The 54,490-nt window shown below is 31.4% G+C and overlaps 1 protein-coding gene across 1 annotated transcript; it reads right to left on the bottom strand.

The window, feature by feature from the left end:
* Positions 1–26,581: 26,581 nt before the first annotated feature.
* Positions 26,582–51,638, bottom strand: LOC145305818 (uncharacterized). Its single transcript, XM_080147642.1, has 17 exons — positions 51,533–51,638; positions 50,701–50,784; positions 49,689–49,772; positions 41,658–41,720; positions 39,219–39,296; positions 38,369–38,416; positions 37,382–37,408; positions 36,162–36,220; positions 34,013–34,178; positions 33,361–33,447; positions 32,806–32,874; positions 32,475–32,537; positions 30,036–30,113; positions 29,635–29,682; positions 29,253–29,279; positions 27,951–28,009; positions 26,582–26,877 (listed from the first exon to the last, which is right to left on the bottom strand). The coding sequence occupies exons 1-17, from the start codon at positions 51,552–51,554 to the stop codon at positions 26,857–26,859; spliced, it is 1,083 nt and encodes a 360-aa protein (XP_080003768.1). The 5' UTR covers positions 51,555–51,638; the 3' UTR covers positions 26,582–26,856.
* Between the last annotated feature and the right edge of the window lie 2,852 nt (positions 51,639–54,490).

Consider the following 54,490-nt stretch of genomic DNA (forward strand, 5'->3'; position numbering starts at 1 on the left):
CTCATTTAAATTCGTGATTAAAAGACATAAAATTCAGATCTTTTTTTTATGCATAGTCAAGGGGCAGTCCATATTTATCAGTGCATGTAAAAAAAACCGCAAAATTCAAAACTTTTTATAGTAGAAAAAAATTACAAGTGTTCAAATCGGTTTTTCGAGGCTGGAGGCCGCCAGAGGCCTCTGGCGAGGTCGATTACATCGGACACTTTTGAAGAGCTTAATGAGACAAACAACTTTGCTTTTCATGACCTAAAGCTCAGACTAATTTTAAGACACGTTTTACAAGGAAAAAGATTAGACGAAAACTTAGGTTAAAAAGGTTTAGTTAGGTTACATAGAACCACTGGACCGATTTGGATGGGACCAACGTGGTTGAATGTGTCTTGGAAAGACAAAATTTTAGAGTACTTACACGTCAATATAGCTCAAAAATTGACTGAATGAGGTCCAATATTAGCTGAGCTAAGGATTTTGAAGAAAAAAATTACAAGTGTTCGAATCGGTTTTTCGAGGCTGGAGGCCGCCAGAGGCCTCTGGCGAGGTCGATTACATCGGACACTTTTGAAGAGCTCTTCGCGCTGATATCCGTAGACACTTTAAATGTTAGAATCGGTCAACTAGAACCGAAGTTACGAATCTTCTTAACCTTGGTAAGATTAAGACATATATTTGTAATTTATATGTTCACTCAAAGTTTTCATGATAAAGTTAGTTTTTTAGGGGTTCGTCAAAACATGCCTCTAGAGGCATCTGAGAGTGATCGGTCAGAGTAACTACCCCCCCTAAAATTGCCGATTTTGGGGGGGTCGTTACTCTGACGTTTCTCAAAAAAACGACTCCTTCACCCCTAAACTTGATGAGTTGGATCTTGAGTTGAGCATGAGTTGACCATCTTGAGTTGAGTTGGGGTTTTTTCGGTGAGGTTATTAACAGGGTGAACAACAACTTTTTGAGATTTTCTTTTAGATTCTTTCTTGTTGGGCTCTGAACTAACAACTAAGTTGATTAGAATCCCCAAAAAGGGCTTATTAGGTGAGGTAACCTGACGATTTTTTTAGGTTAGGGTACTTAGCCTAACCTAACCTAACCTAACCTAACCTAACCTAACTAACCATACTAACCTAACCTAACCTAACCTAACCTAACCTAACCATAACCTAACCTAACCTAACCTAACCTAACTAACCTAACCTAACCTAACCTAACAACTCTAACCTAACCTAACCTAACCTAACCTAACCTAACCTAACCTAACTAACCTAACCTAACCTAACCTAACCTAACCTAACCTACCTAACCAACTCTAACCTAACCTAACTAACCTACTAAGTTAATAAACCTAACCTACTAACCTAACCTAACCTAACCTAACCTAACCTACCTAACTCTAACCTAACTAACCTAACCTAACCTAACCTAACCTAACCTAACTTACTAACCTAACCTAACCTAACCTAACCTAACCTACCTAACCTAACCTAACCTAACCTAACCTAACCTAACCTAACCTAACCTAACCTAACTACCTAACCTAACCTAACCTAACCTAACCTAACCTAACCTAACCTAACCTAACCTAACCTAACCTAACCTAACCTAACTAACCTAACCTAACCTACCTAACCTAACCTAACCTAACCTACCTAACCTAACCTAACCTAACCTAACCTAACCTAACCTAACCTAACCTAACCTAACCTAACCTAACCTAACCTAACCTAACATAGGCTAGCCCACCCAAATCCTGCACAGATGCACACTTGCACACTGAGGTAGGTAAGAATAACGTGCGGGCTAAGTGTGCAGAACAGGGTAGGTTTCAACTTAGTCTTTTTTTATTGGAGTATCAAGGGGGTTCAATGTTTTGTGGCATAACTTCCTTATTTATTGACCGATTTTAACCATCCAGACCTCTATGGAAACGGGGAAAGCTAACCAATACAGCCAGGGTGTTTTAAAAGGGGAGGGGGTGGGGGGAGGGGAGAAAAAGGGAAGGAAGCTAACCAAAGTTAACTTTTTATCATATATTGTCTGTTTTTAGTGATGAAGTATCCATGGATAGGTGAACTTTGGGGGATTTTTCAAGGGCGAGGGGGGGGGGGGGAGGGAGAGGGGAAGGAATCTAACCTAACCATCATAACTTCCTTATTTATTGTCCGATTTTAACCATCCAGGCCTCTATGGAAATGGGGGGAAACTGCCCGATACAGCCAGGGTGTTTTTAAAGGGGTGGGGGTGGGGGGAGGGGAGAAAAAGGGAAGGAAGCTAACCAAAGTTAACTTTTTATCATATATTGTATGTTTTTAGTGATGAAGTTATCCATGGATAGGTGAACTTTGGGGGATTTTTCAAGGGCGAGGGGGGGGGGGGAAGGGATCTAACCTAACCATCATAACTTCCTTATTTATTGTCCGATTTTAACCATCCAGACCTCTATGGAAATGGGGGAAGCTAACCAATACAGCCAGGGCAGTGGGGGGGGGGTGACCTAACCTAACATTGTTGATTTTTCTAAAAATGTTCAGGGGAGTGGGGGGACCTAAACAAACATTTTTCAGGGGGGGGGGGAGACCTAACCTAACATTGTTGATTTTTCTAAAATTGTTCAGGGGAGTGGGGGGACTTAAACAAACATTTTTCAGGGGGGGGGGGATGACCTAACCTAACATTGTAAATTTTTCTAAAAATGTTCAGGGGGGTAGGGGGACCTAAAGATACATTTTTTAGGGGGGGGGATGACCTAACCTAACATTGTAAATTTTTCTAAAAATGTTCAGGGGGGTAGGGGGACCTAAAGAAACATTTTTTAGGGGGGGGGGGGGTGACCTAACCTAACATTGAAAATTTTTTTAAAATGTTCAGAGAGGTGGGAGGACCTAAAAAAACATTTTTTCAGAGGGTGGGGTGACCTAACCTAACATTGTTAATTTTTCTAAAAATGTTCAGGGGCGTTGGGGAAAGACCCCCCCACCCCCAAAAAAAAAATTTTTTTTTTTTAATTTTTTTATTTTTTTTGTCAGGGACATTGGGGTTACCCCCTCGAAATTTTTTTTTTTTAATTTTTTTTGTCAGGGACATAGGGGTGACCAAACCCCCCCCAAAAACCTAACTTCTTTGTTAATGGACCGATTTTAAAAATTCTTTCAACATCCCTTAGGGTTGGAGGTGGGGGAGTCTCGGCGGGGGGATAGGACCCCTCCACCCCCCCCACAAAAATTTTTTTTTTTTAAAATTTTTTTTATTTTTTTTGTCAGGGACATTTGGGTGACCCCCTCAAAAAATTAAAAAAAAATTTTTTTTTGTCAGGGACATGGGTGTGACCACACCCCCCCAAAAACGATAACACGATAAACAGAGTAATATTCAAAGCAGATTCATAGGATGGTTAAGGGAATGGGTTCGATCCCTACTTGTTTTAACACAATAAACAAAGTAATATTCCATGCAGATTCATAGGGTGGTTTAAGGAATGGGTTCAATCCGGAATGGGTTCGATCCGGGAATGGGTTTGATCCCCACTTGTTTTAACACAATAATGGTTAAGGGAATGGGTTCGATCCCCACTTGTTTTAACACAACAATGGTCTAAAAATGTTCAGGGGGGGGATGTTTGGTTAGTTTATCCCCCCCCAAAACATTTTTAAGAAAAATCAACAATATTTGGTTAGGTCACCCCCAACCCCCTGAACATTTTTTTAAAAATCAAATTTTTTGAAACTTTAAACGAGTGTAGCGCGCGAACCCCTTTAGCTAGAGTCCAGCAATTTATTTCATTCAAAAGCTCTCAAAATGTACATGCAATTTGCCGTCTTTAAAAGCCAAATCGTTCCAGGAATCGCCCTGTACGATTAAAAATCTGATTTTGCTTAAAATTGCCCTAGTCTAACCTAAAGTTTCAAATTTTGCACTTTTTTTTACATGCGCTGATAAATATTAACTGCCCCGTGCCTATGATGAAAACTAGAACCCTCTAGGTTGAGTGAATCACGCAACCTTCACAAAAATAGAAAAAACCTAACCTAATTTTCAAATCGTTATTACTCGGTATCCACTGAACCGAATTGGACAAGACCAACGTGGTTGAACGCGTCTTGACAAGACAATTATTTTGAGTACTTACACGTCATTGTAGCTCAAAAATTGACTGTTTGACAGATGTATTTTTAACATTTTTTAAAAAAAAATGTCAAATGATTTTTTGAAACTTTAAATGAATGTAGCGGACGAACCACTGGACCAATCGGTCTAAAATTAAAACCATTCAAAAGCTCTTAAAATGTACATGCGATTTGCCGTCTTTAAAAGCCAAATCGTTCCAGGAATCGCCCTGTACGATTAAAAATCTGATTTTGCTTAAAATCGCCCTAGTCTAAACTAAATTTTCGAATTTTGCACTTTTTTTTACATGCGCTGATAAATATTAACTGCCCCGTGCCTATGATGAAAACTAGAACCCTCTAGGTTGAGTGAATCACGCAACCTTCACAAAAATAGAAAAAACCTAACCTAATTTTTAAACCGTTATTACTCGGTAACCACTGAACCGAATTGGACAAGACCAACGTGGTTAAACGTGTCTAGATTAGACAATTATTTTGAGTACTTACACGTTTCTGTACCTCAAACCTAACTGATTTGAGATTCAAAAAACTAAAAAGACGTTTTTTGATCTCATTTCGGTTAGGTTAGACCTAGGAAGCTGGTTAAGTACTTAAAATACGCGTCTCAATGAGACAAACAACTTCTCTTTCCATGGTCTGGAGCTGAGACTAATTTTAAGACACGTTTTACAAGGTAAAGCGATGAGGCAAAAAATTACGTTTCATAGGTTAAGTTAGGTTACGGTGAACCACTGGACCGATTTGGACATGACCAACGTGGTTGAATTTGTCTTGAAAAGACGAATTTTTAGAGTACTTACACGTCAATATAGCTCAAAAATTGACTGATTGACGTCAATTTTAGAAAATTTTAGGATTTTGAAGAAAAAAATTACAAGTGTCTTTTTTAGTTTTTCGAGGCTGGAGGCCGCCAGAGGCCTCTGGCGAGGTCGATTACATCGGACACTTTTGAAGAGCTCGTCGCGCTGATATCCGTAGACACTTAAAATGTTAGATTCGGTCAACTAGAACCGAAGTTACGACTTTTCTTAATCTAGACAAAATTAAGGATTAATATGTAAGTTTCAAAATATGGTCTATTTTCTGGGGTATAGGTTAAAAATCGAACCTAACCAAAGAGGAGTCGATTTTTTATAAATTTTTTTTTACAGACTTCAAGGACATGCCCATGAAAGCTTAAGTTAGAAAAAGCTAGGATTTTTGTTGAAAAATAAGCGCGCTACAGGCCTCGCACACTTTTTTGGCTTTTGGCACAGTTTGCAAGTGTGCGGCACAGAGCTAGGTTTGAGGCCTAACCTAAGCTACTTTTAAGCTACTTTTTAGGTTAGCATTTTTTAGGGAAGCCCTTACTAGTCCCAAACTACCTATTAACAAATTTGCTAACCTAAAAATGTTAATATTTAATAGCTAGGTTTACTGCCTTAACCTAGTTTCTGCACAAAAGGGTGGCCTAGCCTAACCTAACCTAACCTAACCTAACCTAACCTAACCTAACCTAACCTAACCTAACCTAACCTAACCTAACCTAACCTAACCTAACCTAACCTAACCTAACCTAACCTAACCTAACCTAACCTAACCTAACCTAACCTAACCTAACCTAACCTAACCTAACCTAACCTAACCTAACCTAACCTAACCTAACCTAACCTAACCTAACCTAACCTAACCTAACCTAACCTAACCTAACCTAACCTAACCTAACCTAACCTAACCTAACCTAACCTAACCTAACCTAACCTAACCTAACCTAACAAGAGCTTACCTACCCTTTTCTCGCACACTTGCACACTTGCACACTAAGGTAGGTTTGAATAACGTGCAGCTAACTGTGCGGGCTAAGTTAGGTTTCAACCTTAGTCTTTTTTTATTGGAGTATCAGGGGGGGTTCAATGTTTTGGGGCATAACTTCCTTATTTATTGTCCGATTTTAACCATCCAGACCTCTATGGAAACGGGGGAAGCTAACCAATACAGCCAGGGTGTTTTTAAAGGGGAGGGGGGTGGGGGGAGGGGAGAAAAAGGGAAGGAAGCTAACCAAAGTTAACTTTTTATCATATATTGTCTGTTTTTAGTGATGAAGTATCCATGGATAGGTGAACTTTGGGGGATTTTTCAAGGGCGAGGGGGGGGGGGGAGGGAGAGGGGAAGGAATCTAACCTAACCATCATAACTTCCTTATTTATTGTCCGATTTTAACCATCCAGGCCTCTATGGAAATGGGGGAAACTGCCCAATACAGCCAGGGTGTTTTTAAAGGGGTGGGGGGTGGGGGGAGGGGAGAAAAAGGGAAGGAATCTAACCTAACTATCATAACTTCCTTATTTATTGTCCGATTTTAACCATCCTGACCTCTATGGAAACAGGGGAAGCTAACCAATACAGCCAAGGTGTTTTTAAAGGGAAACGGGGAGGGGGGAGGGGGGAAAAAGGGAAGGAAGCTAACCAAAGTTAACTTTTCATCATATATTGTCCGTTTTTAGTGATGAAGTATCCATGGATAGGTGAACTAAACAAACATTTTTCAGGGGGGGGGGGTGACCTAACCTAACATTGTAAATTTTTCTAAAACTGTTCAGGGGGGTGGGGGGACCTAAAAAAACATTTTTCAGGGGGGGGGGGGGTGACCTAACCTAACATTGTAAATTTTTCTAAAACTGTTCAGGGGGGTGGGGGGACCTAAAAAAACATTTTTCAGGAGGGGGGGGGTGACCTAACCTAACATTGTAAATTTTTCTAAAACTGTTCAGGGAGGTGGGGGGACCTAAAAATACATTTTTCAGGGGGGGGGGGGTGACCTAACCTAACATTGTAAATTTTTCTAAAAATGTTCAGGGGGGTGGGGGGACCTAAAAAAACATTTTTCAGGGGGGGGGGGGTGACCTAACCTAACATTATAAATTTTTCTAAAAATGTTCAGGGGGGTAAGGGGACCATGGATAGGTGAACTAAACAAACATTTTTCAGGGGGGGGGGGGGTGACCTAACCTAACATTGTAAATTTTTCTAAAACTGTTCAGGGTTGTGGGGGAGAGACCCCCCAACCCCCCAAAAAAAATTTTTTTTTAAATTTTTTATTTTTTTTGTCAGGGACATGGGGGTAAACCCCTCGAAATTTTTTTTAAAATTTTTTTGTCAGGGACATAGGGGTGACCAAACCCCCCCAAAAACCTAATTTCTTTGTTTATGGACCGATTTTAAAAATTCTTTCAACATCCCTTAGGGTTGGAGGTGGGGGAGTCTCGGCGGGGGGGAGGGACCCCCCACCCCCCCAAAAAAAAAAAAATTTTTTAAATTTTTTTTTTTTTTGTCAGGGACATTGGGGTGACCCCCTCAAAAATTTTTTTTTAAAATTTTTTTTTTCAGGGACATGGGGGTGACCACACCCCCCCAAAAACGATAACACGATAAACAGAGTAATATTCAAAGCAGATTCATAGGATGGTTTAGGGAATGGGTTCGATCCCCACTTGTTTTAACACAATAAACAAAGTAATATTCCATGCAGATTCATAGGGTGGTTTAGGGAATGGGTTCAATCTGGGAATGGGTTCAATCCGGGAATGGGTTCGATCCCCACTTGTTTTAACACAATAATAGTTAAGGGAATTGGTTCAATCCCCACTTGTTTTAACACAACAATGGTCTAAAAATGTTCAGGGGGGAGATGTTTGGTTAGGTCAACCCCCCTTAAACATATTTAAGAAAAATCAATGATATTTAGTTAGGTTACCTCCCACCCCCCTGAACGTTTTTTTAAAAATCAAATTTTTTGAAACTTTAAACGAGTGTAGCGCACGAACCCCTTTAGCTAGAGTCCAGCAGTTAATTTCATTCAAAAGCTCTTAAAACGTACATGCGATTTGTTGTCTTTAAAAGCCAAATCGTTCCAGGAATCGCCCTGTACGATTAAAAATCTGATTTTGCTTAAAATCGCCCTAGTCTAACCTAAAGTTTCGAATTTTGCGCTTTTTTTTACATGCGCTGATAAATATTAACTGCCCCTTGCCTATGGTAAAAACTAGAACCCTGTAGGTTGAGTGAATCACGCAACCTTTCCAAAAATAGGAAAAACCTAACCTAATTTTCAAATCGTTATTACTCGGTAACCACTGAACCGAATTGGACAAGACCAACGTGGTTGAACGCGTCTTGACATGACAATTATTTTGAGTACTTACACGTCATTGTAGCTCAAAAATTGACTGTTTGACAGATGTATTTTTAACATTTTTTTAAAAAAATGTCAAATGATTTTTTGAAACTTTAAATGAATGTAGCGGACGAACCACTGGACCAATCGGTTTAAAATTAAAACCATTCAAAAGCTCTCAAAATGTACATGCGATTTGCCATCTTTAAAAGCCAAATTGGTCCAGGAATCACCCTGTATGATAAAAGACCTGTTTTTGCTTAAAATCACCCTAGTCTAACCTAAATTTTCGAATTTTGCACTTTTTTTTACATGCGCTGATAAATATTAACTGCCCCTTGCCTATGGTGAAAACTAGAACACTCTAGGTTGAGTGAATCACGCAACCTTTACAAAAATATAAAAAACCTAACCTAATTTTCAAACCGTTATTACTCGATAACCACTGCACCGATTAGGACAAGACTAACGTGGTTAAACGCGTCTTGACAAGACAATTATTTTGAGTACTTACACGTTTCTGTACCTCAAACCTAACTGATTTGAGATAAAAAAAACTGAAAAGACGTTTTTTGATCTCATTTCGGTTAGGTTAGACCTAGGAAGCTGGTTAAGTACTCTAAATACGCGTCTTAATGAGACAAACAACTTCTCTTTCCATGGTCTGGAGCTGAGACTAATTTTAAGACACGTTTTACAAGGTAAAGCGATGAGGCCAAAAAATACGTTTCATAGGTTAAGTTAGGTTACGGTGAACCACTGGACCGATTTGGACATGACCAACGTGGTTAAATTCGTCTTGAAAAGACGAATTTTTAGAGTACTTACACGTCAATATAGCTTAAAAATTGACTGATTGGCGTCAATTTTAGAAAATTTTAGGATTTTGAAGAAAAAAATTACAAGTGTCTTTTTTAGTTTTTCGAGGCTGGAGGCCGCCAGAGGCCTCTGGCGAGGTCGATTACATCGGACACTTTTGAAGAGCTCGTCGCGCTGATATCCGTAGACACTTAAAATGTTAGATTCGGTCAACTAGAACCGAAGTTACGAATTTTCTTAATCTAGACAAAAATAGGGATATATATGTAAGTTTCAAAATATGGTCTATTTTCTGGGGTATAGGTTAAAAATCTAACCTAACCAAAGAGGAGTCGATTTTTTCAAAATTTTTTTTTATAGGCATCAAGAACATGCCCATGAAAGCTTAAGTTATAAAATGCTAAGATTTTTGTTGAAAAATAAGCGCGCTACAGGCCTCGCACACTTTTTTTGCTTTTCGCACAGTTTGCAAGTGTGCGGCACAGTTCTAGGTTTGAGGCCTAACCTAAGCTACTTTTAAGCTACTTTTTAGGTTAGCATTTTTTAGGGAAGCCTTAGTAGGTCCCAAACTACCTATTAATAAATTTGCTAACCTAAAAATGTTAATATTTAAAAGCTAGGTTAGTCAACTTAACCTAGATTCTGCACAAAAGGGTAGGTTAGTTTTACCTAACCTAACCTAACCTAACCTAACCTAACCTAACCTAACCTAACCTAACCTAACCTTAGCATGAATCCTAGACATCCCTCTAGTATTAATCTGAACATCCTTTGACCTATAATTTCCATCGTTATTAGGAGTAAAAAGTTTTTTGAGCTAGGACCTGGTGCACCAAGACTTTGTGTATGTGAACCTTGAACACTTAGATTATATAGTGTTCTTTGCATAGTTTGCATCATTTAATACATTTGGCCATGTTTTGTTGCAAAGTTGTTATCTGTTGATTATTACTATAAGAATATGAATTTTGTTGATTTTGACTCTTATTCCTTATAACGCCCCCCCCTTATTATCTCATTTCCTATTAGAGCTAGAGGGCTAATTTTTTTTGTGCAAGTCCATGGTTTGATAATGAATTTCCGACCTTTTATAAGTCAATTTTCGCTTCCTTCACCCTTTTATTTAACAACCTTTGTTTTTAGGTCTTTTTTTACTTAAAAATTTCAAACGGCTGTAACTTTCTTATTTTTGAAGCTAGAAGAATTTTTTTTTCCAGAAAATGTTTATCTTTATGTAAATTTTACATTAGAAATATCAAATATAAGTTTCAGCGGCCGCAGCTGTACTTAGCAGCTGCCAGCCGCCGCAGTCGGCGGTCGGCAGGAAAACGGTGGCGGATCTTCATAAAATTTTAATACGTTATGTAGACATGTAAGAAAAGCTGAAGTTTAAAATTTGAAGTCTCTAAGTCAAAAATTACGGCCACAGTAGCCTTTTAAAGATTTTTGGAGACCTGGAGGATCAGAACCTGCAGGATCATACCTGGAACCTGAAAGTGACTTGAACACCTGTATTTTATATGAGGATGTACTACTAGAGGATTTTTTAGTATTTTGGTATGATGAAATGCTTTGTTTTAGTCAAAAAAAATTTTGCTCTTTACCTGGATGACCCTGCCAGGTTTGCTGGCATCCTGTGCCCGCCAGGATGGAGATATTCAAAAAATTCCAACTCTCAGTTATGTGTCATACCCATACTTAAAAAGTCAAGCAGTTTGGGCTCTTTATCTTTCACACACAGAAAATGAGATAGAAAAAACCGGATGGGGGAGCGTTCAACGTCCCCCCCTCTGACCGTTAAGGGTTAAAATTGTATAAATTGTAATGTAACTTTTATATAATAAAGTTTAGTATAGAAAGAACTAAACCAAGTTATAAAAAGGATGTTACACTTATATACCTTTAGCTATACTTAAAATTGTATAAATTGTAATGTAACTTTTATATAATAATGTTTAGTATAGAAAGAACTAAACCAAGTTATAAAAAGGATGTTACACAATTTATAATTAACTAATATTTTATTTGTACAAATTTGTATAAATATATATGAATGACGCTAGTGAATACTCCACCATTAAATAATTATAAATGACGCTAGTGGAATACCCCACCTTTAAAATGATGTTAAAAACCAAATATATTTAATTAAAAAATATAATACCCTGTTGAACTCTGAGTGCCTCCATTGTACCATTTTTGTTCTCTTAAACAAAAAATACCAAAATACATTTTACTATATATAAAAGATAACTCAATATTATACCTTTATTTTCTTAACTTATTGCATGATGTTTAATACATGATAACTACATACTGACTGCCTTAAAGCAGAGCCTTGAATACCAATGTGCGCTTCACTATACGTGGAGCTGGTTGTACATTTTTGCAATGATGCAAATATATTTGCAACAGCATCAATTTTCTTTTCCAACCCCCCCCAAGATCACTTGGTTACCAAATTTCCAGGACCTCCTCTTATTTGAATATATTTTTTCTCCACCCATCATAACGCAATTTTTTTACCGCCATTATGCCCATAATCACCGCCCTTAAAATTATTTAATAAAATTTCAAATTTTTTAAATATTTTTAACAATCATTTTTAAGACTGTTAAAGGCTCCTTAAAATTCATTACCAAACAGGTCCTACTGCAGTTTAAGTGATCTTTAAGCCAGGACAAATCTCTTTCATTCAATTACAAATAAGTTATAACTTCATTCATTCATCCCATTGTCTTAAAATCTTAAAAATATTCAACTTTGGCCTTCGGGGACAAGTGTAATAAATAGCTTGAAGGAGTAAGACAATCATATCGTAAGTTTATAGTATTTTTCAAAATATACTCAAAATGTCAAAAGTAAGGTTTCAAGTTCGACCCCTGCTCAAATCAAAACCTCAACTTCTTCACTTGTATAATATAATTCAAAGAGATAGATAGAGGACAATCCACTAATCCCAAAAGTTTTATAATATTTTCTTATTCGTTGGCTTAACAACTTTGGGGACTTGATTGAATTTTGATTGGTTGGTTACTTAGGTTGAGTGGTACAACTTAACTTTTCTTAAAATAGGTTTGTAAAACTTTAAAATGTTAAAACTTCATGTTAAAAATTAATCCTAAGTAAAATTAAACTTACCCCCTCCCCAGGAACCGCCCACAAATTATGTAACCCTTTTATTTAAGCATCATGTTAAAAATTAATCCTAAGTAAAATTAATCTTACCCCCTCCCCAAGAACCGCCCACAAATTATGTAACCCTTTTATTTAAGCATTATGTTAAAAATTAATCCTAAGTAAAATTAATCTTACCCCCTCCCCAAGAACCGCCCACAAATTATGTAACCCTTTTATTTAAGCATCATGTTAAAAATTAATCCTAAGTAAAATAATCTTACCCCCTCCCCAAGAACTGCCCACATCATGTTAAAAATTAATCTTGAACCCCCCTCCCCCCCATAAAGAAAATAAACATAATGAAAATTCATTTTTCACCACTCAAAAAATTATATATAGATATATATACAGGGTGTCCCACTTAAACTGTTTTTTTTTAAACGCTTATTACTCCCTTAATATTTGAGCTATCTTCCTAAAATAAAAAGTATTTGGCAGCCTAATACTGACCATTTAATGATATAGTGATGAAAAATCCGCAAAGTTGACAGAAAAAAATCTACAAGGTAATACATAACAGGCTGATTTTAGTGAATATAAGACTAATCCACAAGAAAATTATGCCTTAGTTAACTTTTAAAGCATCTGGTGGTCAAACAGTGGATCACAAAGACTTACTTAAGACATTATAAGAACTGGCATTGTAGTCTAATAAAAAAATCTGGTATATTTCAGGTTCTTGTGTGCATTTAAAGCGAGCTCACATGAAAAATTGACAAAGAAGACCAATATTATGCCTATTTTTACTTATTGTTCACTTATATTACACTTCAGATTCTTTAATATTGAGAATTTCTAGTATGCCATGTCAAGATTGTTCTATTTTTGTGCTTAGAAAGTCTGAGCGACTAGCAGTTTGGACCCAAACTAATCTTAAAGTTCACAAAGCAAATATTTTCTTGTGGGTTAGTCTAAATTCAATAAAATGAACCTCTTATGTAATACCTCGTAGATTTTTTCCTGTTTATTTTGTGGATTTTTCATCATTACCCTATAAAATGGTCATAGTAGGCTGCCAAATACTTTTTATTTTACTAAGATAGCTCAAATATTAAGGGAGTAAAAAGCGTTTTAAAAAAAACAGTTTACGTGGGACACCCTGTAGATATATAGATTGATAATTGACAAAAATAGATAGATAGACAGACATTTATATAGACAGATAATAAAGAAAATAAGATAATTTGTTTGTTAGAACTAACAGTGTCCAAACTTTTCTGTCAATAATTCTAATGCACAGAAGGAGGAGTAAATTTATCATCTATTGTCTTATCCCTTTAGATCCCTGGTATAAATACAAATACAGCAATGCGTCAAATAGGGTTTTAGGTCAAATAGTTTTTAAAGCATAAGCAATGACAATTATGTCTGTAAGTAGCGCACTCACAGAAGGACAGACGATTATTATTTATAACATAGATAAAGAGTCGCAGCGCTACTAAAAATTAAATGTTTCATTGTAATTTCAGTGAAATCTTAGTAAAATTATTTTGTTTTAATCTTTACCACAACAATTGAAACAAATATAGAAATTATAAGAAGCGTTGTTACTCTATAATCAAGGTATGTCCATACATCCCTCTGTCTGAGTCTTTTTACGGAAATACGCTATATTGTTTTTAATCAATGGGAGGGGGGGGGGAGGAGTTTTATTACTGAAAGTTTTCCTTTGGATAACAAGATTACAACACAAAGTATAATGTAATATGCGACGAAATATTTGCGGTTCTGAACAATGATTTGATGAACAAAAAAATAAATTAACAACATTTGACTGACATTAATCAATTGAATAACTGACCTGACCAACCCAAGTTCAAACCCTCCCCCCATCACACCTAACCTAACCTAACACACATATATTTTTGTAGTTTTATAATAGATACTAGCGAATGCTACCCTAGCATCTAGGGACTCTATATTCGAAGAAAGGTGGAAGACAGGAAAATAGCCTAAAACCGTACCTACCCAGCCATTTTACATAAACTCATCCTAAAACCAATATGTAGACACACAGTAAACCTAATATATAGAAAAAGATTGTTATAAATATTTAAACCTTTGAAATCTTTAGATAAATTTTCCACAAATTTGGTAATTACCATTGTATTTCAGATTCTTTTTACAGACATCCTGTTATTTTATTTATTTTTTGGTTTTCAATGATAATTATAATATATAATTAAAATGAAATATCAAATAACTATTGACTATTCTTTTATTTTTGCCTTTGACCGCTGTGACTGGCGCAAATAAAAGAAGACAGAAGTCTCCACCCACTTGGTTATATAAACTTATAAAGGTAGGTATGACGCCATGTTATCTCAGTCATAAGAAATTCGTAATCAATTCAAGTCAAGTCAAGCAGCGCAGCAGCTGGAACAGGAAGCAGCCATACCAGCCCCCGTACAACCACCGCCAGCTCCGGCCCGCGGCCGCCAAGTTCCGGCACAGCAGCCAGCAGCGCAGCAGCCGGAACCGGAAGCAGCCATACCAGCCCCCGTACAACCACTGCCAGCCGCCGTACAACTCCCGCATGGAATTTAAAATTTTTCTGGCCATGTTGCGGGTGTGAACTTGACATTTACTAATGTCACGTTCAATGTCACCAACTGCCCCCATCATCACCAGTAACTAACTGTCTTCATGCCATCATCCACTCATTGTATATACCATCATTATAATTGTAAATAAGAAACCACCAGTCATCATTCCATAACCAGTAACCTGCAACCAACATTATATAATTATAATTGTAAATAAGAAACCAGTATTTTTAAACCTTATTATTATTTGTAAATTGTAACAGTCATGACTCATTTTTGTAACTCGTTATTTAAATTCTAACTATTGTAAATAATAAATCTAAAAATAGTAACTTTCTGAATTTTCTTATTGGTGGATAGAATATGGATAGATTCAGATTACAATTTGAATTACAAGATTAAATGTTGCTGTTGTCATCCTTGTCAAATAACATATTACAGAGTAGCTTTGTAACTAAAAATTCAAAAAAATCAAAATGTTTAAAATGGACTCACGGACATTCTGGTAATGATTATAGAGTTGCTAAGCTTTCTAAATTGTACCCAACTACTACAGGAATCATAATGGAAAGTTTAAAATCGATAGGACAATTCTTCTTCATTAATATTCTGCTTATTCAACTTTGCAACTCTAAATGTGTTAATGTTTGTTTTGGAGCTTTGCTTTTATGTATGTTGTCATCCTTGTCAAATAACATATTACAGAGAAATATCTATTTTCAAGACTGTTAAAGGCTTCTTAAAATGCATTACCAAACAGGTCCTACTGCAGTTAAGGTGATCTTTAAGGACTAATCTCCTTCAATTACAAATAACTTACTAGTGGCTTCGTCCCATGTTCCTAGGGATATCTTATATTTCATAGAGAAAACTAGCTTAAAACCTGACCAGGACCTATTTAAAGTTTTTTGAAATGGAGAACTAAACTGCTGTAGTCTATAAATTAGAAATTTTGAGTTTCTTGTCTTTAAAAGCGAAGCTTTTCTATAATAAGAGTCAGTCCGAAAAATCAGATCATCGGTTAATTAGATCACAGAAAAATGTAACTAAAAATTCAAAATTCCATATTTATTATATTTCTTCGTTATAAGTTTTTTTTGTCTGTAGCTTAAATAATATGTTGAATGATATGTTTTTTTTTTCTAAAATTAATTCCACTTACATACTATAAGTATACTTCTTATTATAAATTTCTATAACTTACTTTTTTCCGTTTTTTTTTGGGGGGGGGGTGGGTGAGGTAGGTTTATATCAACAAGGATGACAATATCCATTAAAGCGAAACATTAACATAAATGTATAAGTATAATCAAAATTATAAGTAAGTATTATATAGTTGCTATGCTTTCTAATTCTATAAATTCTATACAATAATAACATATTAATAATGGACAGACTGACGTCTATAACCAACACAAATTATAGAAAAGCTTTGTTTAGTAAAGAGGGGAGGGGAATTTATTTATTATTTCCTAATTTCCATATGTCTTGTGTTGTTATTCTTAGGGGGAGGGGGGTCATAAATCAAGTTCATATATTGGTCAACCTTTCTTAAATAGGGGAAGGGGGGAGTATATTGTCAAAGCTAAAGCCATATAGAATTTCATATCGGTCAACCCTTCTTAAATAGGGGAGGGGGGGGAGTATATTGTCCAAGCTAAAAGAATTTCCATTGTGTTCACTTCACTATTTTTCATTTAAAACTTCTTAAATCTTAATGAATATTACGTAAATTTACGAGATCTTACTGGACAGACATACTTACAAAGCTAAGTTCATATATATTTAAGATTTTAGATTTGTTTTGTAATTTGTTTCCCTTCAGTATTTTATTTTTTTTTTGGAGCGAAGCTATTTCATAATTAAGTTTTTTTATAGACATTTTTCCGTGCATTTTAAATTTGTTTCACTTTTCCCATGATTACTAAAATAAAAGTATAATGTCAGTTGTCTATAATACGATAGGATAAATATCTATTCCAATATGGCTTCTAAATTACATATACGGCACAAATTTTGACGTTGAATTGTGTGTGTGCGTCTGTTTTGATCTAGCTGAAATTTCGCGCGGGGTGGTTTAGAATTAGATCACCATTGAAGAAATGATTTAAAGATCAAGCTCAGGATTAATACATTGTGATACAAGATGGGGATGGAGAATATCGTAACCAACCTGGTATTTATGATGGGGTACAATGGTGGGGGGGGGGTGGGTGGTTGGGAGTGGTTGAAATTTTAGTACATAAATTTTCTGTAAGAGGATGAATATTTTAAATTGTTTTTCATTTTTTATACTTTCATTGGTAAGAAAACAAATAAACACAAATCAAATTTAAAGTTTTACAAAACTATTTTAAGAAATGTCAACTTAAGTTTGATATAAATATAGATTTCAAATAGTCAGTAGTTTAATTATCATTTAATGTAGATCCACCAAATTGGTTGGAAGTTAGGTAGGACCAACTTAATGTCAAGTACTCTCTTTTATGAAGGCTTTTTGGCCAATTATACAAAGATATGATATAATGATAGCTTTTCCCATGATTACTAAAATAAAAGAATAATGTCAGTTGTCTATAATACGATAGGATAAATATCTATTCCAATATGGCTTCTAAACCGATTTATATCTGCTGGATTAGAACCGGCTCTAAGCAATACTGAAAAATCATGTTTAGCTTCGTATTACAGGCAAATTTCCACAATTATTAAAATAAAAATCATAAAATTAATGTTAAATTTTTTAGCACAGGCCATAGGCACCTCAGGGCCCACAAAACTGGTTTTATTTGTATATTTTTTTTCATTCTAAATAACCGTAGAAAGCTGTCTATAATATGATGCGATAAATATCTATTTCAAACCGTTGGGTCAGTATTTAATAGCTCTTCATTATTAATTTAAGCATCTTAAATTTGTCCTATAAATTTCAAACTATGAATTTCCAGCCAAAAAATTGTTGATCAACAGTGCAGTTACTCTTTAATTTATTTGCCTTGTGGCCTTTCTTGGGTGTAATTAAATATCTAGGTTTACAATTCAAATATTATGCTATTTTTATTCTAATGGGGGATAAAATCTTTGTATCATTTTTAGTCTTTTAAAATCAAGACCCGATGAACGGCCAGAGGGATGGGTAGATATTTCAAATATTTCAGGCAGGGAGTGGACATCTGGCTGTTTATTACACTAGCCCCCAAAGTCTTATAATAACGTTTTCTTATTCTTTGATTTCTTGGGGATTTTTATTAAATTTTGATTGGTTGGTTCATTTAGTCGAGTGTCCAATCCAAACGTTTCAACCACTAATCATAATCTCGCTAACCCCCGGCCCCAAAATATGTAGGTAGAAAGAGGGGTTTCGATATTTATCGCATCATATTATAGACATTTTTCCATGCATTTTAAATTTGTTTCGCTTTTATGGATTTTGTGTATTGTAACTTATAAAAAAATTGCTCATTTGTAAACATCATATTCATGACCAACTTCCTATCATAAAGATTTGTGAGGGGAAGGGGGGAGGGGGCTATATACTGTTTAATAAACGTAGGTCTAAGCAAAGTTTTTCTATAATTTGTATTCTTGATCCGTCAGTCTGTGCATCATTAATTTAATGTTAGTATTGTATAGATTTAGAAAGCGTTGCAACTATATAATACTTACTTATAATTTTGATTATACTTATACATTTATGTTAATGTTTGATTGTACTACCATTTCGCTTTTATGGATGTTGTGATCCTTGTTGATATAATTAAACCTTAAAAATTTTCCTCACCCTCCCCCCCCTTCATATTCATATTTGACTTGCAACTTTGGATGAAAATAAATACCCTTTAGGATTTAACTTTGACTTGACCTATACTCCCCCCCCCCCCCACCTCTTTTAGCAAAAGTTGATCATATATCATATATTAGGGGGAGGGATCTTTTACAACGAGACTTAAATAAATATAAGAAGAGTAAGTATTTAGAAAAAAATAACATATATAATAGGATACTAGTTCAGATATTTCTTAAGCTAATGACCAAAAAAAAAAAAAATAACAACATGGCACAAATTTTGACGTTGAATGTGTGTGTGTGTGCGTCTGTTTTGATCTAGCTGACCTTTACAGGGTAGCTTCTTATAGTTTAATTTGTATATTTATCTTTCTTTTTTGCTTTTAAAAATTTATGTATTTATTAACGTTAAGCTTCAGACAAAAGCCAACAAAAAAAAACTGTTGCTAGAAATATGCGAAGGTTCCGTGATCATATGAACATGCTATATTATTTGAGAAATCCAATATTTTTTTAAAAAGTCAAATTGCCCAATAAAATTAAAAGGTCTAGCTAAGTTTTTGAAAGGGATAATTAGTGATTTACAACCATATCCTGGCCGTATGAAAATGTATAGCTATTTCAATATTTATCATATACCCATTTAACCCCTTTCTTTCACACGTTTAACCCCAGTATGAAAATTAGGGAATTTAGCAATATTTGGCACCAATTTTAATATTTTGAAGCCTTAAATTAGCTTTTGAAACTAACGATATGACTGAAATGTAGCTTCTCAAAGGTCCTGGGAAGGTTTATAACTATTTTGATGGAAGGTACCACCCTCCTCAAAAAAAAAAATCTCCCCCCCCCCCATACCAATTTTTACAACTTTTTCTTTTAAAAACTTAATTGGGGGGAATATCAATTTATCCTTTTTACTCATTTCATAAATTAGGGAATTTAGCAATATTTGGCACCAATTTTAATATTTTGAAGCCTTAAATTAGTTTTTGAAACTAACGATATGACTGAAATGTAGCTTCTCAAAGGTCCTGGGAAGGTTTATAACTATTTTGATGGAAGGTACCACCCTCCTCAAAAAATAAATCTCCCCCCCCCCCATACCAATTTTTACAACTTTTTCTTTTAAAAACTTAATTGGGGGGAATATCAATTTATCCTTTTTACTCATTTCAAGTGCCTATTGAGGCCTCTAGGGGCGTATCCACAAGTTACAAAAGAGAGATAGGGAGTAATAATGATATTATAATGTTTGTATTATAACTATTAAAGCGTCCCTTCCTAGAAGATTTAGTTAAAATTTTGGCACCAAGCAAAAATGTGGTTGATTCATGCAAAAAAATGACCCATGCAAAATGTTTTTTTCTGTAATGCAAAATTTGCAATGGTACAAGTACTACAAAGTTTTTAAAATCTGCAAAAACTTTTGCAAAAGCTTTGAGCAATCTCAATTTTAAAGAATTTTACAAAATTTCAATTCTAGTTTGTCGATAAAAACCAGAAATTTACAAAAAACAAGGATGACAACATCCATAAGTAGCAAAGCTCAAAAATGATGACTGGTTATTGGGGAAAAAATTACTATAAGGCTGTGTCATACAATAAAAATTAAACTTGATAAAATAGGGAAATCGCAAAACCTTTAAAATCATGCAACCTTTAAAATCAGGAAAACTTAAAAAATAAAGGAATCGATCTAGCACCACAATTAATAGACATCCAGCAAAATAACCAGATATCTGCCGGTTATCCAAATGGCCAGAGGCTCAGGCTAACAAAACCAGTATTAACCTTATTATTTTTTTTTTATTATTCATAAAATTGTCTGGAATTTGATGCTATAAATAACATTTTAGTATTGCTGAGAACCAGAACCAGAAAATTTTGAAAGTTTTTCATTGCTAATAATAAAATTTTCATTATTAAAATACATCGTCTGGAAGCAAAATTAAAAGCTTATATTTGCCAGAAACTTAGACTGCCAGTAACTGATAATATTTTTACAGTAAAAATACCCCTTTTTATAGTCAAAATGTCTTTAAAAATTTCGGATTGAATTGCATTTGATAGCAAAAAATCATGGCGGGGACAAAATAAAACTAATGTAAGTAATACAGATGCTCAGCTGTGATTGGTTGTTCAGTGTACTTAGCGCGGACTCAGACTTCTGATTGGCTGAAAATCCTAAAGGCTGGCATTCTCACGCTACAGTACTCTCAATACAAAGCAAATAAACTGTTTTTTTTAATGATTTTGACTATATAGTCCAGGGGGGGGGTAAAGTGGCGATTACCCCCCCTTAACGAATTTTACCCCCCCTCCATTTAAAATTTCCCCCTACCATTTAGGAGGGGGTATTTACCCTCCCCCAAACAATTTTGGGGGGGTAAATAGCCCCCCCTCAAAAAAAATAAAAAATCTCTAACAAATTACTAAATATTTTATTCAATTTAAATTACCCCTGGGGTAAAATTTTTGGGGGGGTAAACAAAATTTACCCCTGCCAACAGATTTCAAAAATTTTACCCCCCCCTCCCAAAAAAAGCTTGGACGTCATGATCCTAAGTTTCTGCCAAAAATAAGCTTATAGTTTTTTTTTGAGGCGACGTATTTTAATAATGCAAATCTATTATTAGCAATGTAAAACTTTCAAAATTTTCATTGTACTAAAAATATGATTTTGAAATGTGTGGCAGTCTTTGAGCAGTTAAAGCAGTTTATTTCTTGCATGGTTTCTTTAAGGTCCAGATGCATCTGAGTTTTGGAACAACATTGCTTGGACAACAGGGTAAAATTTTTAAAGCACATCATCCTTTCTGGACCTTAAAGAAACCATGCAAGAAATAAACTGCTTTAACTGCTCAAATTAATTAGAGTTATTTTAAGTGTAAACATATCTCTAGAAACGTTAAGTAATTCTCTTTTTAGTAGCAAAGCTACTCTATAATTCACTTTGTCCCTCACTCAGTCCATCAGTCCTTAATACTATTGGGGAAATGGGATTTACTCAGCTTCTTTAAAAGTTAATGCTGAAACTTTTTGACAAGATTTCCATCATTAAGGAGCACAATAAATCATAAATCATCAAAATTTTTTCTGTTACAGATATCTAAATAAAGTTTTCTGTTGTTTAAAGAAAATAACAATGAAGGGCAGACTGCCTTTTAGCAGGTTTTTGGCTATTTTTAAAATTTTTAACATATTTTTCCATATTTTTGTCGTTCATGGTCCGATTTTCAAACTTTTTTGGGATATCAGTATCAAAATAATTTTTCCCATTGTTATGAGCATCTTTTATGTAATTTACTTTGACCGACATCATCATAAAACAAGGTTTGGTGTTTAATTTCTCCTCTAAATCTATTCTTGATTTTAATAAATACACTTTAAATCTACTTGTATGTATTCCCATCCACGGTTCTTTGTGCTTTGCTACTTATGGATGTTAATCATATAAATTGTTTTATAAATAAAAACAAGAAAGATGCATAGCAGTGTAAAAACTTGTAAACTTTTTTTTTCCAAAATTTAATTCCTTCTGGTGATGTTATGAATAATATACCATAAGTCAAATTTTATTAATATATAAAGCTTCTTTACAGCCAAAAATTTTGGGGAAAAATATACTTTTGGAGTTACAACAAAAGTGCTTTTATCACAAAACCTCGATTTTTTAATCAACTGTTCTAAAAACAACCAAGTTATTATCTGTATATTATAATTAAAATGAAGTATTCAGCACTTTCTAGCTGCAAAAAATGATTCTTAAACATTAAGACCCACAAAAAAGTATCTTAAAAGTATCTTAGATTGCTTAAAAGTAATTTATCAAAAAATAGTATGATTTGATATTTAAGCCAAATATGTCTGTTTGTATTAAATGATCTCACTAATCCCTGAACCAATATGCTTCTCCTTTTCATGGTAGCTTCTCATAGGTCCGGGGAAGGTTTTAACTATTTTGAGGGAGGGTACTACCACCCTTCCGCCTGTAGAAAAAGGGGGGGATAGTGAATCACACCCAAATTTCAGTTTCAAAAAGTTTTTTGAGGAGGATTCATTTTTTTTTAAGGCAATTTTTCTTTGGAGGGTTGAAGTACTCTCCCATAATTATTACACTAGTCCCAAAATTTTTATTATAACGTTTTCTTATTCGTTGGCTTAACAACTTTGGGGACTTTGTGATTTTGATTGTTTAGATCATTAATTTGGGTGTTCAAATGTTTCAACTACTAATCCACTGAATTTTGTGTATCATCATTGGGTATGTACATAAATTTATCAACCATCGTCTTATCCCTATAGTTCCCTGTTTTAATATTTCCATCTATCCAGCTAGCTATAATGAAAATGATTGCTTATTTGGCTTATGTACCAAATCATTCTATCTATAATACAAAGTAGAACGATGTCTGTCCGTCTGTCTGTCTGTGTGTCCGTCTGTCTGTCTGTCCCTCCGTCCCTTAAGATCTTGGTAACCACTGAACCGATCGGATTCTACTCTTCAGGGAATATACCTACTGGTCCTGTGGTGGTTTTAGGCTATTTTCTTGGGGGGTGGGACACCCCCAACCCCCCCAAAAACAAAAAAACCCCCCCCCCATTTTTTTTTGTAGAGGATTTTCTTGGTCCTTTTACGTATTTCGCCAAAAAAAAATTTTATCATCTCTTGGGGCAAAGCCCCTAGTTTTTTGATAAATTACTTGTAAACAATCTATAAAAGTTATTGCTTATTTGGCTTACATACTAAATCATGCTTTTTTTTGATAAATTACCTGTAAGCAATGAATGAAAATTATTGCTTATTTGGCCTACATACCAAATCATGCTATTTTTTGATAAATTACCTGTAAGCAATCAATGAAAATTATTGCTTATTTGGCTTACATACCAAATCATACTATTTTTTGGAAAATTACTTATAAGCAATCAATGAAAATCATCGCTTATTTGGCTTATACCAAATCATGCAATTTTTTGATAAATTACTTATAAGTAATCAATGAAAATTATTGCTTATTTAGCCTACATACCAAATCATGCTATTTTTTGATAAATTACCTGTAAGCAATCAATAACATTTAATGCTTATTTGGCTTATGTACTAAATCATACTATTTTTTGGTAAATTACTTATAAGCAATCAATGAAAATCATTGCTTATTTGGCTTATATACCAAATCAGGCAATTTTTTGATAAATTACTTATAAGCAGTCAATCACATTTATTGCTTATTTGGCTTATATACCAAATCATGCAATATTTATGACATTGAATGACCAACGCCTACAAGAAATTTTTCCCGTGCTTACAGACAGCTAAGATCTGCTAGCTTAAGAGCACGCCTTGTAAAGACAAAATTACCATCAAGAAAACAGAGATCTTTACCTGGCCTCAAATAATGCCAACAACTAAGATGTAATACCTGTAGCTATATTCAAGAAGGTAAAAAAGTTGTTAGCTCAAATAACAAGAAAATTTACATCAACCTACAAGAGAGTGTTACCTGTGAAAGTAAAAATGTGGTTTACTGCATTTCCTGTGACAAAGCTGCATGTAATTTTGTTCAATACATCGGTAAAACACAAGCTAAACTAAAAGTTAGGTTTGGCCAACACCTTGGTTATGTCAGAAGCACAGATCATGACAAATACCCAACAGGAAAACATTTTAATCTACCTGGACACAGCATGACCAACATGAAGCTTTCAGTCTTAGAAAAATGCAAACTGGACTCATCAAACTACAGAAAAATTTGGGAAGCTGAATACATCAATAAATTTGACACACTAAGAAATGGATTAAATAAAAAATTGTAATTTTACTTGTTTTTTATCTAAATATAAATTTACATTTGTTGCTTTGTAGTTAATCATTGCTAAAAAAATTTGTAATACTTTATTGTTTAATTTATGACATTTTTTCATACACTTTCATGTAAAATTAAAATCTTTTAAACACATTCATGTATTTCTGTTTTGCTAATTGCAATATTTAAAAAAAAAAAAAAAAAGTTATACAGTTCAAAACTTTAATTCTTTTGAACTTTGATTCTTTTAAACCCCCATCCCTTCTACCCCTTCCCTTTACACCAAAACCAGCGGCTAAATTGCTCAGTTTCATACAAACCTTTGTACAGTAAAGAATAATAGAAGGGATAACCATATTCATTATAATACATTTAACTTTTTCTTTGTATTTTTGAGCACTTTTTCATTATTTTGTTGTTTCTTTACTTTAAAATAACCTAATTTTTTTCAAAATATATATCTGATTTTACTATAAATATATGAAATATGGTTAATTTTGTGCAGGTTGACAAGGATTAGATGTGATTTAATCGAAATATATTCCTACAAATTGAGCTGTGTGTTTTTCCTTGGATAGTCTCTTTTTAACATCGCTGCCGTGTATTATTCCATGCAATATTTTGATAGATTACTTATAAGCAATCAATCACATTTATTTCTTATTTGGCTTATATACCAAATCATCCAATTTTTTGATAAATTACTTACAAGCAATCAATCACAATAAATGTTTATTGGGCTTATATACCAAATCTTGCAATTTTTTTAAGAGTTACTCATAAGCAAACAATCACATTTATTGCTTATTTGGCTTATATACCAAATTATGCAATTTTTTGATAAATTACTTATAAGCAATCAATGAAAATTATTGCTTATTTGGCTTAAATACCAAATCATGCTATTTTTTGATAAATTACTTATAAGCAATTAACTACAATAAATGCTTATTTGTTTTATGTACCAAATCATGCTATTTTTTCATAAATCACTTACTAGCAATCAATCACAATAAATGCTTATTTGGCTTATATACCAAATCATGCAATTTTTTTTATAAATTACTTACAAGCAATCAATGAAAATGATTGCTTATTTGGCTTATAAACCAAATCATGCAATTTTTTGATAAAATACTTATACGCAAACAATCACATTTATTGCTTATTTGGCTTATATACCAAATATTAAAATTTTTTGATAGATTTTTTATAAGCAATCAATCACATTTATTGCTTATTTGGGTATATATAATAAATAATCCAATTTTTTGATAAATTACTTACAAGCAATTAATCACAATAAATGCTTTTTTGGCTTATATACCAAATTATGCAGTTTTTTGATAAATTACTTATAAGCAATCAATCACTTTTGTTGCTTATTTGGCTTTATATTAGCCAAATCTTCTCTTTTTTTTCATAAATTGCTTACAGGAAGGAAGGGATTAATTATTACTCCTCCTTCTTTTTTCTTCACTTCAACTTGTATAAGCCACTTTTACTGTAAATGACTGAGTATTCATTTACTCCACCCTCTTTTAACTCACAAGTAAGACCAAATTGTAGTTGAATGCTGATATAAGTAAGCAAATAAGTATTTGTTATGGCTTATCAGTAATTTACCACAAAAATGGCACAATGGCACACTTAAGTAAGCCAAAAAAGATATTAATTGCTTACTTACACGTTTTGAGATTACTAGGGGACTATTTGTACTCTAAAAAAATATCCCTATTTAAAGAGTAGCTGAGCTACATGCAATAGTTAAGTAACCATATAAAATACTGATAAACCCTTTTTTCACTAACAAACTAATATACACATAGATTAGATGATCAATTCTTATAACAGAACTCTCTATGTTCTGACAAACATACCCATATATATAGCAGTGCTACACGCAACAGTGGAGTAACTTTAGAAAATATCATAAACAAATTCTGTATGCTCTGACAAATATGTCCATGTAAAGAACAGTGGAACAAATGTTAAGGAACAAATTCTGACCAACCATAATGAATTATTTAATTAGAAATAAAAATTTGCACTAAGCTATTTGAGTTAAAATTGTCATAGCCAATACAACCCAAAATTAATTTCATTGACATACCAAAGAATAAAGTAGCCAAGCTAAAAACATACATTAAATCATAAACAAACTTTGTAATGCAGATTATTATATTTAAAAAAAGAATATTATTATATTACAAAGAACAATTAATTCACAAAATTTAGAGAAATTAATTGTGGCATTAGGCAATCACAAATTCCTTTTCAGTCCAAGTCACAAAATAAAATTATTTTTATTTAAAAACCAAATCTCTAATTTATCATCAACATAATTAAAGAGAAAAAAAAACAGTGGTGGTTGTTGTTAGAAAATGTAGTTGTTATTGTGGAAGTTGCAGTGAAGGTTGATGTTGGAGAAATAGTTGTTACCAGGGTTTCAGGGGTTTCTAGAATAGTAAGGAACAATTTATTTAATACTTTACCCCACCAATTATCTAAGTCTTATTGAAGCTATGACCTAAAATGAAATGTGATTGAAGTTTTAAATAAATACACAACAAACCAGACTCTCTAAAGAATTGTGAAAGGTTTATTTAAAAAAATTTAAGATTAAGTAAATAATTTTGATTGTGGGCCATGGGGGAGAAAAGCACCCACAATTTTTAATCCTTTGAAAAGTATTAATGTAATTTGTAATCATTAATAAGAAATTTTTGCAATGGAGATTTTTACTTCTTATGGAGTAAATGTATTCTTGTTTGTTGTTTATATTTATTCATGTTTTTACCTTTTTGTTACTAGGTGCTTTCTCTCACAGTGCTTAGCAAGCACAATAAATCCCTACTTCCTTATTTTAAAATCAAATTTTAAATATGAAACAAGGAAATTTGTGTGCAAATAGGAGCAGTTTCCATCCCCAGCTGGGCTACCCTATATTTAAAATAAACTGACCAAAAAAATAAAACACATTTCAATTTCAATTTAATTCAAAATAATGTAGGTTGAAGGTTTAGTGAAATTAGTGGCTATGCCCCTGGAGGCCTCTGAAGGCACTGTAAAAGTTTTTTTTATTTTAAATATCTAATTTTAAAAATTATTTGTTTATGTTAAGATGAGCTGTTTTGTAATTATTGGCACTGCTGATTCAGAAATATTTAAATTTTATACTTTGGCAATTTGAGAATGGTGGTATCTTCCGCCAAAATAGTTATAAACCTTCCCAACCTTCTAAGAATAGTACTCTGTATTCTTTAGATTCAAAATAAATGGACATTATTGAGAAACTTCCCTTTAAAGAAGAACTGAATCAGTTCAGTGGTTGGCAAGATCCTTGAGTACAGACATAAAGACAAACAACAATCATCCTTATTATAGTATTACTTTATTATAATGATTGTCTGCTTATATGTAAATTGGTCAGCTAAGATTTTACAACAAATGGGTTTTTGACCCTATCTAGTTTCTTTTTATGATTTTAGAAATTTATTTCTATAATGTAAATTATTTATTCTTTTTTTACCTTGCAATAAGAAGAATCCATGTTACCACTACAACCCAAATCAGTGGTTGGCACATAGGCTAAACAAAAATTACTAATTGTTCAAATTTCAAAACACAAGTTAAAGAAAGCCTGCAAGAAATACTCTGCTTTTAATGCTAAACAACTGCCACAAGTAGAACCAATGCTATAAATTTAAAGCCTTCAGCTTCAATAACAAAAAAAGTTATGAAAATTTTGAAAGTTTTTCATTGCTCATGATATTAATTTAGATATTAGACTAGGTTGGCTTGAAAATAAAATTATAAGCTTATTTTTGGCAGAAACTTAGGTTACCAGTAACCAATTAAAATTTTACAGAAAAAAACACCCAAAAAATATGTCAAAAGAATTTGGTTTAATATCGTATTTGTAATAAAATAAAATTAGTGCTTTGCTGTAATTCGTTCTTAAAAAGACATTGAGCAGACGCAGCCTTTTGATTGACTGGAAATACTTATAGCTGGAATTCTTACACAATACAGTACTCTCAGTCAACTAAAATTAAAATTAATTTTTAAAATGATTTGACTATGAAAATGGATATTCTTATCGTAAAATATGATTAGTTACGAGCAACCTTACTTCTTGCCAAAAATAAGCTAATATTTTTGTTTCTTGGCTATTATTTAATTTCTAAATTTCAGTCATGAGCAATGGAAAACTTTCAAAAAACATGTTGTAACTTTTTGATTTTTGAAACAAATAGCTAGTCAGTGCCCAGTGAATCAAAACTTTGAACATTGGGAGCTTGTCACAAATGGGTGAAAAAAATGAAAAAGTTAGGACACGTTCTTTTTCATAAACCCAAAATGTCATTTTAAAATGGAAAACATTTTTTTGAAGAGTTTTGAAGAAATATTTGACACAGACAAAAAATCAATAAAATCACTCTTGCCAACTTATAATTACTAAATTTAAAAAGTCATGAAGTCACAGCCCTCTATCCTACCTACAAAAAAATGGGATTGAAAAAACTAAAGAGGGGGGGGGGGGCTCTTAGAGCCCCTTCCCCTCTGATCTGTAAGGGATAACACAAGCTACAAAATTTGAATTTAAAAAAGGGTGCATTTTGTGTACCCACTTGAATTTTGAGGGAAGTATTATAAATGTCTTGGAGTGGTTCTAGGATTTTTTCTGGCCTTCCTTTCTCTCCTCTAGATTCTAATGGCTCAGCCTCTAGTTATTTTTAATTCAATTGTTGAGCTTTGCTTTCATGTTTGTTAACATTGACTACTAAGATGAAAAAGTATTATATAATCTAAATAGGATATGAAATGTTACCTTCTCCTTCTTCACACCAATTCTCCGCTAATGATATTTATAATTAGGTATGCAATATTTAAATTTATTGTTTTAAATAATTTTTTCAAAATTAAAATGACACATTTAAATCTACTCAAAAAACTCTATGAAATAGTAGTACAATGTGACTCTAACTAAAAGAATGACTTTTCCATACATTCATAGAATTGCAGATTAGATAAAAAGGATTAACCAAGCATTACCAATAATAATTAAAATAATGTTCTTTATATTGTTGCTGTGCTACTAATGTATAAAGATGCAACTAAATGATATATATTATTTTTTTAATCTAATATTGAAGGGATGTTATAAGATTTGTACAAATTGAAAAAGATTAAATTCAGAAATAATAGCTTACTTATTCTGACTTCACCAGCATAGCAATACCAATAACCATGACAATTACCTAAATATGGATAAAAGGATCTTAGAACTTAAATATAAAATAAACTTTTCTCCTTATTTTGCATAATTCTAGTAAATTAAGTAATAAGGTTTTTTTTGTTTCTCTTTTAAAACCTTTGAAGGAAATAATAGACTTCTCTATTTATGGTAAGCTATACAAGTTCTGAGAAGGTTTTAGGCAAATCTATGTATATTTATATTTCAGTCTATCAAAAAATTATAAAGCTTTTCTTTAAAGCCAATCCTGAGATCTTAAGCTTAATAAACAAAAAAGCCTACTTTATATTATAGGGTGATGTCTAAAAAGAAAACAATAGCATTTAAAATTGAACTAATGAAACAAATTAAACTCACATGAAAGGGGAAAGAAGTCTGAATACCCATTCTGAAACTCAGTGCAGTTTCTATTTGTTGGTAAATCACAATTTTCATCTAAACACATAAAAATGTAATTTTTAATAAATTTATTTACACTCCTTAATTATAATCAATTAAAGTACCCCTTTTGTAAACCCTGAACCAACATAATAGGCAAATCTGAATTTCCAAAATAGCGGCTTTATTATTCATTTATACAATAAATATGAAATGTAGATGCCTCCTTTGGTTACAACATTCCACTGTTATTTTTTGTTAATCAGCACCAATGAAGCACAAGATCTTAAAAAAAGCATATGTGGGAAATACTGGTGAACCAAAATAATATGCAAATACCAAACAAATCAATGAAATTTTTTTTGTGGCACTTTTCTCCTCTTTTAAAGATTGATTCTGATAATTTAACAATCTTATAAGGGTTCAATGCATTAATTATTATAAAATACAGTATAAGGTAAAAATTAATGATTTTTCTAAATAAGAAATATTTGAAAAAATTAAATTTGATCCCTATCACTTTATGACAGCTGCTGACCTCCAGTCTAATGGATGTAGCTTAATACATGCTAAAGATAAAAGTTATGTATACAAAAATATTTTTTTTATGTGTTAAAAAATTCATTTTAAATTCTTAATTTTGAGGATGATGACCTTTCAGATGCTCCTGTTAGTGGTGATGGTGAGTCAAATATTATCTAAATACATGGTCATTACAACAACTTATCTATTAACCCATGCACCATTTTTTGTAGTCATAGCAGCCTCCCGACAAGAAATATAATCATCTTCTAAAAACTACAGTAATTACCTAATGAATTGGAGTAAATAAAATTGCAATTCTTTTCTTTTTTAAAATACTGCTTGGCTGGAGGCTGCTATGACTACAAAAATTGGATCATAGTTCGATATATAAGTTGTCATCATGGTCATGCACTTTGATAACATTTGCTCATCATCACCACCAGTAGGAGCACCTTAAAGGTCATCCTCCTTAAAATTAAGATTTTAAAATGGATTTTTTTAACACAGCTAAAAACATTTTTGTATACTTTTGATGGTAATTTTTATCTTTAACATGTATTTAGGTTCATCCATTAGACTGGGGGTCAGCAGCTGTCCTCTAAAGGGATATGGATAAAATTTATATTTTTCAAATATTTCTTATTTAGAAAAATCATTAATTTCTACCTTATATTATATTTCATAATAATTAAAGCATAAATCCCTTTCCAAATTATTAATTTATCAGAATCAAACTTTAAAAGAGAAGAAAAGTGCCAAAAAATCTTTTTTCATTTATTTGTTTTGGATTTGCATATTATTTTGGTTTACCAGTATTTCCCCCAAATGCTGTTTTTGAGATCTTGTGCTTCATTGGAGCTGATTATTAAAAAAAAACATGTTGTAACCAAAGGAGTCGTCTACATTTCATATTTATTGTAAAATCAACCTAAATGAATAATAAAGCTGCTATTTTGAATATTTAGATTTGCCTTTTATGTTGGTTTTGGGTTTAGATTAAAGGAAGCCTGCAAGAAATACCACGCTTTAACTGCTGAAAGACTGCCACAAGTAGACCAAATACCCCAAATTTGAAGCCTTCAGCTTCTATAACAAAAAAGTTCTAGGCATTTTAATATGACATTTTATGTACAATGAAAATTTTGAAAGAATTGCAATGCTCATGTTGAAAACTTTGAAATTAAACTACGTGGCCTAGAAACAAAATTATAAGCTTATTTTTGTCATAAATTTAGGTTTCCAGTAACTAATTATATTTTTACAATAAAAATACCTATTTTATAGTCAAAATCATTAAAAAAAATTAAGTTTTTCTTGCGTTGTACCGAATGTACTGTAGCCAATCAGAAGGCTGAATCAGCTTAACAACCAATCACAGCTAAGCTTGTATTAGTTTACCCCTTGTTTCCGCTATGATTTTTGTTTAAAAATGCAATTTAAATCGAATTTTTTTCATAGATTTTGACTATGAAATGTGGTGTTTTTATTTGAAAAATGTAATTGGTTACAGGCAATCTAAGTTTCTGACAAAGATAAGGTTATAATTTTGTGTCTAGGCGACGTAATTTAATATTGTTTTTTCTTTTATGAGCATTGGAAATCTTTCAAAAATTCCATTGTACATAAAATACTATTTTGAAATGCCTAGAACTTTTTTGTTATTGAAGCTTAAGGCTTTAAATTTGGGGTATTGGGTCTTCTTGTGGCAGTCTTTCAGCAGTTAAAGCGTGTTATTTCTTGCAGGCTTCCTTTAAGTAGAAAAGTTTTCAAAATGCTACCTTGTAAAATCAAATTAAGATTTGTTCAGGCTACAAAAGTTCAAATAAGAAAATATGTTTATATAACTTTCGCGTCAAATGTCCCCACCTTCCCTGGTGAAAGTAAATGTTTTACCTGTGTCACATATATTCATTGGAGCATCAGCTACATCCACACAAGTTCCCCCAAGCAACACATCTAATTATCAAAAATACTTTGTAATAAATATATTTAATGTTTCACTTGTAAATAACATTTAGGACATATAAAGTCTTAAAAATGATTTAATTTCTATTGTTGTCTTATGTTTGTATTTTTCAATAAAGAATTGGCTCAAATTTACTAAGATATGTTCAACTATAATTGACTAATACTTCAGTTCAAAATAATTCATTTCACACCAAATATAATAGAATGTATAGAACCAATCAATACTTTAAAAGTGTTTATATAAAAATATTGTTACCATTATCATAATGGCAGCTTCCAGTCTGAAGTTTTCCACCCTCACACCACCAGCCTTTCTGACAATCACCTTTAAATAAACATTATAAATTTTTTGATAGTTTAAATATCAGATCTTGAAAGAATATCCAAATGAGAAATTATTAAGGAGACAAAGAATGTAAATTAATCCCCTATGATTATGAATAAACCAACCAATCAAAATTGAATTAAAAGTTGTGGCCTCCCTCAAGTAATGCAAAAAATTATGTGTTATATTCAGGGTGTACAAGACAAAGACACTGTATTTTCCAGAGACAACCAGAAGGGTGATAAAGAATATATTCTAGAGGTTTTTATTCTCTTTAACACAAAAAAACAAACAGAGTAATATTTCATAAACTTAATCAATTTAAAAACTGTTTCCTTGGAATAGCTGAAATAAGCTTTACTGTAAAAAGACCATATTGGTCTGTAGATTGCAAAACATTTTTGTACATGCAGACAAACTAATATCAAGTCATCCTGTTTCTTTTCTTTTTGAATAAATTTAAGCCAATTAGTTTATAACTCTTACATGGCCATCTGTTGTAGATTGTATACACTCCATTGTCTTCAACATTTTTACAATCTTCATTTGTAGGCTCCTTACAGTATTCTGAACCTGAATTGTTAAAAATATATATTCATAGCTAAGGATTCAAAGACGTTAGATTTTAAATGTACTTGATTTTATTATCTTTCTTCAATGACCCCCCCCCCCCCCCCAACCCCAATATTGTTGTACAAAGCTCCTTGTTTATGTAAATTTACTTCTCCGATCCAATAAAAAAAACTGGTAAATCGATAATAGACATGGTCAAACTTAAAGTACTGTTTTATATAACACTAATTTCTTTATTGATTAATGAAATTATTTATTTGAAATTTATCATGAAATTATGCAGAATGATAATTATTATTCTGCAACACTAGACCTGGATAATCTTATTTGTTATTTTGATCTTTTTTTACAAATATGAAATAGTTTTCAGTTATGAGAAAATGCAATTAACACTAATTGAAAATAAAATTTTCTGAAAATCAATATTCCCTGAAAAAATCTTTAAAATTAGAGGAAGAAATATTCCATGATTTTCTTGGTAAAAAATGTACCAAAAGACAAAATTTATCAGCATCATGTCTTTATTACAGTTTATTGTTTTTACTTAATTCTAATTTACAATCACCTGTTGTTGTAGTCATTGTGGAAGTTGCAGTAGTGGTTGTTTTTGTGGAAGTCACAGTGGTAGTTGTCATTGGAGAAGTTGCAGTAGTGGTTGTTGTTGGAGAAGTAGTTGTTATTGTGGAAGTCAAAGTGGTTGTTGTCATAGAGGAAGTAGGGATCAAGGGTTTCTAGAAAAGAAAGAAACAATTGATTTAACCCATTAGTGACGAACCGGCTTTTAACGCCCGGTTCCAGAAAATGCCGAAAAAAAACCGGTTCTCAGTTTTAGGATTGCATCATTCTCAGTATGAATCCCCCCTCTACTACCCTGGTTTTCATTTCCCCCTGGAGCAGGCAGTTTTGCTTACTTCCATTTGCCGGTATAGCTCAACAAAATTTGAAAACCAAGAAAAACGAGGTGATTTTAAAATACCCCTCCTAACTTTTTTGTTTATGAAGTAAAGTTAGTGATTTTTTTTGTGAAATTTAAAGTTTATTGGAAACTACATTCATTTGTGAATTCGTTTTATTCAAATTTATATTTTATATGATTTTTTTATCATTTTTTTACGTTCTATATAGCTCTGGCTCGGCGCGAGTAAAGATACCCACTAGTTTTATTGCCCTGCTTGGCGCGAGTAAAGATACCCGTCCACATATAATATCAAAAGTTTAAAACTTCTCGGAAATGGGCTTTTTTAATCAAAAAGGGCGGTACCTATAGCCAAAATCTTAAATTGTTTTGTATGTTAGTTGTAGCTCTATCAATTACATGAGGTTATGTAGTTTTCAATTATGGATTGTATCGTAGTATTAGCTACTCTACAACTTACTTTGGACGTTCAAAAATTACATTTTTAATTTTTTGGGCCAAATAACCGGGTATTTAGGACAAAACGGGGCTTTAATGCTGGGGGAAAGCACCAAAAAACGCCAAAAGCGGTTACCTATGCCGAACGGTTTCTTTACTTGCGCCGAAACGGGTTTTCCTGCAACTTTCCTGTGCACGCTACTAGAGCAAAACAAAAAAATTGGAATTCCGTTTTTACCATAACAAAGCTTCCCTGAAATTTTCAGCTCGATCGGTTCATAAAAGTGGCGCTCGGCACTAATGGGTTAATACCTTACCCTACCAATAATCCAAGACTTATTGAAGCTTTAAACCCAAAATATGACATATAATTGAAAATAAAAATATATACAAAAAAATTACTATTTAATTTAAGGAAATTTAAAAGAAAGTATATTGGGTGCATGAGTGAGAATAGCACCACAATTTTTAAACCTTTGAACAGTAGTATGTGGGGGGAGGGTGGAATGAATTTGTCAACATTACTAAGAATATTTTGCAATGGAGATGGATAAATCCCTCCTTGGAAATGGTCCATCTTAGTTGTTTACATATTATGAAATGTATGTCTTCCTAATTGTTTGTGTATACATGTATAAGATTTTTGTATGTTTGTGTATATATTTATTATGCTTGTGTTACTAGGTGCTTTCCCTCAAAATGCTTAGCAAGCACAATAAATCCCTACTTCCTTTTTTTAAACAAGGATTTTTTTTACAATGCCTCTTGTTGCAGTACCCTTCCCCTGTTTCTGTGCAAGCCAGGAACTTTAGGGAAAATTAGCGACTATGCCCCTAGAGGCCTCAAATTTTTTTTTTATTTTAGATATCTAATTTGAGCAATAATTTGTCAATTTTAAGACCAACTGTTTTTTATTCATGTTTCTATGACACTAGTACCACCCTGCAGTAATATTTTAAAATCTTTCACATTTTTGACAATTTCTTTTGGGAGGGAGATGGGATCCTACTATAAAGTAGTTATAAACCTTCCCAGAGCTTGATCTTTAAATAATTTTAATGGTGATTTAGATCATGGTGCATGAAATCACCATTAAAATGATTTAAAGATCAAGCTCAGGACCTGTGAGAAGCTACCCTGAAAAAGAGAATTATATCAGTTCAGCAAGATCCTTCAGGTCAGACAGACAGGCAAACATAATATTTCTTTATTATAAGGATTGTCTGCTTCTCTATAAATTTGTTTTATAATAAAATAAATCAGTTTTTGACCTTATCTTGTTTCTTTTCATAATTTTTTCAATAGAAATTATCGATTCTTTTTTTTTTTGTATATTTTTGTATTTTTGATATTTTTTTACCTTGCAATAAGAAGAATCCATGTAATAATAACAGATAAAACCAGAGTTTGGCACATAGGCTATAATAGAAAGATAAAAATTACTAATGCTTTCAATTTAAAAGTATAAGTTTAGAGTATAAATTTTAATAAACATAAAAAAGTTTTTTTTCCAGTTAGGTGGTTGGAATTTTTCCAGTTCAGTCTATCATATTGGCCAAAAGATATTTTTTATAGAGAAGTGAAATGTCAAAGGTCAAATCATGAATTATAGTACTGCTTTTATAAACAAACTGTTTCAACTGTCTGAATCTGATTTATGTGTGTTGTATACAATCTTATCTAGAGAAATTAAATTGTATACACATATTATCATTAAAATCATTAATCTTTGTGCCAACAAATGACAAATTAGAGCAGCATTGTTTTACAGTAACACCCCACCCCTTCTTGTTTTTAAATAGATTGAAAAAAGTACTCATTTTTATTTAAGTATAAGGATTAAAATACCTGCCTTCCTTAAAATTAATCTTCATAATACTTCGGGGGAGGGGGTTGTGCTTACCAGGCACTTTTGAGGGAACTACCATCAAATGTTTCAATTTTATTAACCCTTAACAGTCGTAGGGGGGGGGGGGGCGTTGAACGCTAAAATTTATGTTTTGATATTTCTATTATAAAATTTACATAAAGATAAACATTTTCTGTAAAAAAAATTTTCTTCTAGCTTCAAAAATAACAAAATTACGCCCGTTTGAAATTTTTAAGCAAATAAAAGAGTGATGGAAGCGAAAATTGACTCTGACTTACTTAAGGTCGGAAATTTATTATCAAACTGGGGACTTGTACAAAAAAATTTAGCTCTCTAGCTCTAATAGGAACTGAGATAATAGTGGGGGGCGTTGAATGCTTAAATGTAAAGGAGGACCATATTATTTAAGCGGTTAGCAAGATTCTTGGCTACAGACCAAAAAAAGTTTACTATTTCTATAATATAGTGAAATATGCTTTGTTTTGATCATTGTGTAGGTCATTCTTAGACTACTATGTCTGTCTGACTACAGGATATAGAAATTGGGTATGATGGATGGATAAGGTTATTAAAATAAAGATTCTAAATTACAGAATATATACTGTGGTTAATTCTATTTCATTTCCTAAGCTTTGCTTTTATGATTGATTACATTCACAATAAATTTTTAGTTATAATGTATATAATCTAAATAGAATATAAAATGTTACCTCTTCCTTCAGAACAATAATTCTCATCTAATAATATTTTATAATTAGGTATGCAATGTTCAAATTTATTCTTTTAAAGCATTTAATGTAACAATTGTATAAGTTAAAATACTGAAGCTACTCCAAAACGTCTAAATAGAATAGTAGAATAACTTGACTAAAACTAAGAATGACTCTTCCATACATTTATACAATTGCAGATCAGATAACAATCTTTGGTCAAGCATTACCAAAAATAATTTAGATACATTATTTAATACTAGCAGCTACGCCCCTAGAGGCCTCTAGTGGCACTTTAAATGTTTTTTTTTATATTTAAAATATAACTCTCTTTCTAAAATCGAGAAATTAAAAAAAAAATTAATTTCTCTAGGGAGGATGGTGGTACCCTCCCCCAAAATAGTTTTAAACCTTCCCGGGAATCTACCCTGTTAAGGAGATTTTGATCGGTTCAGCGGTTAGCAAGATCCTTCGTTACAAACATACAAACACACAAACATCCTGTTACTTTATTATAAGGATTTATGTAATGTGCATGTTACTGGAAATTGTGAGAAATATATTATAATTTTTGATACTATTTTAATATTTACTTTACTCCTATTATAGACAGAATGAAAAATTGCAAGCACAACTTACACACACAACCACACACACATGCACTAACACACACACACACACGCACTAACACACACAGGCACTACCACACACACTTTAACATTAAAGTTTGTTGAATGCGTAAATTCATGTACACTTAAGCAGGGCAATAGTGCTTCTTTATTTGTTACATAAACTTATATGATTTAATATTTTTTATTAAACTTTTGTTCTTTGTGTTTTTTTCTTCATATTGTTGCTGTGATACTAATGTATAAAGATAATTAATATTATATAATTTATGTTACTAAAATAATAATTTGATTTGTTGAATCTAGCAGGTAAGTGATGTACAAAGTGAAAAGATTAGATTTAGAAATAATAACTTACTTGTTCCGACTTTACCATCATAACAATCCCAAACACCACGACAATTACCTAAATATAAAAAAATAGGTTGGTAGCACTGAAACATAGAATAAATTTTTCTCATAATTTTACATAATCCTATTAATACAGTTTTAAGGTTTTTTGTTTGTTTCTCTTTTAAAATCGTTGTCTGAACCAATAGAGTTATCCATTTTTGGTAAGCTATACAAGGTCCTTAAATGGTTTTTGTATCTCTGTATATTCATATTCATTCTTGGAATAATTTGAAGCACTTTTTTGACACTTGGATACAGAGAGCCCCTAGATTCTTGGTACACAGCCAATAGTTTGATATAGTCAAAAGTATTTTTAGTTATTTTACTTGAAAACTAATGAGGCTTCTCTTAAAAGCATAGATCATAAACAGACATTTATGCTATTCTTTGCTGGAAACAAATGCTGTACTACAGAAAAACATAAAATATAAGCTTTGCTCACATCCTTTAGGAAATATACATTTACACAACGAAAAATTTCTATACAGCACAAACAAAATAAAGAACATGTTAGGGATCTTTTGCTTTAGACAAAAATTATAGAGTAGCTTATTATCTAAAAAAGACAAATAATATTTTCTTTGTTTTATAAAAGTTGGTTAGCCCTTAGCCACTATAAAAATGTGTTGGAGGGAAATAATGCAACTTATTACTATACAAAGACATTAATAAAGCATTATTTTAGGACAATTCCTGAGATCTTAAGCTCTTTACAAACTGTATACTACTACTTTATATTATAAGATGCTGCCTAACAACAAGGAAAAAAATAACAGAAAGTTAAAGTTTAAACTAATGAAACTAAATAAACTCACATGGAAGGGGAAAACTATCAGAATGTCCATCTTGAAATGTTGTGCAGTTTCCATTGGTGGGTAATTCACAATTTTCATCTAAACACATGAATATATAATTTGACTGTATCTACTTCCTGAATCAAAAATAATACAAAACATAGAATGTATAATGATATCGCAATTCACTTTATAAATAAACAATGATGATAACATCTCTAAAAGCTAAGTACAAAAATCTAAAAATCTAACAATTTTGTATCCAATTTGTACCTAGCTGTCATTGGAATCATCATGCAAAATTAGAAATTAATAGGTTAATTCTAACACATCTATTTTAATAATTATATCATACAAAAAATGTTGTTAAAAGGTTAAAAATCAGTATGTTTTAAATGGAATTACAGACTTTCTGGTAGCAATTATAGTGTTGCTATGCTTTCTAATTCGTAACTAACTGTTATAGGAATCATTATCAAGTTTGAAATTGATAGGAAAGTTCTAACATGCCTGAAAAGTGCTAAAAGTTATGGATGGACCAACCCTAATTATAGAAAAGCTTTAAAGTTAATATTAATTTCATGATTAAATATTGAACTCTCATTTGATATGAAGCTGTTTGGATTCAGAATGAATGCTAGACATAAAATTATAAAAATTCTAAAACTGGTGATTTAGATGATAATTTATACCTATTTAAGAAAATTTCAAAACATTAAGTTCATAAAACAAGTATATCATTTAACAAGAATGAAAACACGCTATAAAATCAGACGGTAGACAAACTAACATTCATAATCTCAAACTAAACTGCCTATGAATTTGTAATATACCTTAAATACAGGATTCTATTTAAGGATAAACTTATGTTTTGATTATATTAATGCTTCACTTATAGCAATGACAAAGTTAAAAATTATCAGGTTTTAATTGGACACACAGACTTTTTAATAACAATTACAGAGTTACTACACTTTCTTTATCATAATCTTTAAAAGGAATCATCATGAAATCTAAAGAAAAATTCGAAAATGCCAAAATCAACAATAAGAGCTGCCCAATATAAACAGACAAATGGCTGGATAGACCCTAATAATAGAAAGGCTTTGTTTTAAAAAATGGTATATCACAAGATCAAACATCATTATCTTTAGATATATGTTTGGTTAAGATGGTATTGTGATAAATATGTGCAGTATTGAAATACTTTATTTCTAAAAAATAGTTTAAAAAACAAGGATGAAAACATTCATTAATGCAAAGCTCTGAAAAGCAAACAAACAAAAACTAACACTTGTAGAGTGTAAGAATTAAAAAAGTAGAAAATGTATAAATCTAAACAATATATCAAATGAATTAGTTGCAAAACTGTGTAAATGTGGGATATTGTTTAAGGACATACTTACATTTTTAGGACTAGATTAAAGAGATGTTTCACTTATAATAATGTAATCATATGAATAGGATAATATATACCTTAAAAAAAATTTCTAAATCTGTTAAAATGCATAATATTTTAAATGGACTTTCTGGTAGTGATTGTGGAGTAGCTAAGATTCCATACTTGTATGTAACTTTTATATCATGCAAAGTTTAAAATTGATAAGTCAATTCTAATATGGGAAAATCAACAAAAAGAGCTGGACAGACGGATGTAAAGACCAACTGTTTCTAATTATAGAAAAACTTTCCTTGAAAAAACATTTTAACAAAGGTTTGCCTACTAAAATTGAAAAAAACTTAATTTATCATTCGATTTTTCAACTCAGTCATTTTGCGTTACAAGGGTAACACTTGAGATAAAATCCAAATTAATTTAAGATCTTTTTTATTGAACTTTAAAATTGCAGCCTAATTTTATAGCGATTTTTTTAGTGTAATCTATTGTATGTACTGCCTAACAAACTTTTAGGAAGGAGGTAAAAATTTAGCATTTTAACAAGAAACACAGAATATAAGTAAAATTATGCATGTCAGAATAAAACAATTATATTGTTATAAATTTATAAGCCTTATTTACTTATTCACCGAATAATTACATTATTATATAGTTCATGCTGTGTCATATATATACCCAATGCAGGGTAACAATTCCATGTAAATTTATTCTAATACTTTTCAAAAAAATAAGTACAAAGTACAATCTAACATTTTATACACTACCCTCTTAGAATTGTATCTAACTTGATGCAAATTGATGTCAGATAAGAAAAAGAATATTAAATTCAGAGATCTCAAGGGATAAGACAGTAAATAATAGATATATGTAAACCCCTAGTGATAATCAAGTAAAGTACCCCTTTTTTAGATTAAAAGGAGTAGTAAAAAAGTTTTAAAAATGCTATATGGTACTAACCAATTAAGATTTATTAAGGCTACAAAAGTTCTAATAAGAAAATACGTTTATTTAACTTTAGAGCCTAATGTCTCATCTTTCCCTGGTGAAAGTAAATGTTTTACCTGTCTTGCAGATGTCTACTGGCGCATCAGCAACATTCACACACTTTCCATATAGCCTCACATCTAATTAAGAAAAAAGTAGTTAATGTTTCAATTGTAAATAATAACTAGGACATATAAAGTTTTTAAAATGATTTTATTTCTACTATTGTCTAATGTATTTTTTAATGAAGATTTGGCCTAAATGTACTAAAATATAAACAAACTTATAGAAATAATTCAGACAAAAAGCACATTGTTTATCACTATTAAAATTCTTTCAAAATATAGATGATCAGACATGCTTTAATTGTAACAAATGTGTAGCGAGACTTTGACATTTGTATAAGTGAAAGATATTGCATTTCAATAAGATACTTATTTTCTTAAAGCAAAGCTTTCCTTTTTTATATTAATTAAGTATGTCTCTCAGGACTATAAGAGTATAGTTCTTATTTTATTGATTGTTTTAGGTCTTTTTTTGAGGAAAGTATAACTTCTCATTTTTTGAAAATAATATATTTTTTAAACAATTCAAAGTAAAATATAATAAAACTTAAACAATTTTTTTTGAATTATCAGTTGAAAAATTCATCAAACATGCAATTTAACCCATTAGTGATGAACCGGGTATTAAAACCCAGTTCCGAAAAATGGAAAAAAAAATGGTTTCCAGTCTTCAAATTTCATCATCCTTTTGTGAGCCTCCCCTTTACTCCCTTCTTTATCTATTGTCCCCGGAGAGAAGTCTCAGATATGGATCTAAGAAATGGATAATATGGATAAAATGCTTTAGAAAAACGTTAATAACTTTTTTGTTTTTATAGTTAAGTTGCTGATTTTTTGTGTGAAATCTAATGTTTATTGAGAAGTACATCTATTTGTGAATTCGTTTTATTCAAATTATTATTTTTTATATGATTTTTTTATCATTTTTTTACGCCCTATTAGGACCCGGTTCGGCATAGCCATAAATAACCGACAGTTTTAAACCCGGCTCGGTTTTGGTTTTATTACCCGGTTTTAACTTTTCAACCATTAAATATTTTTTTATGATTTATTATTCTTGAGCCATCCTAATCAGTATACCCTAGTAATCTAAATGTGTCCTCCAATAGTTTTATGCTCGTTTTCTGATATGTATCATCCAATTTTTATATGTTCTTTTTTTGTGTATGTCAGGTTTTAAAACTTCGACAAACGGGCTTTTTTACCCGGTTACAGCGGCCAAAACTGGCCGAAAAACTAAATTTGAAATAAATCGCTTTGTATATTACTTGTAGCCCTATAGATTACATGAGGTTGTGTAGTTTTCAATTACGGATCCTATCAAAGTTCTAAAAAGTGTTCATCTCACTTTGGGCGTTAAAAAATTACTTTTATCATTTTTTTGTCGAAATAATCGGGTATTTAGGAAAAAGCGTCTTTTAATGCCGGCAGAAAACCACCCAAAACGGGTTTAAATACCTGTTGTGCATTTATGGCCATGCCGAACCGGGTTTTTCTGTGCACGCCACTAGAGAAAAACAAAAAAATTGGAATTCCGTTTTGACCATTATAAAGCTTCCCTGAAATTTTCAGCTCGATCGGCCCATAAAAGTGGCGCTCAACACTAATGGGTTAAGTGATGAAAATTTAATGAAATCATTTTTTGAATGTTTAGCATTACCAATTTTCTACATTTAAAACAAAATGTTAACAAACTTTAAAAACATTCTAATATATAACTTTAAAAATCAGTAACATTTTATAAAATGATGTTTTAAAAAATAAATCATTAAAAGGTATTAAAATGCATTTTAAGTTACTTAAAATTAAAACGAGAACATATTTTTACACTTTATTCTTTGCAATAGAGATTAATTGTTATTTGATGAAAATGAAACATTTAATAAACTAATTTAATCTTTTTGTGACCATATTTAAACTTTTTAAATTTTTACACTAAGGTGTTTTTTAATAAAAATCTTTGTTAATTTCTCTTTTGTGACAAAAAAAGAAAGGGGTCTTTTTACTATTTCTAGGTTATATATTGTAATTTAACCCATTAGTGCCGAATGGGGCATTAAAATCCGGTTCCGAAAAATAGAAAAAAAAACGGTTTCGGGCTTCATAATTGCATCATTCTCAGTATGAATCCCCCCTCTACTACCCTGGCTTTCGTTTCCCCCTGGAGCAGGCAGTTTAGCTTACTTCCGTTTGCCGGTATAGCTCAACAAAATTCGAAAATCATGAAAATTCAAAATACCCCTTCTAACTTTTTTGTTTTTATAGTAAAGTCGCTGTTTTTTTTCGTGAAATCTAATGTTTATTGACAAGTACATCTATTTGTGAATTCGTTTTATTCCAATTATTATTTTTTATATGTTTTTTTATCGTTTTTTTACGCCCTATCATGACCCGGTTCTGCTTGGCCATAAATACCCGACAGTTTTAAAACCCGGCTCGTCATTAGTAAGGGTTTGAGCCACCCTAATAACCCTAGTAATCTCTATAGGTGTCACCCAATAGTTTTATGCTCGTTTTCTGATATGTAACATCCAAATTTTATATGTTCTTTTTTTGTAGTGTGTGTCTTTTAAAACTTTGAGCAACGGGTTTTTTTACCCGAAAACGGTGGCATCTATAGCCGAAACACTAAATTTGAAATAAATCGCTTCGTATTATACTTGTAGCTCTATAGATTACATGAGGTTGTGTAGTTTTCAATTTCGGATCGTATCAAAGTTCTAAAAAGTGTTCATCTCACTTTTGGCGTTCAAAAATTACATTTTTCAATTTTTGGTCGAAATAACCGGGTTTTTACAACAAAAACCGGGTTTTAACGCCGGCGGAAACCGCCCAAAACAGGTAATAATGCCTGGTTGGTATTTATGGCCGAGCCAAACAGGGTTTTTTTTGCAACTTTCCTGTGCACGTTACTAGAGCAAAACAAAAAAATTTGAATTCGGTTTTGACCATTATAAAGCTTCCCTGAAACTTTCAGCTCGATCGGCCCATAAAAGTGGCGCTCGGCACTAATGGGTTAAACTATATAATATGAAATAAATTTTAATTATCTTTCTTTAGAGACATCAAACACATTAAGATGTTACATATATGCAAAAATAAAATTTTTTTAAATGAATCTTTAAATTTCCTTACATGACATTACATCACATCATATTCTTCAAATCATATGTTCTGGAAAAGTAGCTACAACTTGGAGGGTTGTGCTATTTTTAAAAAATATTAAATAAACTTGAACAGTAAAAATATTAGCATAACCTTTGTTAATTCAAATGCTTTATAATATGATTTTTTAATGCGAGGTAAAAAAACAACATTTTAAAGAAATTCTTTAAATATAAAACCCAACGTGTATTGGCAGTACAAAAATCTTAATGCTTGCAGACATATGTTTATCAACATTAGCAGAAAACTATTTCCACAAGAAAAATTATTCAGGTTTCTACTTTATTATTTAAAATATTTTTTCTGATAAAATGTTTGACATATATCGTATAATCATTTACCAAAAAATTATTTTGATAGTTTAGATTTCAGAGAATATAGATCCCTTTGAAAAACTAAGACGACATTTTAAAAAAAAAATATAAAAAAAAAATTTAGTATAAAAACTATTTTCATCGATTTTTCTGAAGTTATTATCTTATTTTATGTGTTTTTTATTATCATTTACTTATATCAAAAGTGCCAAACATTGTACCCCAACTTATTCATTTAATAAAAAACAAACCGTGTTATACAGAACTGTTTATGCAATATTTAAATGAATAGGACTATACAAACAGGCTGAGAGTTACTAAATATTAGATGTTTCACACAGTAAATGCTCTATAAGGGGTTAAAAAGTAAACATTTCCCAATAGTTCTAGTTGTAGATAAAGTCTAGCTATAACCAACAAGCAAATTAATTATTTAACCCTATTTCACCATACTTGCTTAAAACCTGTTTTTTTCAAAGATACAATTTTTAGCATAAAAACAGTCCCACTTTGGTAAATAATCTATTATTACATGGATGTTGCTCCAAATGTTCTTGCACTTTTAGAAAAATTTACTGCTAGCTGGATAAAATAACGAAACCCACCATCCACATCCTTGACCTTATCCCCTCCCCTGCTACTGGATGAATGAAACGATTAATAAATGAGTACCATATTAGAAGAGAGGAAGGGGCCATTTAACTTTTTTTTATACTAGTCTTATTTTATAATAACGTTTTTTTATTCGTTGGTAAAACAACTTTAGTGATGTTACTGAATTTTGATTGATTGGTTCATAAAGTTGAATGTCCAAACGTTTCAACCACTAATTGTAATACACAGAGGTTATTTTGTGTAACATCATTGGGGAAATACAAAAATTTATTTATTTATTTGTCATTGTCTTATATCCCTTTAGATCCCTGCAAATTAGCAACCTAAATTGACAACACATTTTCCCCTGTCAATATATCCACCTTTGCTATATCCAGTGTAATATGGTGAATTACGTGTAAATATTTTATTGGTTCAATGTTAGATATAATCTAGATACATAATCTATAAATCAGCTAACAGGAAAACAGTTGAGTAATAATCAGGCAATATTGATGGTTAGAAAATGTACAGATAAAGCTTTGGATAAAGCATTTTCTTTAGCTTTGTTAAAAGTAAAAAATATGAGAAAAGAAATATAATAAGTCAGATATGCATAATTTAATTTCTAATGATGGAATATTTTTCAGGAAATTATATAGCCAAAACAATATAATTTGTATTAATGGAACAAATCCTATATATGTATAAATAAACAGAGAGGTTTTGTCTGCTTAGAAATTTATTGTTAAGATTGACGGAATAAGAGGCCAGATTGACCATCTAGATCTACTATATCTATCAAATTATAATCTAAAACTTGTATTTGTACTCTCAATTAGGACTGTACAATAGGAAAAAATAAATAAGAGTATAACTTTAACTTTATTCATATAACAATTGCTTTCTGTTCGGATTTTAAATTAAAGCATAGCAATTGGAGCCCATTGGAAAATTAAACATCTATCCTGTAAGCTATATATAGCAACATTTGAGGCAAAAATAGGTCAAGAAAACTTTACAGGTCAAAAATAAAGGAGCACAAAAGCGGGCGGAAATCTTTTAGTTGGAGGTCAGAATTTTCAAAGGGATAGATCTTGATTCTGTTTATATATATAGTATGCTTAAAATGTAAAGAAATTCTTATGGACAGTCCTTTTCATTCTTTTTTTTGAGACTTACAATTTATATTTGATGATGCACACAATGCCGCGATTACATATATTTTATCTATGGTGAAATACAAATTTTGCCCCTCAACGACAGCTGAAAAAGGCAATATAAAGGTTGCGTTATTTTGCCCCCCAAATCAATTTTGGAATTAATTTCCTTGTTGGTTATACCTTATTCCTGAGATAAAGTATATAAAAATAATTAAAAATAGGATTAGATGTAAGCCTATCAAGAAGATTTGCAGCCTTTATGTATAAAGATTCTACTAATAAATAACAATATTATATTTAACAAATATACAAAAGTTTCACTTATTTAAGAATTGAAATATAATTATGTAAATATCATATTATTAGGAAATACTCTCTACCCTCCCCATCTCTCTATCTAAGTTGCTAGGTATAAAATAGTACATTTTATCACATCTCTCTATCTATCTATTACATAAGCAATAAATTATGTCTTGATTATAAGAATAAATGGGGGACTGCCATTTACACATCCAGCAAATTTACAGTGGATGTGTTTTCGCCAGTGCAATGGATGTATTTATGACAAACTAAATTTTTACTGTATAAATGACAGTAAAATCGATTCTCATGTCATAAATACATCCAATACTGGCAAAAACACATCCAATATTTTTATACATATGTCAAAAATACATCTGACACTGGCATTTACACATCCATACGTTTTCAATTATATGTCATAAATACATCCAGCACTGGCATTTATACATCCATAGAAATTTAATTTAAAATAATAAGAAAACAACTTTTATATTATTTGAGTTATAATATATTTGTCAGGTTAAAATAAAAAGCATTGTAAAGATTTAAATTATAATAAATATGTCAGGATGTCTTTTTTTATAAGGACATGTTCTTAATGATATCTTTTTTAGTAATTAGGGAATGGATGTATTAAGGCTCATTTAAAAAGCACATCATTTTGAATCTAATCAAAATAAGCAGGAATATAGGATAAACTCAATTTAAGCAACAGCTATATAGGTCTGATTATTTAAAAGCATAATGTACATTCAATGAATATTAATCCTTGTGTTTAAAATACACTGCAGAGTTATATTTTAATATTTTATATATTCTTCTAAACATAATAAAAATTATATGTTTTATCCCTTTCTTAAACCTTACCCTACCTAAATCTCACAACCCTATTTTAGAATTTTTCTAGAAAATTTACAAGGCTTAGTCATCTCTACAACATTTTAATTAAGATTTATTTTTCAAATGTTTGTATTTTATTTATTGAAACAATGAAATCTGTTATTTTATCTTTAGTTATTTAACTGAATTGTAATTTAATGAAACTAAGAACTTCTAATGTAGTAAAGCATTTAAATCTTAAAATGCTTTAAGCTAGACCTAATCAAGAACAATACTTCAATATAGCTCCAAGTTGTTCATCTTGTTGTTATAAATGTATTGATGTTTTGTAGGGAGCATCTTAAGAAAAAGGGAAGTATGTAAATAGGGGGAAAGTATCAAAAATAGTGCAAAAATTAAAAACCTATACATACTGTACAAAATCTAATTAATTGTATATAAATGAATACTCTTATAAATAAATCTAGATGTATATTTGCCAGTGTTGGATGTACTTATGACATATAATTGAAAACGTATGGATGTGTAAATGCCAGTGTCAGATATATTTTTGACATATGAATTAAAATATTATATGTATTTTTGCCTGTGTTGGATGTATTTATGGCATGAGAAAAAGGAAGAAAACATTTTGCCAAAAATACATCAACTGTAAATTTGCTGGATGTGTAAGTGCTATAGCCCCGAATAAATGAATAATCAAGACAGCTACCTGACCCAAATGGCAGAGACACTTTCATCTGCTAGCAATGTTTTTTTTTTTTGTAGGGACTCAGCTGTGTTTATATTTCCCAAGCTATCAACTGATTTAAGAGACCAAATACAAATTCGGGACAGGGTACATGTCCTAAGGGGAGAGTTACATATAGCTTCTGTCCCCTCTGTTCTTTTACTTTAATGAATAATCTATTAGTCATTAATTAACTATTACTTCTACTTACTATTGCTGCCAGATTTTTATAGATATTAATTTAAGTGAAAATAAAAAAGTTTACATGAGAACTTTCCAGTTGAGAAGTCAAGTACCCCTTCCCCCCCCCCCCCCCCAGAAAGAAAGTTACCTTACTCCCCCTCCCCTGCCATATCCTGATTTAGAAACCCTTATTATAGATTTAGACTCCCTATTTTAATCTATTACAGTAGAAGGAGGAAAGGATATAGTATATTATATAGTATCGTTTTTTAAGACAAAAATATTATCAAAAAATCATCTAACTAAAGTTACCCTCTGACACAATTTATCCCAAGTTAAATGCTATCAAATGGTGTTTTAGGGGAACCTTAACCACCCTTATTTGTTTTTAATTTAAAAAATTGGGGGACATTTTTTATTTTAGGGGGTAAGGGTGTCCCATTTCAAAACCACTGCAGTAACATTAAGTTTATTAAGATTAGAACTAAATCAGATTAGCAGTTACCAAGATCTTGAACTTAAGACAAACCAACAGATGTTCAATCAGACATCATTCTACTTTGTAATACATATAAATATTAACAAAAACATATTTCTACAAAAAAATATGTTTAAATAAAATATTGTTACATGTTACATCATAATTGCAGCTGTCAGTCTGAAGTTTTCCAGCATTCTACTTAGTTTTTATAGATAGATATTAACAAAAACACATTTCTACTTAAAACTTGTTTAAATAAAGTATTGTTACATGTTTCTGTTCCATCACTCAATGGTGTGCAGATGTCAGTCTGAAGTTTCCCATCCTCACACCACCAGACTTTCTGACAATCACCTTTAAATAAAAATTATAAATTATTCAATTGTTCAAATATTAAATAAGGACCCTGACAAAATTTTTGTAATTATTAAGGGATCTTGAGTGATAGGACAACGATTTTAAAATTGATCCAATACAATTATAAATAAACCAACCAATCAAAATTTAATTAAAAGTACCCAAGATTGTTTGAGCCAATGATTAAGATCGAGTTTTTACAAAACTTTGTGGAACAGTTTTAATAATCCAATGTCCCCTCACTGGAAGTGAGTAGTAGAATACTGTTAGCTTGATAAATGGTCAGCCATGGCTGCTATTTTAAATTCCATAAAATTGCTTTAGTAAACAATTACAATTAAAAATAACATGTCAGTAATATGCTATTTTACCATTTTAATTGAATTCATTGAGTTGCATGTTAACAGAGTTTTAAGTTTGACATTTTTAAACATTTTGGGGAAATGTCACCCTTATTATTTATAATTTTCTTTTTAAAATTAAAATGAAAAGTGAATGCCCAACCCCCCCCCCCTTTAATCTTCCCTCATGTGCTCATTGAAGCCTCTAGTGATGTGCCTCTAGTAATGCATAAAATAATGTGTTATATACTGGGTGTACAACACAAAGACACTGCATTTTTCAGAGACAACCAGAAGGAAGACTATGAATAAACTTATTTAGATTTTTATTTTTATGAATATAAACAATTTTTAAGTTTCATAATGTTTCATAATCAAAAGTGTTTCATTGATCCAAAGAAGATATACTGTAAGTCATATTAGTCTGTAGTTTAAAAACTATTTTTACACACAAAGACATACAGTCACACAGAAAAACCAATATCAAGACATCCTGTCTCTTTTACATAATAATATGTATGTTTGAATAAATCTCAGTAAATTATAGTAGTTTATAACTTTTATAGTCAATTTATATCTCTTACATGGCCATCTGTTGTAGATGATATAAACTTGATCCTCAACGCCAACACAGTTAGAATCTGATGGTTCTTGGCAATACTCTGAACCTGAATTGTAAAAATTATAATTATATCTAAAGGTTCAAAGAGTTTATATTCTAAAGAATATAATTGTATCTGTGCTTTATTTTAATATCCTTCTGCTAGGACTTCCAATTAAGAAATGGGGATTGCTACTCTTGCCCCATAAGTCAGGTATTTTTTTTTACTTAAATATGAGGGGTTTAAATGCCACCCCTAATATTGTTTTTCAAGCCCCTTGTTTATGTAAAATTACTTCTCCTATCCAATGGAAAATAAAAAAAAGCTGGTAAATTAATTTAAGAAATGGTCAAACTAAAAGTAGATACTTTTTCATATTACACTAATTTAATTATTGATCAATCAAATTATTCATTTAAAATTTACTCTCTGAGCTTTATGATGTTTTTTTTTATTTGAAATTTATCATATTATGGAATTATGCTGACTGAAAATTATTATTCTGCAACACAAACACTAGACCTAGATAATCTTATTTTCTATTCTGATATCTTTTTTGCAAATATAAAATAGTTTCCAATTATGACAATGGAATAAACACTAATTGAAAATAATATTTTATAAAACATTCCCTGAAAAAATCTTTATAAATTATAGAAAGAAACATTTCATAAAACATGAAAAATTTTATCAGATTTTTTTCATGACTTAAATATATCCAAAAAAAATATTTAGAAGTTGGTAGTAGAGGTGTTGCCCTTCCCCTCCCTAGCCCAACCAACCCCCTTGGTCTATTAAAGGTTAAGACTTTTACCTGTTGCCAAAGCAAAAAACATGAAAAGTATATAAGCATTAGCTATCTTGTATGGCTAAATATTACCAACTAATTGTTTTTATCTCTTGTGTGTGCTGTTATTAGTATCATTATTTTATAACTTATCAAGGATGATAAATTATGTTAATACACTTATATAAATACTAATAATCTGTTAAAGTAAAGTTTAACAGATATAAATCTATCTCAACCATAATATTTAAAATTAGTAACTACTGTTGCTTCATAATAAAATATACTTCAAAAAAAAAATCTTCAAAATTAATTGCCCTTCTTAGTCAAGCAAAAGTAGTTTAAACATAAACATAGAGATGCTTTGCTTAAAATGAAACATATATAATTTTAAAGAAATAGGATAATAATAGATTATTAACATTAAAAATCAATAACAAAAAAGATAAAATAAACTTTATCAAAAAGAAAAGGAACATCTAAAACATTAAAATGATATTGGAGAAGTAAGGACATATCTTAAATGTTAAAAACCTTTGTCTTTAGGAATAATCATTGTTTAAACACATCATATAGAAATCTGAAGAATTTAACAAGAACAACATCTTTCCATAAGTAGCAAAGCTTATAATTCTAAAAATTGCAGACAAAGGGACAAAATAAAAAGAAACTTTTAGTCAGGGGATATAATTTAAAACAACAATCTTCCAAAGCAGCTGAGTAAATTACAATAACTCCATAGAAATTAAATTCTCTAAATTGCATTTTTATCACAAACAACATATAAATAAATAAACATAATTTTGATGATTATTTTATTTTAAGTTGGAAAATCCCCGCAGTTTTAGGACCTTGTTTGCTATAGCCTATAAATATGTTTTTGAAAAACTTAAAAAAAAAACTGATTATTCAATAAAACAGATTGTTATAAATAGCAAAAATTTAAGCCAACTATCATCAATAGCAGCCAAAAAAATCATATTCTTATTTTTGAAACATTTAGACATACAGATATTTATGTATTAGAGTAGCTTTATAGCCAGGTAGAATAGGTTTAATTAACGTAAGCATAAGATAAGCAAAATTCTTGGAAACTAGAGGAGTAATACATTATCTTCATAAAATTTATCAGAATATTTTTCAAATTTTTATATATAATGTAGCGCAACTACTTCACAAATAGGAAGATTCCATGTATTCAAACATCTGTCTGTCAGTCTGTCCATCCATGCATGATGCAGAAAGACAAATTTCTGTATTTTAGTATAATGAGGAACAATGAACAATAATGATTTTCATATTATTCTATTACACTTTATAACTACCCATGCATATTAAAGTTATTGGTGGACAAGTTTGGACATGGATATTTTGAACCAACCAATAAAGAGTCCAATGGTTATTTTATATTTACAAAGATATCAATATTTAAAAATAATCCACCCCCATTCTGCACTTATCTGCTTTTAATCTTATGTGAGGATAAGCTACGCTTGGTTTGTATATTGTCATACTTGTTTAGATAATTCCTTTTTTAAGAGGGAAGCTTTTCTATAATCAGGGTTGGTCCGTCCGTTCGTTGGATAGCTTTTTTGTTAATTTAGGCATGTTAGAATTGTCCTATCAATTTTAAACTTTGCATGGTGATTCTTTTAGTAGTTGGGTACGATTTAAAAAGCGTAGCAACTCTATAATCGCTACAAGAATGTCCGTACGTCCATTTTAGACATGTTGATTACTTTTTTAACAAGAAATTTTTACGTGATCTAATTATCCAATTGATCTGATTTTTGGTATATTGATTCCTGGGACAACAAAGTATAATGTTATAAGCGAAGCAACTCAATAATCTGATAATATTCTGATTATTCAGTTCTGACACTAATAAGTGTTAATGTCCGATTTTCCTATAGTTTCCGTGCTTCGCTTTTATGGATGTTGTCATCCTTGTTTCATATATACACAGTTTTTATGATGTTTTCTTCTCCACACTTATATGAAAGATAAAAATGACAAATAAAATATTAATCAATAAATTATTACTTGGACCAGATTTTCATGTACTCTGATAAAGTAATACTGGCAGCTGGCTAAAGTAATGATTCCCCATCCAGCCCCATCCCTTATCTTCTACTGGCCGAAAGAACTGACCAATAATTGAGTTCCATTTAGCAAGCTAATTTGATGACAAATTTCCCCCTGTCATAATATCCACGTATTCTATATCTATTCTATTAGTAGCAAAACTTTAGCATATTATAAAAACAAAAGTAAAATAAGGGATGCAAGGGTGTAATATTTTGTATGCCTAACCACTTCAGGGTTCCCTTATCCTTAGGGTTGCCTTTACCTGTGGCGCCTTAACCTGCAGGGCTAACTAGAAACTAATATAACCTAACCTAAAAAGAAATAATTTCCCAAAACTTGTAGAGTAGCTCAGCTACTAAATATTATCCTTTTTATCACATAAAATGAATTTAAACTTTTAGTTTTATAATCTTTAATAAGTAAACAATAAAATATTTTTTATCTTTATATTCAACACATTTCCATTGACGTCATCATATCAAGCTAAGTCCTATTTATTCTTTCTAGTGGCTGCGCCCCTAGAGGCCTCTAGTGACACTCAAGGGGGGGGGGTGGATTCGACCTATCCCATTTTTAAATTAGTTTTAAAAATTAAATTAACAATAAAATGTTTGTTTTTTTTGGGGGGGGGGGGGGGAATTCCTTTCGTGGGGTGTAACCCTCGACCAAAATAGTTATAAACCTTCCCAGGACCTATATGAAGCTACATTTGAAGAGAACAATATCAGTTCAGAGAGAGAGTGAGTTAGTGAGAGAATGATAGAGATTAAGAAAGCTACAGGGAGAGAGAGCGATAGAGAGAGAGATAGAGAGTGAGAGAGAGATAAAGAAAGTGACAGCGAGATAGAGTGGAATAAAAAAGATAAAGAGAAAGAAGAGTCAAGATGAGAGAGCGCA

This window comes from Acartia tonsa, chromosome 14, assembly GCF_053477335.1.
Source record: "Acartia tonsa isolate MP-2025a chromosome 14, ASM5347733v1, whole genome shotgun sequence".
In the NCBI taxonomy this organism is placed as follows: Eukaryota; Metazoa; Arthropoda; class Copepoda; order Calanoida; family Acartiidae; genus Acartia; species Acartia tonsa.

Excerpts from the sequence above, each read along its gene's own strand:
- LOC145305818 (XM_080147642.1), bottom strand. The coding sequence starts at position 51,554 with ATGTTTTTTGCTTTGGCAACAG. Across the intron at positions 34,179-36,161 it reads TGGATTCTTCTTATTGCAAG|AAACCCTTGATCCCTACTTC; the intron begins GTAAAAAAATAT and ends TTTCTTTTCTAG. Across the intron at positions 32,875-33,360 it reads AATCTACAACAGATGGCCAT|GTGATTGTCAGAAAGGCTGG; the intron begins GTAAGAGTTATA and ends GTTTATTTAAAG.